Source organism: the organism of the source record quoted next, unplaced genomic scaffold, assembly GCF_019419815.1.
Source record: "Pyrus x bretschneideri cultivar Hongxiangsu unplaced genomic scaffold, Pyrus_bretschneideri_v1 Contig12, whole genome shotgun sequence".
Lineage (NCBI taxonomy): Eukaryota > Viridiplantae > Streptophyta > Magnoliopsida > Rosales > Rosaceae > Pyrus > Pyrus x bretschneideri.
The window spans coordinates 8,841,211-8,911,470 of NW_025999413.1; the positions used below are offsets into that span (position 1 = coordinate 8,841,211).

Here is a 70,260-nt window from a genome sequence, read left to right on the forward strand (position 1 = left end):
GTACTGTGAGTGTCATTGGCTGCTTAGTCCTCTTCGTAAGGAGAAATGTGAGCTGCCCCTGAGAGAGGAGATAAAACGAATCAAGGCTGAGGCGTTGGCTCGTCCTATTACTGTGGTGGAGCCTGCTGCAAATGAAGGTGGGAAAAAGAGACCTTCCTCGCCTACTCAAGAGACCCTTGCTGAGAAGAAGCCTAAGACTTTTTCCACTGCTTGCGAGGGTTTACCAGCTATGCTTGTGATTGACTTGACTTCCTCCAAAGGCAAGAAAGATGAGGCTACTAGATTTATGTCGGTGGCGCCTGTCGTTCTGAAGGCTACTAGTTCGATTGCTAATAGGATTGCCCATCGTAGAAGTTCATCTGTGCATCTGGTACCAAAATTCATGTCAAAACATTCATTTGGGGCTAAGTCTGGTTCACCTTTGGAGAGACTTGCTACTATGAAGAATGACAAGGTGCCCCTGCTTGCTAAAGTGGTGCCAAAACCCGTTTCCTCTACTGCTGAGATCGATTGGCTTGCTGAGAAGAAATAAGCTGCTCATGTAAGCAGTCGTGAGAAATCCACCAAGTCTGTTTCTGGGGAAGTTGCTGAGATTATGCACTTTTGAAACCAAATATGTTGAGGACATGGATGTATGTGCCAAGTTTGTTGATGGCATCAAAGGGGTTGTTGGCCCAAGTTCTTTTATGAACCACACGACCGAGTATAGGAGGACTGCTCTGCTGGCCATGATGCAGAAAATGATGATTCTGGCAGCTGAGTTTATGCTTCTTGATCGAGAGGATACTAAGGCTGCCAAGGAGGTAGCAAGAATTGTGGTAGTTAAAGCTTACTTCTCGGCTGAAAAAGTCAAGAAGTTGCAATCTGAGCTTGTTGCTTTGAAAAAGGTCTAATATCTTTGCCCCTACTTCTCTGTAGCTTGAGACCGCTCGCCAAGAGATCATGGATTTAAAGACTAGGCTTGGCGTGGTCCAAGTAAGGTATGAAAGTGCAGAAATGGAGATCGGGTGTTGCATACATCAGATTCAAGACCTTGAGCGTGCTGTCGTTGAGCTCCACTCCGCTGCTTATGCAAAGGATGAAGAATTGATCGCTGCTTACAACTAAATGATCCACTTCAAGAAGGTTGTTGATAAGCTTGAGCCTCAAGTGTTGGAACTCTTCGAGAGTGGAAGACTGGATTACTGCTTAAGGCAAATGCAGAAATATCGTCACAATGTAGTGATGGAGGAATACTAAGAAATTCATGAATATCTTTCAATATGAATTTAATCCAACACACACTTGCAGTACAATTTGCTAAGGCCTTGTATTCTGCCTCAGTTGAACTGCTAGAAATAGAAGTTTGTTTCTTTGACTGCCATGAAATAGGGTTGTTTCCCAAAAATACCACATAGTCAGTTATAGATCGTCTGATATTAATGTCTGTAGCTCAATCTGCATCAGAGTATGCATGTATTTGTGTATCAGAATGAGTATAATTAAGACCACAGCCTATAGTTCCTTGCAAATACTTCAAGATTCGTTTAACCAGAAATAGATGTGCATCAGTGGGGTTATTCATGAATTGACAGACCATGTATACAAAGTATGCAATATCCGGTCTAGTGAAGGTTAGATATTGCAACGTCCCTACTATACTACTATAAGAACTTAGATATGCAAGAGGAGTGCCTTAGGAAACTAACAACTGAGTATGAGGCTTTGATGGAGTTGGTGATGGCTTGCAATTCTTCATTCCTGACTTTTTGAGTATTTCCTTTGCATACTTGGATGGAGATATAAAAAGCTCACCATTTGATCTATATTGAATATGCAATCCAAAAAATATGTTAGTCTTCCCATGTCCTTCAATTCAAAATTTTCACTGAGCTTAGTAATAACATCCTAAATTTTCACTGAGTTTGATCCCGTGAGTATGATGTCATCCACATATAGAAGAAGAATGAATATATCAGTGCCATCATGCTTTATAAAGGGACTAGTATCAGATTGTGAAGCCTCAAAACCAAGTAAGGTAATACCCCAGTAAATTTCAAATTCTAGGCTCTTGGAGCCTATTTTAGGCTATACAAAGACTTGATTAACCTACAAACATAACTAGGGCATATATGATCCACAGATCCCTGAGGTTGCTTTATATATATATCTCTATGCAAAAAATGCATTCTTTATATCCAATTGTCTTAGTTCCCATTTGTGACAAGTAGCAAAAGCTAGTATCAATCTTACTATTATGTGTATAACAACAGGATTAAATGTCTCAAAATAGTCAATACCAAGTTCCTGAGTGTAGCATTCAGCTACAAGCTTTGCTTTATACCTAGCAATATTGCCATCAGGTTTTTTCTTCACTTTGTACACCTATTTACTCCCAATTATTATTCTGTTAACAGGTTGAGGCACTAATTCCCAAGTACTCTGTGATTTCAGTGCATCAAATTCATCTTGCATAACATGTTGCCAATTAGAATGCATTGATGCCACTTTGAAGTTCTTTGGTTTTTTAGTCAATGATATCAGCCAAGAATGAAAAACCGCAAAACAGTTCATCATTTTGTAGTTGTAATGACTATAGTTCAGGTAATGATGCTATATATGCACTGTAAGACTTCTTATTGATTGCTTCTGATTGTAGTCTATTTTGCATATTATGAGTTCTAGACATGTTAGGCATAACAACACTTGTATCATCATGAGTAAGAGATGTTGAGACATGGAGCATTACCTGTAGTTGTGCTGAATCTAGGACAGGTAACAAGGAATGATATTTATCTTGTATTTGAGTAGGGGTGACATTGTTTTAGATTCATATGAAGAACTTGTTTCATGCTGTGAAGTACTAGAAGACAAACCCTGTGTATTGCTTCTACTATGTTGAGATGAACAATGAGATGCTCATTGTGACATAGATGTATTTGAAGTTTGACTTTATACAAAATTCAACTGAGATGTAGAACCTGATATCACAGAATGTTCGTTTGCAGGATTTACCACTGTTGTAGGAGAATGTTGTTGAATATTGACTATAATTGGGACATTAGATACTAGTATTACACGCTGATCATAAATTGAACTTTGGGAAGATACTAACTTAGCTGGGAAAGCAGACTCATCATGTAGCACATGTCTTGATAAAACCAGTTTCTTGGATGTCAAGTTATAACAAATTGCTCCTTTATAGTCTGCAGCATATCCCAGAACAATATACTTTGTTGACCTAGACTGAAGTTTATTATCATTGTAATGTCTGAAATATGGGAATATTGTAAAACCACATATTCTCATAGGGGTGTGCTTTCCACACACCCCATTTTACTTATCACACACCCTTTTGATAATTTATGTCCGTTGATCTTCTTCAATTCATTCGATCTTACGGTCGAAAATTAAAAAAGTGTGTGAGAAGTAAAATAGGGTGTGTGGATATCACACCCCATTCTCATATCATTCAACATAGGGTTCTTGTCATACAGAGCAAAGAAATGAGAGTTCATATATAATGCCTTACATGGCATCCTGTTAATTAAAGACACAACATGTGCACAGGCAGGATACCAGTAATATTGAGACAAACCTGCAGCACTTAACAATGTAATTGCTGTTTCAACTATATGTCTATGCCTTCTCTTTGCCAAACCGTTTTGTTGTGGTGTATAAGGACAAGAAATCATATGTACCATCCTATTCAGTTCCAAGAATTCTTAAAAAAATTTGCTAGTAAACTCACCACCACTATCTGATTGCAAACTTTTAATCTTGACACCAAATTGAACTTCAATAAACTTGTAAAATTTCACAAAGATATTGAAAACTTTTGATTTATTGAATAAAGGGAAAATCCATACAAATCGAGTACAATTATCAACAAATACTACATAGTACCTATATCTTTCAATTGACTTTACAGGTGATGGTCCCCAAACATTTGTATGAATTCTATCAAATGAAACTATACATCTAGTAACCTCTACGAAAAATGGTTTTCTAGACATCTTTCCATGAATACAACTAGTACATAGACTCTGAAAATCATCCAGAGTATGAGATGCTTGAGACTTAGCTAGCATGATTGATAAAACTTCATTGGTTGGATGCCCCAATCTTTGATGCCACACAAAAGACTTCACTAGCTGTCCAAGAAAAGCAATTGCATAATGAAATGTAGTAACCGGAATCTGAAACAATGTACTAGGCCTACTCCTTCCTTTGTACAAGATCTCCCTGGTCACCTTGTCCTGCACAAAAAACCAAGTATCATCATATATAAACCAGCATTTGTTCTCCTTCCATAGTTGAGTAACAGAAAACAAATTTACTACAATTGAAGGTACATGAACAACATTCTTTAGTATGAGATAATGAGAGGGTGTTTCGATTAGTGTAGAGCCCACACTCATGATATCAGACCTTGACCATTTCTAATCTTGATCTTTTTTGAACCATCAAAAGGAGTAACTTGATTAAGACTTGAGATATCAGTAATGATATGGTGTGATGCTCCTGTGTCCATAATCTAAGTAGTAGGATTGAAATTGGATAAAGATACTTGAGCATTCATGGCATTCATAGAAGAAGATGGATATTGTATATCTAAACCATGTTGTTGTACAGGAAACATTTATGCAGGAATTTGATATGAATAGTGTGCTGTAAATGGAATAGTTAGTAATGAAGGTGGTTATTACTAAAGATTGTATGTTGGTACCATTGATGTAGGTGGTGCAGAAGCTTGATAAGCATAATTGCCTCTGTTATAACAATCAAGAGCAATGTCTTTTTTTTCCCTACATAATCTGACAGTCTGAAACAACACAAGAAGATTGATGACCATTTGAACCTATGTGATAACAATTAGGAGCAGTATGTCATCTCCTTTGACAAATTTGACATTTAGGTTGTGGTGGACCCCTAAATCTATATTTCTAGACTAACCACTATTAGATCTATAGCTATTTGAGTTCCTACCTTTGTAATTTGACTTGAATGAGCCATTTCCCCTTTGCTGACCTCCATTATAAAATCTTCGTTGACTTCCATTGAAATTTCGTGAAGGCATTTGTTTGCAGAAATTCTAAGAAGATGGATCCATATTTCCCACAAAACCTGAACCAAACTCACTTCCAGGATAAAAACCAGGAGGTTGTTGAAAATTAGTAGACTGCATAAAACCAGAAGGTTGTTGAAATCTAGGAAACTGTTGAAATCCAGAAAGTTGCATAAATCCAGGGGTTGTTGAAAACCAAGACTTTGCTGAGACTGTTGTAAACCATTGGCAAGTAATGGAACACCTATGATTCTCCTGCTAGTGCAGGAAGATTCAATTCCAGAGGAATTAGAACTATAGGCCTCATTCTGAAATTGAGATCCCATAGAAGTAGAACCTCCTTACATATACAAAGCAGCCATATTGTGAGATAAAGAATTTATCAATGTCTCATTCTCTCTTTCAGCACCAAGTAGTAAAGCTCTAAATTCCTTCATTGTAATAGAGTTTTCCCTAGCCCGAATTATAGTCCTAATTGTAGCATAGCATACTTCTTAGGCAAACTAGCAAGAGCTGCAATCATCACATCATATCTGCAATAGTGTTCTAAAAAATGCCCTAGGCGGCCGCCTAGGCGCTGGGCGGATACCATCCGAGGCGTTTTATTGCAAATCAGCCGAGCTCTAGGCGGTGCTAGGTGGCTGGGCGTTTTTTTTTTTTTTTTTTTTTTTTTTTTTCTATTTTGAGTTTCTAACTTCTAATTTATAATTTCAGATTCTATGAAGATGAGGGAAGAGAGAGAGACAACCAATGAATTTTTGCAGCTTGTCTCTGTGAAGACGAAGGAAGAAAAAATGCATTTGCAGCTCGTCTGTGAAGAGTGCAAGAAGAGAGAGAGAGAGGGTTAAGCTTCATGAGGAGGGTAAGGGGCTGGCCGATGCTGCCGACGGTGCCGAGAACGGCGATTTTCCGTTCGAGGACAGAGGCGGAGGAGTAGCTGCGGCGAGTGACTCAGTGTACGGATCTAGCGATGGAGATTGAAGGCCTCATTTTTTTTTTTTTTTTTTTTTTTTTTTACTTTAGGAGTGTTGAAAGCTTGCTGCTTCTAATTGCTAACACTGAAACAACAACAACAATGACTAATTTACAGAGTGAGAGATTGCGTACTGTATATATTTATGGTTGGCTCCTGGGAATCCAAGGTCAAAATCATGGTTTTAAACTTTTAATTATGAAAACCACCTATGGATGGGGTTGGCTCCTGGGAATCCAAGGTCAAAATCATGGTTTTAAACTTTTAATTATGAAAACCACCTATGGATGGGTGATGCGAAAGAGTAGAGGTGAGGTGGACGGTTTGATGGTTTTAATAATGAAAACCACCCATGGGCTTTTTACATTTTTAAAAGTTTGATGTGTGTGTATATATATATATTGTGTATATATATTATATACACACATATATAAATCTTATATAAATTATAAATTATTTAGATAATATTTTGTTTTTTTTTCCCAGGCAAGCATATGTACAAAAAACAGTCACATATGTATGTTCTTTTATAAGAAATAACATATTAGTAAATAATTATTTACATTTGATATAATAAATTTAATTAATTCATAAAATATATAAGAAATTTACCTAAATCTGCTTAGGCCGCCTAGACCCCGCCTAGCCGCCTAGACGCTAGGCGCTAGCTCGCTGCTTGACTAGCGCTTAGTGTTTTTTAGAACATGGGTCTGCAATAAACTTACGAGCAGTAGCTAACTGATCTCTAATGGAGTTTAACCTCATAAGTATTTGTATCTCCCATTTTCTGGATAGTGTGCAATTCAGTCTTCAGATGATTAACTCCAGTCTTGGATACTGTTGCATATCTTTCTTCAAGATTTGTCCAAACTTCACTCGTAGTCTTACATCTAATTACATGTTCTATAGCATCTTCAGACAATGTAGCAATCAACAAACTTAACAGTGCCAAATCAGTTGATTCCCATTCTTGAAAAGCAGTAGTACTTTCTTTAGTTACTCCAGTTTCAATATTCAACACAAATCTAGATGAACACACAGCACTACCATCAAAATGATCAAACAGTTGTAACCTTTCAAAGCAAACTTAAACTGAAAAGCCCACTTGGTATAGTTATGACCACCAAGTTTTATTGTCAACATTCCTAGTAATTCTTCAATTTTCACAGTAGTAGACACCATTGTAGTAATCTTACAAGACTTATCAACCAATCAAGAAACAAATCAAATACCCAGTATTCACTTATTCAAGGAATTAACACAGAAACTTCACTATTGAATTCTTAACAAATCAAGAACAAAATCAATCAACTATTCCGCTACTTTAACTTCTGAAATAACTGGCTTTGGCCTTTATGGATTTCAATCAACTACTTAACTTCTTCAATTGTTGGCAATTGGCCTTTGCAACACATTAACAAATTTACAATCAAGATCTTTAACTATGGCATTGACCTTCAATCGGTCTAAATTTTACAACTAACTAGAAGTATTTCAAGAAAGCAATCAACTTTAGACAATTCTGAAAAATCCAAATCGCAAAAATAACCCAAATACAATCAACAAACATACCCAGATCAAAAATATCAAGAATCTAATATAATATGTTGCAGAACTTCGAACATTGAGCTTAAGACTTCTTCTGATTCAACCTTCTTAGCATACAAAACCATTATCATCAACGTAGCGGAAGTTGAAGAAATACCAGCACAAATTGCAGCAACATGACTTCGAATTGATGCACCACACCCCCAGAAAAATCAAGCAAGAATTCACCAGAGCTGAGAGCACACCACAACGGATCCTAGGCTCGATACCATACTAAAAGGGCTGAGAAGATCTCCATTGATGAATCAGAAATCAAGAAAGCTTACTAAAATGTAGAGAGAGAAGCAATAATGCAAGAGGAATGTAGAGAGAGGAGAGAGAAAGCAATCAAAGAGAATTTGATAGGTTTCAATTGAGAATTGATGAAATGTTTGTTGAATTGTAATCTTGTCTTGGCCTAAAGATAATTGATCTGGCCCATACACAAAGAAAGATCCATGCACATGCTAGAGAATTCTAGCAAAGTTCAAGTTGGTGGAAGAGTCTAGAAGAATGGTGAGGATTCCACCAACATACAAGATTAGTGTAGATAATTCTAGCTTAGGAAGGTAGTGGAATTATCTAGATATCTCTAGCATGATGTTTCCATGCTTCTCCAAGGTTCCATCCATGCCTATAAAAGGAGAAGGCATCCACACCATTTGTAACAACCAAGAGAGCAAGTAGTAAGAAGTGAGAGTGTCAAGTAAGAAGTAAGAAGAAGCAACAAAGCTTCTAAGAGTGTTTGAGTGTTTTCTCTTGTACTAAATTTGTGAGTGAATAAAAACCTTGTGTAATACTTTGAGAATTCTTTCTTTCTCTTGCCTATCAATTCCGCTGCATTATATTCTTCTTTGTGAGATAAACATCTCCAGAGTAGTGAAGCATTTTTAAACCCCAACAATGTTTACAGAGACTATAAAGCAACACACTCTAACTAACTAGGCTGATGTGGCAATACCACTTTGCCTCTAACAAACCAACTTATTACATCTAACTACACCAATCATCAAATGACACCTGCATATTCAATTACTTTGGTTATTACCCATGGCCACAGTCACTTTAGAATGGTTATTAAACATACAGAAAATCACAAGGGAGACGCTGACGCATGACGGAAGCCAAACTGGAAACAACTACGTATTCAACTAGGAATGTCTTGAATCGGCGATGAAAAACACTGAAATAACTTATGAAAAAGTGTTGATTGATAGCTGAGAATTGAAAAACTAAGGGTACAAACCACCCTTAATTATAAAGCTGCATGATACATAAATGCATGTATGCTACATATACGTGTAGTTCCGTTCTAAATTTCTAATCCTCCCTGGTTCAAGAAATTAATTGTAGTCACCCACCGTTCAGTCAATCCAACGATAGGTATTTCATTTAACTTTTTTGTTGTACTTTTTTCTCCACCATTGTATTAAGATCGAACCTCGAGTGCTTTCAACCTAGAACCTCGATTGCTTGCATTCGGCTGGGAGGCCTTGTGTTAAGCGTTTAAGATCAGAGCAGTATTTGAAGACCATGAAACTTTTGTTGCACCCAACGAAGCCTGTTTCGGCCTGCGGTATCACGCCCTTGAGTTTTCCATGCACTCTGTTCTGTCAATGAATTAGTACTAGTGAAGGCACAGAAGGATGACGACCCAGCAGTACAAGCACAGTTAAAAATGATATGGGCACAACCAAAATGTGTTGTAGCCCCAAAAACACGAAACTGCAAAAACTAATTAAAAATGATTAATAAGCTGATCAACATGCAAATCTGTCTTCACATGTCATAACTAGCATCGGGCTTCTATTATTAATATGCAAATCTGTCTCCAGCCAGCCACCAATATAGTTTGTATTATATTGTACAATATAATATACTATTGCATCAACTTCGGCACTGCTAGTAAGTCAAAACCTCAGGCACCTCCCCCAGTTCTGCAAAGGGAGCTTAAGATCGTTAGGGTTTTAATTTTTTAAATACTGCCAGCTCTATTCAACGCGGCATGCTAGATATATATATAAAGGGCTTCAGAACTCAAATTATAGCATCAAAACCAAAACAGTCTCACCACTCCCCGTCATATTTCCCTTCAAGGCAGCTTATTCTTCTATTGCTACCTCTATCTTTATCTTTTGTTCTACTACTAGAAATGTCTTATTCATCTAAGGTTTCGATGATACTTTTTCTTTCTTTGTTCATAAATTCTTTGATGGCCATGGGTGCCCCAGCTGGAAATTTCTATCAAGACTTTGACATTACATTTGGCGATGGACGTGCTAAGATACTTGACGGAGGAAAGTTTCTCACACTCAACCTTGATCAGGTTTCTGGGTCTGGTTTCAGATCTAAGAATGAGTATTTATTTGGAAGAATTGACATGCAAATCAAGTTGGTGTCTGGAAACTCAGCTGGAACTGTCACTACCTACTATGTAAGTACTCTCAATCTATACTGTAAAGATTTAGAGAGACAGACTAATTGGCCACTGCTAACGAACACGGATATTGGCCCTAATTTAAACTCTTCCATTATTGATGTAGTCTCAATTTTGTTGTTCCATTTTTGTTATATATGCAATTGCATTGCTAATTTTTGAAACAAAAATGCATATATATGCAGTTATCTTCTGAAGGTTTGACTCATGACGAGATTGACTTTGAGTTTTTGGGTAATTCAACAGGTGAACCCTACACTCTCCATACAAATGTGTTCAGCCAAGGAAAAGGGAACAGAGAACAACAGTTCCATCTTTGGTTTGATCCAACAAAGACCTTCCACACCTATTCAATTGTCTGGAACAGCCAAAACATTATGTAAGTGCATACACCCACAACTAACTAATTTTTTTAGGTCAGATGTCACCAATTATATAAACCACTTTCTAATGCATGCAAGTGAAATGTTATGCAGATTCTTGGTGGACAGCATTCCAATCAGAGTGTTCAACAATTTGGAATCAGCCGGAGTCCCATTCCCTAAAACCCAGCCCATGAGGGTTTACTCAAGTCTTTGGAATGCCGACGACTGGGCAACAAGAGGTGGCCTTGTCAAGACTAACTGGACTCTAGCTCCTTTCACTGCCTCTTACAGAAATTTTAAGGCCGATGCTTGTACAGCTGGATCATCATCCTCATGTGCCTCAACCATACCTACTAATCCATTGACAGAGCAGAGTGCATGGAAAACTCAAGGGATTGATGCCGCAGGCCGAAAAAGACTTCGTTGGATGCAACAAAAGTTCATGATCTACAACTACTGCTCTGATCTTAAACGCTTCCCAGAAGGCCTTCCAGCTGAATGCAAGCGATCCAGATTCTAATTTGGAAGCGAGACTATAAATCCAGATGATCATATATCCTCTCTTCTCATGTGCAGCATTCATTTTCTTGTATCACCAATTCCCTTATTATATATATGTATTCTTTTATTCGTTTTTTTTATTCCCCCATGGTCTGTGTATTCTTGAACTGAATTGAGTTTTAGAATCATAGCCTTTATGATTACCAAATGATTAGTCCAATTTGTTCAACATTACCAGCACTCCATATGTTTGAAAGCAGCATCAATGTGGAAAACTTGTGCTTGTTTAGCTCTCTAATTCATAGCTAATTTTGATACGACTAGCACTCCGAGATTTTGATATCAATAGACTATGGTGAACACATAAATACCATAAAGAAAACAATCAACCAAACACAAAGCAAATAAAATTTTGATCTGTGTTACAATAAAGAAACGGGAGCAACTCAGAAGATAGCATGTTGAAGAAAATAGATCACTTGTGTAGTTCTCACACACCTGCCGGGCTACTATATAATTTGTATTGAAGTTTATATAGAGTAGGAAGATAAGGTTGATCTAATTCAGATGACTAGTCCTTCCTAGTTGAAGTTTATATTGTGTCAAATGACATACGCCGTGTGAAATGTAAAATAATTGCGGTTCTCCGCATTTTCTCTTATTCATTATTTAGAACTCTTCTTATCTTGACTACTATTAACTAGAACAACTTCAAAACTTAATATATTTTCTTTCGCCTATACATGTATGTAAAAACTAAATGAAAAAAAGCATTGTGAATTTGATAGAAAGAAAGGTTTGCTTACTTGTGAGGAAAGACTAGCTAATAAGCGAACAAACAAGAGCTCCTACCTAAGAACTCCAACGAGAAAATGGGAAATTTTAAGAAATCCCTCCCTTGTCACGAGTAGCTACTGCATAGTGAAAATCCTGCTCGAGTGACTCTCAAGGTGCACGAGCAAATTTAAATTTGTTATGCGGGTTTTGGGTGGTTTTTCAAGGTTTTCTTATTGTTTTGGGATTCCTATTCTAACCTAAAGAGTATCTATTACAAATAGGACTTTGGAATGGTTATTAAACATAAATAAAATCATAAGGGAAGCACTTGATGCAGGACGGAAGCGAAACTAGAAGAAACTACGTATTCAACTAGGAATGCCTTGAATCGGCAATGAAAAACACTCTGAATAAAAGAAACTTATGAGAAAGTGTTGACTGATAGCTGAGAATTGAGAAACTAAGGGTATAAACCACCCTTAATTATAAAGCTTATGATACATAAATGCATGTGTGGTACTGTTGGTATTCACAAGAGTTTGCTAACTCAATACCAAAATAGATGTGGGTGATAAGTTTACAAACTCTATCACACCTCTCACTTTCACTCTCAATAAAATTGGACAAGGAAAGAAATAGAGAAATAGAGAAAGGAGGGAAGCAACAAGCTTTGGTAAAACACTTGCACTTAGATATATGAAAAGAGAGTTTACAAACTCAATAGCTTACAAGCTGAAATTAAATGAATGGGAAATGGGATTCGGATGGGATGATCTAAAGCTTAGCAAGATGGCCTATTTATACAAAACAGAAATTAATAAACAATGCAACAACACATGCAATGAATGGGGTGTTTAACATCTTTACACCCTTTAAAACACATGCAGGAACTTTGGACAGTCTAGCACTCATATGCAGCTATCTTTCCAGCTTGCAATCAACACTCTTTCGGCTAATACATCACATGGCAGCACACTGCTGTCTTGTAATCAGCTTTCGGCTAACAGATGGAGGGAGCAATGATCTTTGTAGTTGCTGGAAACAACCTGGAAAGAAACTAACAGCTTGCTTTAACCATTAACAACCTGTTTTGATTTGATTTTCCAACATGTACAACACATAAACGTGCAGTTCCCTTCTCCTAGACCTCCATGTTTGAAGAAATTGTTGTCACCCAACGTTCGATCTTAATCCAATTGTAGGTGTTCATTTAACTTTGTTCATGGACCATAGGATCTAGGTGAACACAAGACAAGACGCACGCTTGTTGTCTAACCTCTATAAATTTTTCTCTTCATGTATGTTTACTCTGTGTTTGGTTGATTGTTTGTGTGTTCCTTATAGTCCATAGATAACAATATTCTGTTAAAAAAGTGTTCGTACAACAGAAAGAACTAGTCCTGTCATATTTAGCTATATATGAATAATGATTACTGATCTTGTTGAAGAAATTAGACAATTATCATTTGGTAAGTATAAATTATTTGATTCAAGAACTCAATTCAGTTCAAGAATGCACAGACTATGGTGACACGAAGTTCATATTTGCTCAATGAATGAAAGAATAATATTTAATAAATGAATTTGGAATACAAATAAATGAATTAATATGATGCACATGAGACGAGCGGATATATGATCATCTGGGTTTCTCTTCTCGCTTTCAAACTAGAACCTCGATCGCTTGCATTCAGCTGGGAGGCCTTGTGGGAAGCGTTTAAGATCAGAGCAGTAGTTGTAAACCATGAACTTTTGTTGCACCCAACGAAGCCTGTTTCGGCCTGCGGCATCAAGCCCTTGAGTTTTCCATGCACTCTGCTCTGTCAATGAATTAGTAGATGTAGTGGAGGCACAGGAGGATGGTGAGCTAGCAGTACAAGCATTGGCCTTGAAGTTTCTGTAAGAGGCGGTGAAAGGAGCTTGAGTCCAGTCAGTCTTGACAAGACCACCTCTTGTTGCCCAGTCATCTGCATTCCACAAACTTGAATAAATCCTCATGGGCTGGTTTTTAGGGAATGGGACTCCAGCTGATTCCAAGTTGTTGAACACTCTGATTGGAATGTTATCCACCAAGAATCTGCATAAATTTTGCACACGCATGTATTAGAAAGTGTTTGCAAATAACTGGTGGTACTCTCCACACGCCCCCTTGTGTGTGACATGGATTCTGACCTAAAGAAATTAGTTAAAGATGAAGGCATGCATGTAGTACTTACATAATGCGCTGCGAGTTCCAAACAATTGAGTATGTGTGGAAGGTTTTTGTGGGGTCAAACCAAAGCTGGAATTGTTGTTCTCTGTTCCCTTTTCCTTGGCTGAAGACATTGGTATGGAGAGTGTAGGGTTCACCAGTTGAGTTGCCCAAAAACTCGAAATCAATCTCGTCATGGGTTGGACCTTCAGAAGATAACTGAAAATATGCAATTTGTTTAACAAATTAGCAATGCAATTATGGAATATATATTTAGAATTAAAGGGTATAATTACGAGGGCAGTACTAGTACTTACATAGTAGGCAGTAACGGTTCCAGCTGAGTTGCCGGAGACGAGCTTGATCTGCATGTCAATCTTTCCAAATAAGTACTCATTCTTGGACTTGAAGCCAGACCCAGAGGCCTTATCAAGGTTGAGTGTGAGAAGCTGTCCTCCGTTGAGTATCTTGGCACGTCCGTCGCCAAATGTAATGTCAAAGTCTTGAAAGAAATTACCAGCTGAGGCAGTCATGGCCATTAGAGAAGTTGTGAACAGAGAAAGAAGAAACACCATATTCATTGGTACCTTACAAGAAGACATTCTAATAATTTGGTGAAAATCGCGCAGAGAGAGAGAGAGAGAGAGAGAGAGAGAGAGAGAGAGATGATATTGTGAAGAAGTTGTTTTGATGGTGTAATTCAAGTTTTAATGTCCTATATATATGTGTGTGCGTGTGTGTGTGTGTGTGTGTGTGTGGTGGGAGACCTTATGACGCGTTGAACAAAAAGAGCAGCTGGCAGCTGATTCGGTATGCGAACTTTGTTTGATTTTGCGTTTGGTGGTGCCCAACTTCAGAGCTGGACACAGGTTTGCAATTTCTGTCTGACTAAAGTAGGCAGGAAGCAGCATACGAAAACGGTCAGGTTTATATGATAGCTTTGTGAAGCATTTAAGTTGGTATCGTTGGAATCACACTTACAATTAAGTCAATGGAGAGAAACTCTGTTGTAACCAATATCTTGTCATAGTTACACCACTTGACGGCATTCAAATAATATATTAATTGTTTGTTAGATAGTTGTCAAATATGTTATATATTCATTGATGTAATTAGAATATATTCCAATTCATAAATATATATATATATATTTTTTAAGGGGACCAGTTAGTGGTTTTGCCACGGGCAGTCCACCCTTCTAGGGGCCGGGAAGACTCAACGGCATTTCAACCTCCATTGACCACCATCGTGTGATTCACTAATGCTAAGAGTCGAACACATGACGTGCCGTATGAAATACAGGTCTGAAATTCGTCCCCCACCTGAGCAACCCCGTTCAATTCATAAAAAATTAACAATGTTGTATATTATCACATTAAAATAAACAAAACAACACCAGCACCATAACATCCAAATTCTTTTTGGAACATATGGACTAAAAAGTATTTGCGCGTTCGGTGGTAATGTTTGCGACTACGCGTACGCTTTCTCTCTCTCTCTCTCTCTCTCTCTCTCTCTCTGTTTTTTAAGCTAGCAGCCTACAGGGTTGTGCACCTAACAATGAGTTCACATTTGTGAATAACATGCAGAATCAAAATACTCAAATTGTAGGTATGTGTGTGTGTGTGTGTGTATATATATATATATAGAGCGACTAAAACTAGTACCTGCATGGCAAACGTAAAAGTTTAGGTTGCGACAAACTAAGCCACATCACTTAGAATTACAGGAAAAGATTAGTATCCAGTCCTTAGTTACTAATGTTCATTGATTGAAACCTTATTAGTTTTCAGATTTTGATTCAAGTCCCTAGTATTAATGTAATAATGAATTTACATGTCAGTTACATAATTTTTTAAAATAAAAATTAATAATTGATTTAGAATTTTAATAGTCACACCTTTATTAAACTCTTAACTAATTTTCAATTCAAATCATTTCCAAAAATAAATAAAAATTAGAATAAGTTTGTACCCATTAGTTTTTTTTTTTAAATGTTTTCAATTTTTTAATCTTATATGTACCCATTCATGTAATTTTCTCAAATTTTTAATATTAAAATTTACTCATTCTTAAATATACCAATTTGTTATATGTAAAATATACCCTTTTTTAATATATAAAATCTATGCAATTTTTTTCTAATCCATTTTTAAACTTATATGGATACATTCTTTTTTCTTTGATTTGAGAATGTATCTATGTCAAGTTTAATCGAAGAAATTTACTAATGTTATTAAGCCTAAGATTTTTTTATTTTTTTATTTTTTTGCAGGTTTGAAGAATGTACCCATGTTTTGGTACAATAATTTTTTGGTTAATTTTGATGAATGTAACCATGTTTATATATATACACACAATAGTATAATTTATATTCTAAATTTTTTAATCCCACAAATTATGGGTTTTTATTTAAAATCTCATTCGTATAAACAATTATAAATTTCAATTTTTAATTTAAAAAATATAGTAACATACATAGTTAGGGACTACATCCAAAGTTTTTGTAGTTACAAATACTGCTAGCTGTTGCTACAAGTGAAATACGCAGTAATGCATGGGCTGGATTTGCTCCTTTCAAATTTCAAATCATCAAATGCTAAAGGTTTCTAGATAAATCATGATACATATGCATGGTCACGTGACTTTTATTTTGATGCAAAGTAAGGTTGTGATTCGGTTCACAAGAAATGACCAGGAAATTATCAAACATAAAAGTTTTTGTTTTTGGTTATCTTCACCATCTAATGCACGGCCTTATGCATTTTCCGCTTTTATTTTGTCAACAATTTATTTTTTATTTTTTTTATTTTTTGGAAAACGTCGGTAGGACAAGGTAAATTTATTGATAGAAAAAAAAAAGTTACACCTAGTCAGGGGGGACATACACCTACCCCTCATAGAACAAGAAAAACGAAATACAAAGAGGAGGGACATACACCTTACCCATTTTGAAAAAGAAAATACAAGAAAAAGAGGGGGAGGGGGGCGGGACATAGACCACACCCCTCTTGAAAAAGAAAATACAAGAAAAAGATTGGGTGGACATATACCCAAACCCCTCTATAAACCTTAAAAGATAAGAAACTGCAAAACAAGCTGCAAAACGAAAAAGGAAATCCAAAAAGATTAGGTAAAAAAGGGAAATCACACGTCAAGAAGAGAAGACAAACCTGTAAGCTGGCATGCCTAAGAAATCTGAGTGCAGAAGAGGAAGAACCTCTATAGAAGGAGCGGAATGCCAAACAAGTGAAGATGAGAGAAGCCCTAAATTGGCTAATTTGTCAGCAACGACATTCCCTTCTCGAAATGTATAGGAGCAACGGAAAACCATGTTTTGCAATCGGAGAATACAATTGTTCCAGCGTGTCTGGAGCGACCAAGGAGGAGAGAAATATCCAAAAGCGAAACAAGATATCATGCTAGAAGAGTCACATTCAAGCCATAAATTTTGCCAACCTCGCGAGTGAGCCAATTCCACACAAGGATGATATCATGGAGCTCCGCATAGAAAGAAGTACAATGCCCCAAACTTAGGGAGAAACCACCAAGAAAATAGCCCGCATAATCTCAAAAAACGCATTATTCAATCTAATGATTCGAAAATAGAGAATGTGCAAAATGATTTAGCAATAGAAATGAGTAGTCTATCTTCTTATACACACACACATGCAATATTTTACCTTTTTTGATATGAGACTATTATAACTTCAGATCCTCTCACAAATTAAGTTAAATGCATAAATCATTGCCGATAAAGAAATTGCTAGATGAAGCCTAATTTTTATTTTATCCCATAAAGAAATTGCTAGATGAAGCCTAATTTTTATTTTATTTATTTTCCAACTTCTATACGTGGGACTTTGACATGCACACTACATTAATGCGATTGATAAATTTATGTGTTGATTGGAAATTTTAGGTTATGGTGTAGTAAGATCCTCCAAAAAGTCACTTGATCATGACGAGGTTGATATCTCACTTCTAATGTATGATCTTGCTTGTAGATTTCAAGATATCCCGTTCGTAAGATTAATTTTGCGACAAATGTTCTTTGACATGTGGGTCACTCTGCTCCCACTAATTCTATTTAGTTGCAAACCCTGCTAAAGAGGCAAGATCAACATGGAGGCTTTTGTAATTTTAACTGCCCTAGAAGGTTTTCTTTGTATGTATAACTAGTTTATATTTTAAGGTATAGTATTGTTAAATAAAACACTGAAATAACTTATGAAAAAGTTTTGATTGATAGCGGCGAATTGAGAAACTAAGGGTACAAGCCACCCTTATAAAGCTACAAGATACATAAATGCATGTATGCTACATAAACATGTAGTTCCGTTCTAAATTTCTAATCCTCCCTGGTTCAAGAAATTAATTGTAGTCACCCACCGTTCAGTCAATCCAACGATAGGTATTTCATTTAACTTTTTTGTTGTACTTTTTTTTCCACCATTGTATTAAGATCGAACCTCGAGTGCTTTCAACCAAGAACCTCGATTGCTTGCATTCGGCTGGGAGGCCTTGTGTTAAGCGTGTAAGATCAGAGCAGTAGTTGAAGACCATGAAACTTTTGTTGCACCCAACGAAGCCTGTTTCGGCCTGCGGCATCAAGCCCTTGCGTTTTCCATGCACTCTATTCTGTCAATAAATTAGTACTAGAGAAGGCACAGGAGGATGATGAGCCAGCAGTAAAAGCACAGTTAAAAATGATATGGGCACAACCAAAATGTGTTGTAGCCCCAAAATCACGAAACTGCAAAAACTAATTAAAAATGATTAATAAGCTGATCAACATGCAAATCTGTCTCCAGCCAGCCACCAATATAGTTTGTATTATGTTGTACAAGATAATATACTATTGCATCAACTTCGGCACTGCTAGTAAGTCAAAACCTCAGGCACCTCCTCCAGTTCTGCAAAGGGAGCTTAAGATAATTAGGGTTTTAATTTTTTAATTACTGCCAGCTCTATTCAACGCGGCATGCTAGTTTATATATATAAAGGGCTTCAGAACTCAAATTATAGCATCAAAACCAAAACAGTCTCCCCACTCCCCATCATATTTCCCTTCAAAGCAGCTTATTCTTCTCTTGCTACCTCTCTCTTTATCTTTTGTTCTACTACTAGAAATGTCTTATTCATCTAAGGTTTCGATGATACTTTTTCTTTCTTTGTTCATAAATTCTTTGATGGCCATGGGTCCCCAGCTGGAAATTTCCATCAACACTTTGACATTACATTTGGCGAGGGACGTGCTAAGATACTTGACGGAGGAAAGTTTCTCACACTCAACCTTGATCAGGTTTCTGGGTCTGGTTTCAGATTTAAGAATGAGTATTTATTTGGAAGAATTGACATGCAAATCAAGTTGGCGTCTGGAAACTCAGCTGGAACTGTCACTACCTACTATGTAAGTACTCTCAATCCTTACTGTAAAGATTTTAGAGAGACAGACTAATTGGCCACTGCTAACGAACACGGATATTGGCCCTAATTTAAACTCTTCCATTATTTATGCAGTCTCAATTTTGTTGTTCCATTTTTGTTATATATGCAATTGCATTGCTAATTTTTGAAACAAAAATGCATATATATGCAGTTATCTTCTGAAGGTTTGACTCATGACGAGATTGACTTTGAGTTTTTGGGTAATTCAACTGGTGAACCCTACACTCTCCATACAAATGTGTTCAGCCAAGGAAAAGGGAACAGAGAACAACAGTTCCATCTTTGGTTTGATCCAACAATGACCTTCCACACCTATTCAATTGTCTGGAACAGCCAAAACATTATGTAAGTGCATACACCCACAACTAACTAATTTTTTTAGGTCAGATGTCACATGTGAATGGACGTGTTGAGAGTATCACCAATTATATAAACCACTTTCTAATGCATGCATGTGAAATGTTATGCAGATTCTTGGTCGACAGCATTACAATCAGAGTGTTCAACAATTTGGAATCAGCCGGAGTCCCATTCCCTAAAAACCAGCCCATGAGGGTTTACTCAAGTCTTTGGAATGCGGACGACGGGGCAACAAGAGGTGGCCTTGTCAAGACTAACTGGACTCTAGCTCCTTTCACTGCCACTTACAGAAATTTTAAGGCCGATGCTTGTACAGCTGGATCATCATCCTCATGTGCCTCAACCATACCTACTAATCCATTGACAGAGCAGAGTGCATGGAAAACTCAAGGGATTGATGCCGCAGGCCGAAAAAGATTTCGTTGGGTGCAACAAAAGTTCATGATCTACAACTACTGCTCTGATCTTAAACGCTTCCCAGAAGGCCTTCCAGCTGAATGCAAGCGATCCACATTCTAATTTGGAAGTGAGACTATAAATCCAGATGATCATATATCCTCTCTTCTCATGTGCAGCATTCATTTTCTTGTACCACCAATTCCTTTATTATATATATGTATTCTTGAACTGAATTGAGTTTTAGAATCATAGCCTTTATGATTACCAAATGATTAGTCCAATTTGTTCAACATCACCAGCACTCCATATGTTTGAAAGCAGCATCAATGTGGAAAACTTGTGCTTGTTTAGCTCTCTAATTCATAGCTAATTTTGATACGACTAGCACTCCGAGATTTTGATATCAATAGACTATGGTGAACACATAAATACCATAACGAAAACAATCAACCAAACACAAAGCAAATAAAATTTTGATCTGTGTTACAATAAAGAAACGGGAGCAACCCAGAAGACAGCATGTTGAAGAAAATAGATCCCTTGTGTAGTTCTCACACACCTGCAGGGCTACTATATAATTTGTATTGAACTTTATATAGAGTAGGAAGATAAGGTTGATCTAATTCAGATGACTGGTCCTTCCTAGTTGAAGTTTATATTGTGTCAAATGACATACGCCGTGTGAAATGTAAAATAATTGCGGTTCTCCGCATTTTCTCTTATTTATTATTTAGAACTCTTCTTATCGTGACTACTATTAACTAGAACAACTTCAAAACTTAATATATTTTCTTTCGCCTATACATGTATGTAAAAACTAAATGAAAAAAAGCATTGTGAATTTGATAGAAAGAAAGGTTTGCTTACTTGTGAGGAAAGACTAGCTAATAAGCGAACAAACAAGAGCTCCTACCTAAGAACTCCAACGAGAAAATGGGAAATTTTAAGAAATCCCTCCCTTGTCACGAGTAGCTACTGCAGAAAATCCCGCTCGAGTGACTCTCAAGGTGCACGAGCAAATTTAAATTTGTTATGCGGGTTTTCGGTGGTTTTTCAAGGTTTTCTTATTGTTTTGGGATTCCTATTCTAACCTAAAGAGTATCGATTACAAATAGGACTTTGGAATAGTTATTAAACATAAATAAAATCATAAGGGAGGCACTTGATGCAGGACGGAAGCGAAACTAGAAGAAACTACGTATTCAACTAGGAATGCCTTGAATCAGTAATGAAAAACACTCTGAATAAAAGAAACTTATGAGAAAGTGTTGACTGATAGCTGAGAATTGAGAAACTAAGGGTATAAACCACCCTTAATTATAAAGCTTATGATACATAAATGCATGTGTGGTACAGCACATAAACGTGCAGTTCCCTTCTCCTAGACCTCCATGTTTGAAGAAATTGTTGTCACCCAACGTTCGATCTTAATCCAATTGTAGGTGCTCATTTAACTTTGTTGATGTACTTTCTTCTCCACCGTTGTATTAGATCGAACGGTGGTGACCACAATTTTCATGGACCATAGGGTCTAGGTGAACACAAGACAAGATGCACGCTTGTTGTCTAACCTCTATAAATTTTTGTCTTCATGTATGTTTACTCTGTATTTGGTTGATTGTTTGTGTGTTCCTTATAGTCCATAGATAACAATATTCTGTTAAAAAAGTGTTCGTACAACAGAAAGAACTGGTCCTGTCATATTTAGCTATATATGAATAATTATGGACAATTTTATGTATATATCATGTATAAAATAGTTTACAAGATCAACCATAAATAGGAGAGGAATACAAGAAAGAAAGTGGGGGAATGGTGCGGACAGGGATGGCAGCTCAGCAAGCATGAGTGAAGACCTGACCTCCACTATCTCTAACTTAAACTAATACCTAGCTTTTCATGATGAGGGAATATTGCTCTTAAATAAGCCTAAAGTAAACAAACAAGCAGCTAACCCTAGCCGAAAGTAAGATGACAATGAGTTGTTATCCATCACCAACTAAACAATGACAACTAGACAAACCCTACCACCAATAATAATAGATACTTCAATACTCCCCCTCAAGCTGGATCGAGAGTTCTTCTGGATCCAAGCTTGAAGAGAAGACGATCAAGTTGTGCAGAAGGCAGAAGCTTGGTGAACACATCGGCAAGTTGATCACTGGAACGAACAAATACAGTTTGTAATAGCTTGGACTGAACTTGGTTGCGAACGAAATGACAGTCAACCTCGATGTGCTTTGTGCGTTCATGGAAGACGGGGTTGGCAGCAATATGCATTGCTGCTTGATTGTCACAGTGAAGAAGAATTGGTTTGGAGGAGATGATTTCAAGATCACGTAGCAACCTCTTTAGCCAAATTAGTTCGCATGCAGTCGATGCCATTGCACGGTACTCAGCTTCTGCGCTTGACCGAGCTACAACAGATTGTTTTTTGCTCTTCCACGTAACGAGGTTACCACCAACAAGAGTGCAGTAACCAGTTGTGGATTTGCGATCAAGGACATTGCCTGCCCAATCAGAGTCTGTGTATCCTTCAATGGTGAAGTGTCCGTTGTTTTGCATGAAAATCCCAGTAGATATTGAGCTTTTCAAGTATCGAATGATCCTTTTAACTAGTTGCAAATGATGAGATGAGGGAGAATGCATGAACTGGCTGACAAAGCTAACAGCATAAGCAATGTCAGGTCGGGTTATAGTCAAATAGATAAGTTTTCCTACCAACCTTTGATACTCCGATGCATTTTCAAGCTGGATGCCTGAGGTTTCATCCTTGAAATTTGTTGGTAGTGGTGTTTTGGCAGGCTTGCAATGCATCATATTTGCTTCTTCTAAAAGATCTAGAACGTACTTTTGTTGATTTAGAAACAAACCAGTTGGAGATTGATCCATTTCGATTCCAAGAAAGTATCGAAGTCTGCCAAGATCTTTGATTTTGAAGGTTGAATGTAATGTGGCTTTGAGGGCAGTTATTTCTTCTGGATTATCTCCCGTGACAATAAGATCATCAACATAAACAAGTACCACCAATCTTCCATGCGTACCAATCCTAGTGAACATTGAAGAATCTGCATTGCTTCGTTTAAAGCCGGATGACATAAGGACAGAACTAAGTTTTGAGTACCAAGCCCTTGGAGATTGCTTGAGACCGTAAATAGCCTTGTGAAGCTTGCAGGCTATTCCTTGTTCCTTCTCTCGTTCATGACCAGGTGGTAGTCGCATGTATACCTCTTCTTCTAACTCTCCATGTAGGAAGGCATTTTTTACATCCATTTCATGTAGAGACCAGTTTGAATTGATAGCCATCGAAAGAAGCACTCTAACTGTGTTCATCTTTGCCACAGGGGCAAAGGTTTCTTTGTAATCTACTCCGAAGGTTTGTGTGAAGCCCCTTGCAACTAACCTTACCTTGTGCCGCTCTATGTTTCCATCTGAGTGAAATTTGGTCTTATAAATCCATCTTGCCCCAACCACACGTTGACCTTTTGGCAGAGAAACAATGCTCCAAGTTTAATTTTCATCAAGTGTCTTCAGTTCTTCAAGCATGGCTTGCCTCCATACAGGAGATTGGTGTGCCTCTTCGAAGGATCGAGGCTCAGAATTTTGGGATAACTTGGTCACAAAGACAGCATGAGATGGAGAGCTCTTGCTATGAAAAACCATTTGTCCATTAGGATGTCTAGGCGTGTAGATTTCAAAATCATCAAGCCTGGCTGGAGGTTGTCTGTTTCGAGAAGGATTCCTTCGTGGAGGAGGAGGTTGTTCAAGTTGAGGCTCTCTCCTTTCGAGAATGAATTCTTCATTATCTGCTTCCATACTTTCAGGAGCTGGCTCTATCTCAACAGCTTCATTTTGCGGTGTTGACAGCCTTGTATCATCAAGGAAGAGAGGGGTAGGAAACACTTCATATGAGAGCTCCCCCTGAGGTTCATCATCATGCATTTGAAAGAAAGATTGAGTTTCATCAAAACGCACATCCCTGGATACACATACCTTTCTGGTCTTAGAGTCATAGCATTTGTATCCCTTTTGGGAAGTTGAGTAACCTACGAATGCACATTTGATAGCCCTTGGATCAAGTTTATCTCGGTGAATAGTTTGAATGTGCACATAGCATACACATCCAAACACACGGAGATGACTTATGTCAATTTCTCTCCCCTTGAGAATTTGGTAAGGAGATTTGAACTTCAAGATTCTACTAGGAAGGCGATTGATGATGTATGCAGCGGTTTGTATAGCTTGAGACCAGAACTTCTTTGGAACTTTTGCTTGTAACATTAGTGATCGTGTTTTTTCAAGCAAATCTCGGTTCTTTCTTTCTGAAATGCCATTTTGTTGTGGCGTTCCTACACAACTTGTTTGTTGCAAAATTCCATGCTCACTTAAGTAAGTTGTCATGATTTTGGAAGTGTACTCAGACCCATTATCAGACCTTAAGATGCCAATTTTAGAGTTAAAATGATTTTGAATTAATTTATGAAATTTTTTGAAACATTGGAAAGCTTCATGCTTGAATTTAAGTAAATACACAAAAGTAGTTCTAGAGAAATCATTAATGAACGATATGTAAAATCTGTAACCATCAAAGGACTCTAAGGTGGCAGGTCCCCAAATGTCAGAATGGACTATTTCAAAGGCTTTGGTAGCTCTAAAGAGATAGTGGGGAAAGGGTAACCTGGTGAACTTAGATTTTTGACAAACTTCACAATCTGGAATCACTTTACAGAAACTAGGAAAAAGAAAAGACATAACATGTGAAGAAGGGTGAGCTAATCTCATGTGCCACAGCTGCTCCTTGTTTACAGTGCTTGAGTTTACGTAGAAACTTTTTGGGAAACTTGAAGAGAATTTGACATAGTACAGTCCATTGAGGAAGAATCCTTTACCAATCGTTTCCTTCGAAACTTGGTCCTGGAAAATCACATAGTGAGTTGAAAAAATTGCAAGACAATTTAGCAAATGTGTTATTTTTCCTACTGACAATAGTTTGAAAGGAAAAGAAGGGACATGCATGACAAGGGATTCTTTTTTACTCGAGAAGATTTTGAGTTTCCCTCTGCCTACTATACGAACTTTGGTGCCATTAGCTACGAAGACAAAAGAAGGAGTGGAAAAGTTTTGAAAATCATTTAGTAAAGATGCATCGTTAGTCATGTGATCTGAAGCTCCTGAGTCAACTATCCAAAAATCACAACTACTACTAAGATCCAAAGCAGTGGAGATAGTTGCAATAATACCTGGCATGTCATTTTGTGACACTGAGTTTGATTGTTCGAGGAAGCCAGCAAACTTGCCGAGCATGGCTGAAGGAGTTTCATGATTTGTTGCTCCTTGTTTCTGTTGCAAGAAGTTAGCGAATTCATTTATGAGAGCAATGGGACTAGAGGAAGAGTTTATCACATTATTGGAGACATTGTCGCAAACAAGATTTCCTCTAGGAGTGTAGGCAGGCCTCATTTGGTTTCTTGGTGCTCTTCCATCGTCATTGAACTTAGGTTTAAGTTCTGGATAAAGAATCCAGCACTTCTCTTTTATGTGTCCAATACCTGTACGACCTATCTTCACACAGTGAGAACACTTTAAGTCTGGTCGTTTCCCCTTGTATGGTCTGGAGAAGGTGAAGGCTCTTGCTTCTGATGGCCTAAATTTTGATTCTCCAACAACCATGTATGCGTTCATGACCTTCTTTCTTACTTCTTCACGTTGAATAACGTTGCAGACCATCTGTAAAGTGGGAAGTTCAGGTGTCATTAAGAGATGGCTTCTAAGGTCTTCATAATCTGGTCCAATGCTGGCAAGCAACTGGAACACTTTGTCTTCTTCAGCACGCTTTAGAAGAATGGTTGTGTCCGTGGTATGAAGTCTGTAGAGATCCAATTCATTCCATTTGGCCTTCAAGTTGCCAAGATGTTGAACAAAAGAGAGATTTCCCTGTTGTAATTCCGTAAGATCTTTCTTCAGCTGAAAGACTCGCGCAGCATTGTTTAGATCTCCATACATGTCTCGTACGGAATTCCAAAGTTGGTGAGATGATACTGAGTAGCTGAAAATCTCAGCCATCTTTGGTTCCATAGAGTTTAACAGCCAAGACATGATAAGTTGATCTTGGGATACCCATGCTGCATAATCCGGTGCAGTTGTTTCGGGGATGATGTCATCCTTTTGAATGAATGAGAGCTTTCCACGTCCTCCAAGAGCGAGAGAAATAGCTCGTGACCAGGGCAGGTAGTTGAATTCGTTTAGAAGCACAGAGCTCAAACGTTGAATTGGATTGGTATCCATGGTTTCGTTTGTTGAAGTTTTTTCTGCTGGTATGGCCATAATGGCTCAACTGGTTTGGATTTGGTGGGTTTTTCGGAAGAACACAGAAGCAGGTCCAAGAGGAATCACTGCTCTGATACCATATGGACAATTTTATGTATATATCATGTATAAAATAGTTTACAAGATCAACCATAAATAGGAGAGGAATACAAGAAAGAAAGTGGGGGAATGGTGCGGACAGGGATGGCAGCTCAGCAAGCATGAGTGAAGACCTGACCTCCACTATCTCTAACTTAAACTAATACCTAGCTTTTCATGATGAGGGAATATTGCTCTTAAATAAGCCTAAAGTAAACAAACAAGCAGCTAACCCTAGCCGAAAGTAAGATGACAATGAGTTGTTATCCATCACCAACTAAACAATGACAACTAGACAAACCCTACCACCAATAATAATAGATACTTCAATAATAATGAATATAAGAAAGCTAAACAACTACAAGTTTTCCACATTGATGGTGTTGTCAAAGGATTACTGATCTTGTTGAAGAAATTAGACAATTATCATTTGGTAAGTATAAATTATTTGATTCAAGAACTCAATTCAGTTCAAGAACGCACAGACTATGGTGATACGAAGTTCATTTGCTCAATGAATGAAAGAATAATATTTAATAAATGAATTTGGAATACAAATAAATGAATTAATATGCTGCACATGAGACGAGCGGATATATGATCATCTGGGTTTCTCGTCTCACTTTCAAACTAGAACCTCGATCGCTTGCATTCAGCCGGGAGGCCTTGTGGGAAGCGTTTAAGATCAGAGCAGTAGTTGTAAACCATGAATTTCTGTTGCACCCAACGAAGCCTTTTTCGGCCTGCGGCATCAAGCCCCTGAGTTTTCCATGCACTCTGCTCTGTCAATGAATTAGTAGATGTAGTGGAGGCACAGGAGGATGGTGAGCTAGCAGTACAAGCATTGGCCTTGAAGTTTCTGTAAGTGGCGGTGAAAGGAGCTTGAGTCCAGTCAGTCTTGACAAGGCCACCTCTTGTTGCCCAGTCATCTGCATTCCACAAACTTGAATAAATCCTCATGGGCTGGTTTTTAGGGAATGGGACTCCAGCTGATTCCAAGTTGTTGAACACTCTGATTGGAATGTTATCCACCAAGAATCTGCATAAAATTTGCACACGCATGTATTAGAAAGTGTTTGCAAATAACTGGTGGTACTCTCCACACGCCCCCTTGTGTGTGACATGGATTCTGACCTAAAGAAATTAGTTAAAGATGAAGGCATGCATGTAGTACTTACATAATGCGCTGCGAGTTCCAAACAATGGAGTATGTGTGGAAGGTTTTTGTGGGGTCAAACCAAACAATGGAGTATGTGTGGAAGGTTTTTGCCCAAAAACTCGAAATCAATCTCGTCATGGGTTGGACCTTCAGAAGATAACTGAAAATATGCAATTTGTTTAACAAATTAGCAATGCAATTATGGAATATATATTTAGAATTAAAGGGTATAATTATGAGGGCAGTACTAGTACTTACATAGTAGGCAGTAACGGTTCCAGCTGAGTTGCCGGAGACGAGCTTGATCTGCATGTCAATCCTTCCAAATAAGTACTCATTCTTGGACTTGAAGCCAGACCCAGAGGCCTTATCAAGGTTGAGTGTGAGAAGCTGTCCTCCGTTGAGTATCTTGGCACGTCCGTCGCCAAATGTAATGTCAAAGTCTTGAAAGAAATTACCAGCTGAGGCAGTCATGGCCATTAGAGAAGTTGTGAACAGTGAAAGAAGAAACACCATATTCATTGGTACCTTACAAGAAGACATTCTAATAATTTGGTGAAAATCGCGCAGAGAGAGAGAGAGAGAGAGATGATATTGTGAAGAAGTTGTTTTGATGGTGTAATTCAAGTTTTAATGTCCTATATATATATGCGTGTGTGTGTGTGTGGTGGGAGACCTTATGCCGCGTTGAACAAAAAGAGCAGCTGGCAGCTGATTCGGTAGGCGAACTTTATTTGATTTTGCGTTCGGTGGTGCCCAACTTTAGAGCTGGACACAGGTTTGCAATTTCTGTCTAAGGTAGGCAGGAAGCAGCATACGAAAACGGTCAGGTTTATATGATAGCTTTGTGAAGCATTTAAGTTGGTAACGTTGGAGTCACACTTACAATTAAGTCAATGGATAGAAACTCTGATGTAACCAATATATTGTCTTAGTTGCACCACTTGACGGTATTCAAATAATATATTAATTGTTCGTTAGATAGTTGTCAAACATGTTATATATTCATTGATGTAATTAGAATATACTCCAATTCATAAATATTTTTTTTTTAAAAAGGGACCAATTGGTGGTTTTGACACTGCAGTCCACTCTTTTAGGAGCCGAGAAGACTCACAGAGGCATTTCAACCTCCACTGACCATCATCGTGTGATTCACCAATGCCAAAAATCGAACACATGACGTGCCGTGTGAAATACATGCCTGAAATTCTTCCCCCACCTAAGCCACCCCGTTCATTTCATAAAAAATTAACAATGTTGTATATTATCACATTAAAATAAACAAAACAACACCAGCACCATAACATCCAAATTCTTTTTGGAACATATGGACTAAAAAGTATAAGCGCGTTCGGTGGTAATGTTTGCGACTACGCGGACACACACACTCTCTCTCTCTCTCTGTTTTTTAAGCTACCAACCTACAGGGTTGTGCACCTAACAATGAGTTCACATTTGTGAATAACATGCAGAATCAAAATACTCAAATTGTAGGTATATATATATGGAGCGACTAAAACTAGTACCTGCATGGCAAACGTAAAAGTTTAGGTTGCGACAAACTAAGCCACATCACTTATAGTTACTGGGAAAAATTAGTATCTGGTCCTTAATTACTAATGTTCATTGATTGAAACCTTATTAGTTTTCAAATTTTGATTCAAGTCTCTAGCATTAATGTAATAATGAATTTACATGTCAGTTATATAATTTTGTAAAATAAAAATTAATAATTGATTTATAATTTTAATACTTACACCTTTATTAAACTCCTAACTAATTTTCAATTCAAATCATTTCCAAAAATAAATAAAAATTAGAATAAGTTTGTACCCATTAGCTTTTTTGAAAAATGTTTTCAATTTTTTAATCTTATATGTACCCATTCATGTAATTTTTTTTCAAATTTTTAATATTAAAATGTACTCATTCTTAAATATACCAATTTGTTATATGTAAAATGTACCCTTTTTTATATATAAAATCTATTCAAATTTTTTCTAATCCATTTTTAAACTTATATGGGTACATTCTTTTTTCTTTGATTTGAGAATGTATCTATGTCAAGTTTAATTGAAGAAATTTACTAATGTTATTAAGCCAAACATTTTTTTTTTTGTTTTTTTTGCGGGTTTGAAGAATGTACCCATGTTTTGGTACAATAATTTTTTGGTTAATTTTGATGAATGTAACCATGTTTATATACACACACAATAGTATAATTTATATTCTAAATTTCTTAATCCCACAAATTATAGGTTTTTATTTAAAATCTCATTCATATAAACAATTATAAATTTTAATTTTTAATTTAAAAGTAATATACATAGAAATAAATTATCACATTAATTTCAGGAATTTCGATTAAAATTTGAAAACTAACAAAATTTCAGTCAAACAATATTCATAATTAGGGACCGCATCCAAAATTTCTGTACTTACAAATACTGCTAGCTGTTGCTACAAGTGAAATATGCAGTAATGCATGGGCTGGATTTGCTCCTTTCAAATTTCAAATCATCAAATGCTAAAGGTCTCTAGATAAATCATGATACATATGCATGGTCACGTGACTTTTATTTTGATGCAAAGTAAAGTTGTGATTCGGGTCACAAGAAATAACCAGGAAATTATCAAACATAAAAGTTTTTGTTTTTGGTTAATAATCAAACGTAAAAGCTGTCCAAGCTTTTAAAGTTCACATTATTTAGTCAGATTTTATAATCTTTCAAATATATAGGTTAAAAGAGTCGTGAGAGGACTAAAATGGTTCATTTGATATTGAAGATAAATAACGTATCTTTATCTTCACCATCTAACGCACTCTATGTATGTGGATTTCAAAAATTTAAACACTGAAACACATACACAAACATCACAATTAATGTATGGTTTAAAGAAAGAGAAGTGATTTATGTACTTTGTGGCCTTATGCATTTTCCGCTTTTATTTTGTCAATAATTTATTTTTTATTTTTTTTATTTTTTGGAAAACCTCGGCGGGACGAGGTAAATTTATTGATAGAAAAAAAAGAAGTTACACCTAGTCACGGAGGACATAAACCTTACCCCTCATAGAACAAGAAAAACGAAATACAAAGAGGAGGGACATACACCTTACCCATTTTGAAAAAGAAAATACAGGAAAAAGAGGGGGGGACATAGACCACACCCCTCTTGAAAAAGAAAATACAAGAAAAAGATTGGGTGGACGTATACCCAAACCCCTCTATAAACCTTAAAAGGTAAGAACCTGTAAGATAAGATGCAAAACGAAAAAGGAAATCCAAAAAGATTAGGTAAAAAAGGGAAATCACACATCAAGAAGAGGAGACAAACCTGTAAGGTGGCATGCCTAAGAAATCTGAGTATAGAAGAGGAAGAACCTCTATAGAAGGAGTGGAATGCCAAACAAGTGAAGATGAGAGAAGCCCTAAATTGGCTAATTTGTCAGCAACAACATTCCCTTCTCGAAATGTATAGGAGCAACGGAAAACCATGTTTTGCAATCGGAGAATACAATTGTTCCAGCGTGTCTGGAGCGACCAAGGAGGAGAGAAGGATCCAGAAGCGAAACAGGATATCACGCTAGAAGAGTCACATTCAAGCCATAAATTTTGCCAACCCCGTGAGTGAGACAATTCCACAGCAAGGATGATAGCATGGAGCTCCGCATAGAAAGAAGTATGATGCCCCAAGCTTAGGGAGAAACCACCAAAAAAATAGCCCGCATAATCTCAGAAAACCCTGTATTCAATCTAATGATTCGAAAATAGAGAATGTGCAAAATGATTTAGCAATAGAAATGAGTAGTCTATCTTCTTATATACACACATGCAATATTTTACCTTTTTCGATATGAGACTATTTTAACTTCAGATCCTCTCACAAATTAAGTTAAATGCATAAATCATTGCCGATAAAGAAATTGCTAGATGAAGTCTAATTTTTATTTTATTTATTTTCCAACTTCTATACGTGGGACTTTGACATGCACACTACATTAATGCGATCGATAAATTTATGTGTTGATTGGAAATTTTAGGTTATGGTGTAGTAACATCCTTCAAAAAGTCACTTGATCATGACGAGGTTGATATCTCACTTCTAGTGTATGATCTTGCTTGTAGATTTCAAGATATCCCGTTCGTAAGATTAATTTTGCGACAAATGTTCTTTGAGATGTGGGTCACTCTGCTCCCACTAATTCTATTTAGTTGCAAACCCTGCTAAAGAGGCAAGATCAACATGGAGGCTTTTGTAATTTTAACTGCCCTAGACGGTTTTCTTTGTATGTATAACTAGTTTATATGTTAAGGTATAGTATTGTTAAATATATATGCATTATGACAGAAGTGGATTAACGGAAAAATTACTCATCGCATGCGTGCACGTTTTAGCTTCAACGTGACCAACTAATTAATAACATGCCTCACAAGCTATAAACTCACAAAGATTCCTAATTTCCTTTCCTATGCTACTTCCTAGTTCCTACGCTAATTTATTTCTTTTTTGTTCCCATGCATATTGCCTGAATTTGCAAACCTGTGTCCAGCTTTAACACAAGTTGGGGGCTTTTGCAACAAGTCAATTTTCGGAGAACAAAATCATATCATATTACCCCATACCTAATAATTTGCCAACATACAAACTTTGAATTATTAAACAATGCCAGCTTTATTCACGCGGCATACTTTATTCTACTCGCTCTCGAAGATCTCCAACATATATATAGAGGGCGTCACAACTCAAATTTATATCATCAAAACACACACAGTTTCATATTCGTCTCTAAAGCAATCAAAATGTCTTATTCTTCTAAGCTCTCAATGGTGGTGCTTCTTTCTTTGTTCATAACTTGTGTCATGGCCATGGCTGCCTCGGCTGGCAATTTCTATCAAGATTTTGACGTTACATTCGGCGATGGACGTGCCAAGACACTCAACGGAGGACAACTCCTCACTCTTAACCTTGATCAGACTTCCGGCTCCGGTTTCAAATCCAAGAACGAGTACTTATTTGGAAGGATTGACATGCAGATCAAGCTCGTCTCAGGCAACTCAGCGGGAACTGTCACTGCCTACTATGTAAGTCGTACTACACTACATATATACCCTCTTATTAATTTGTATGCTTGTAATTGTATAGATATATTCTGTATAGTTGCTTTGCTAATTTGTGAAACAAAAATGTATATTTTTCAGTTATCTTCTGAAGGTCCTACTCATGACGAAATCGACTTTGAGTTTTTGGGAAACCTATCTGGGGATCCCTACACTCTCCATACTAATGTGTTCAGCCAAGGAAAAGGAAACAGAGAACAACAATTCCATCTTTGGTTTGATCCCACAAAGGCCTTCCACACCTACTCCATTGTTTGGAACGCACAACGTATTATGTAAGTACTACATGCATACACTCAATGAGGGAGTGTGCTGAGAATATCACTTGTTATTTTTAGACACTTTCTAATACATGTGCAAATATTATGCAGATTTTTGGTGGATAAAATTCCAATTAGAGTGTTCAACAACTTGGAATCAGTTGGTATCCCATTCCCTAAAAACCAGCCCATGAGGATTTACTCAAGCCTGTGGAATGCAGATGACTGGGCAACAAGAGGTGGCCTTGTCAAGACTGATTGGACTCAAGCTCCTTTCACCGCCTCTTACAGAAACTTCAAGGCCGATGCTTGTACTGCTGGCTCATCATCCTCCTGTGCCTCTACTGCATCTACCAATTCAGTAGGGGACAGTGCATGGCAGACTCAAGGGCTCGATGCAGCCGGCCGTAACCGGCTTCGATGGGTGCAACAGAAGTTCATGGTCTACAACTACTGCAGTGACCTTAAACGCTTCCCACAAGGCCTCCCAGCTGAATGCAGAAGATCAAGGTTCTAAAGATCCAAATATCTTCCCACAGATCATCAAATATTCCCCTCTCTGATGTGCAGCGTTCATTTGTGTAATTAGCTTTAATTTATGATACATTCTTTCTTCCTTCTGCAAATAAAGATTGTCTAATGTGACATTATTTTCTGTTTTTTTTTTTTTTTTTTTTTTTTTCATTGTGAACTGAATTAAGATTCTGGAATAAAGTACTTCATATTAATCGATAAATTGATAATATTTGAGTTTTCTCCAAACAATATCGAGGAAGTGTTCATTAGCGGGTTTACACAACCAATAGTAGGTTTTATTTTATTTTATTTTATTTTATGCTGAAAAATGTACAAATCAACCAAACCAAAATTGTCGATCTCGTTTGCAGTTGTTTTCTTAATTGGCACTAAAATTGCCTTTCCATCTCAAGAAAATTGATGGTTATTGACTTTACTAAAATATGTATCAAATATATATATATATATATATATATAATTTTTTTTTTTCGCGTACTCAATCCTGGAAGAGGATCATCTTTGGATTCCCACATCCTAAAGATCTCTACATCCTAGCCGTTTATCGTACATCGCATGATCAGCTTTCGTCAGGTACTATTTGCGTTTAATTTTAAATAAAAAAAAGTCAAATGATTTCTGACCGCACAATACACAATAAATGACTAAGATGTGAGGACCCCTAAGATCTCCAAAATCCTCACAATTTGGATCCGGATAGGATCCAATTCACTCAATTCGTAAATGGTCGTTTAGGTATGTGTTATATTCGTTAAAAAACATCTTATTTTCATTATATCTCGTCTCTTAATGGTTTTAGGCACTTTGATGTTTCTTTGAAAAGTTTCGTTACTGATATATATAATCAACAATGTGTGGTCCTTTCTAAAAGTTTCATTTCAACTGGCATATTGGGAGTAACTTGGAACAAAATAAAATAAAAAGTTAATCATCAAAGCTTAAAATCATCAAAGCAAGTGGCCTTTTACAACAATACTAGAAAGGAGTTACGCCCTACATAACGATGTGGGTTTAAATTTCATCGGTAACTAATCTAACATTTAACCTAACAAAATCAATCGTTTAACAAAAAAAAAAAAAAAAAAAAAAAGGGGTTAAAATCATCAAAATTCATGGGCCAAACGTGTAATTAACAAAAAAAAAAAATTTTAAATAAAAGAAAAGAAGTGGGTAGCATTGTATGGGCTCTCACATTGTTTGGCAGCACAGCCTTTTGGGCTTTTGTGGCTAACCAAGTCTCCCTAAGATCCATTAAGAATGGCACACAACGTGTTATCCCTAAAAACCAACAAATAGAATGCAGTCGACCTCAACAACTCCATTGCCAAAATGCTCTTACCCTCTCTCCCTTAACCACTTCCACTATCGACACCCTCGCAAACCCCTCAACTTCCTTCTCCTCCCCCGAAAACCCCAAACCCACTTCACCAACCACTGCGCCCTTTCCATCTCTCACACCCACGGTTGCAGCAGAGAGCACCAGAACCAGAGCCAGAATCACATCAATGGCGATTCCGACCCCTATCAGAACGATATGTTGTTTCTGCAATTGAACCCCTCAGGAGACACCGAAGACGCCGGTAACCAAAGCCCAGAAGCCCCAAACGACGAACGAGGGCGAGATCAAAGAGAGAGCGAAGCCGATAATTCCGAGGGACTTTCGACAAACATGTGGTGGGCAGACGTGAAAGCCGCATTGGGACAAAGGTTCAACTTTGGAGCATTAGTTCGTTCAGCCATGGTGCTCACGAAAGACAAGCACTTGGTGCTGCCTCATGTTTCTGTGCCTGATATAAGGTACATTGATTGGCCTGAGTTGCATAGAAGGGGTTTCAAGGGTGTTGTGTTCGATAAGGATAATACTATCACTGCACCTTATTCCTTGACGCTTTGGGGTCCTCTTGGGTCTTCATTGGAGCAGTGCAAATCAGTTTTTGGACCCGATATCGCGGTGTTCAGTAACTCGGCAGGTAGTTTTTGGCAGAACCCATTTGGAAAATATGATTTTTTGTTGTTGGTTATGTTTATTTGTCGAAGTAAAGATTTTGGTTTCATGGTTAGGGCTTTATGAGTATGACCATGATGGTTCAAAAGCTAGGGAGCTTGAAGGGGCTATTGGAATTAAAGTCATAAGACACAGTAAGTTTTTGTTATTTCTTTATTTCTGCTGCAAAGTTTTTGAATTTTTCATTTTTTGCATACCGAACTACATTTGAAAAGAGCAGGTTGGTTAAATACAAGTTTTCCATAGGAATTATAGAGCTTATGTAGTATTGATGTGGGTATTTTTATCTCATGTTATAGGAGTGAAGAAACCAGCCGGAACAGCTGAAGAGATCGAGAAGCATTTTGGTTGTAAATCGTCACACCTTATTATGGTAGATAAGATTCATAGACATCTTGGATTGTTTTATTTGATCTTTGTCTAGATTACAATGAATAAATGACTCATGGGATATTTTCGTCTGTTGCAGGTGGGTGATCGGCCCTTAACTGATATTGTCTATGGTAATCAAAATGGATTTCTAACTATTTTAACCGAACCGTTGAGTCTCAACGAGGAACCATTCATTGTTAGGCAGGTTAGTTTTTGTTTCTTCTCAAAATACTTTTCATACTCTGAAAGTGAATGCTGTGTCATTTTCTCTTTTCCAAACAAAAAATGGTATAATATCTGATAAGGCAGTTGGTGCAAATGGTTGGCTCTTCCTGAATTGAGGAAACGAAAGATCAGTCTGCTAAGCTTAATTTGGGAAATGCCTAGTTTGTGGTGTCAGTAGTTATCCTTCATTTGTCCATACTTTTATCCTTGTGATTTAGGATAGTACAGAATCCTCTTATGAGCTATCTTGTAGGGTAAGGGTGGTGGAAAAACCCCGGTTGTCGCAAACTAAATATAAAGAAGATAAGGAGGGGAAATCAAACTAAACAATCACCCCAAAGAAAGAATAAAAAGGAGCATCCAAGAGTGTAGACTTCAAAAGGAAAAAAAAAATGATTCTTCGGACTCCACTAGAATTTCTTGAGGTCTCACCTTTCAAAAGTTTGACTTTTAGGTTCTGTCTAAGTTTACTCAAACAAGCACAAATGAGCAGCTCCCAAATTTCCGAACAAGTCATGAGTCATTCTGCCCAATTTGTGTCAGTTTGAGAGTGATTTGAAAACAGACCATGCAAACAGAAAGCCACTTCAAATAATGGAAAAGCATCCTTCTTTGGGAATCAAGGACTCTGAATCTTGTTCTTTAGAAATAACAATGGCGCAAAGGCCTTAAAAAACTGCCTAGACGGATTCATCTAACACTGGTGTTGCCTGAGATACATTCCGACCAAGTTTTCTGCCATCTCCGTTTCAGACTTGTAATCACACACAAACTTCAAAGACATCTTATAAAACTACCAATCTTGACATGGGAACCCCTTTGGAATATGGTACAGCAACGGTCACCATCTTAGTAAAGTGGCTAGGCTGTTGCGTTGTTTTAGATTTGTACCTTGGGCAAGGATGATGCAAAATACATGAAATATATATTTTTTCTTCAGAATTTAGACTTATTTTTGTATTAGATACTTTGGACTGTATCTACGCTATAGTTTATGTTTTTATGTTTTCGGAATTAAAGGTCTAAAGTTTCTGTTAGTTGTCTCTGAACATTTACTTGTAACAATTGCAGGTGAGGAAACTAGAAACAGCCCTTGTGAATCATAGGTTTAGGAGAGGGTTAAAGCCCACCAGTCATAGGCTGTTGCCTGACGGCAAGCAGTGTGTGAAACATCCGCCACCACTGTAAGAAGTATTATCGATATAATTCAAAAACAAAGTTCTTCCATCGGTCCTAGTGATCCTGTTAGTTTGATTCAAAGCAATGAAAATATTTATTTTCTTTCTCCAGTAAATTGAGTAATATTTTAACCTTTGCTTCGTGAAAAAAAGAACCAACAATTAACAATTCAACCCACTAATGCTATCGTTTGTTAAAAAAAAAAAATGTGCTGGGGGTTGTGAAATAAATTGAAGAGCATATATAGTGAGCATGGCGGTTTCTGGAGCCATCACTGGAGCGTGCAAGAGGAGGATGATTGAACGACCGATTTGAAAGAATGCAATTCCTCGTTGGTGCTGTGGTCATAACTGGATATCGAACCTCATTGTTGCTCAGTCCTCCGTGTCTTCAACTCGAATATCAGGAACGTCCAAGAACAAAACCATCCGCAGACCAATGTCTCTGTTTATCTTTGTGTTGTATGTATGCAATAACAAAACCATCCTCAGACCTTAAAAACCAGGGTGTCTTCTCTTGGGTCAGCCATCAAGGTCAACTTGTAAACAGGTCTCTTCCCTTGATTTAAGGGAGTTGACTTGATTTAAGAATTAGATTAGGCACCTAAGTTTGTCTGGTCACATGGTTCCTGTCGGCTGCTAGTAGCCATCTCCAACTCTCCTTCTCCTCCCCTGTTTCATATATACTTGGCCTCTTGTTCATTGAATATATATGAAATACATTACAATTTAAAACCGGAAAATCTACAAAAACAGATGATCATGTCTATGGTAGATAAAATTCTCCATCGTAATATCAACATGTTCCGAATCTTGTTCATCCCTGTCGTCATGACCCTTGTTTCGATTTCTTCTGTGGAAATAGCAACTTCTGTGTCTTTAACAGCAACAGAAGGACGAGAAGCGGTGGCTCTTCTAAAATGGAAGGATAGCCTTGACAACCAAAGCCGATCTCTTATGTCTTTGTGGTTCGGGAAAAAGTGCTAGCAGCTGGAGAGGAATAGCCTGCAAGGAATTCAGAAGCATTACTGATATTAATCTTACGAGGAGCGGCTTAAGAGGTACACTCCATGCTTTCAGCTTTTTGTCATTCCCTTCTCTCCTAAGTTTTGATCTCAGCCACAACTCTTTCTATGGACGTATTCCCTCCGGTGTAGCTAGCCCTTCTAGTCTCATCTACCTTGATTTGAGTAGAAATCAACTCGCTGGAATATTACCATCTGAATTAGGCCTGATGACAAGTCTTCACGTGCTTTATCTGCATGATAATGGCATAAATGGATCAATTCCTCAAGAAATAGGATCACTCAGCTCACTCCAAAAGCTAGGGTTGGGCAGAAACAGCCTCACAGGTCCAATCCCAGCCTCCCTATGGAAGTTGGGCAACTTGTCCGCACCATACTTGTACCAAAATAAACACACCGGAACAATTCCACAAGCAGGAAATCTTAAATCTCTTAACCGGCTGCACTTGCAAATGAAGGTTTGATTCCTCCATCCATACAAAACCTCGTCAATTTGACGATTTTAGCGCTTCTTCTGAATAATTTTTATGGATCCATTCCTTCAACTTTCGGAAACCTGACCAAGCTTACCTTATTAGATGTGCAGCAAAACCAATTGACTGGCACATACCACCAGAAATTGGAAAGCTCAAATTGCTTACCAAACTAGGATTGTTCATGAACCATCTTAGTGGCACCATTCCTCGAGAACTAAAGAATCTTACAAATCTGAAAAACTTAGGGGTGTCCAGCAACATGCTGTCTGGCTATCTTCCCCAAGACATTTGCTCTAGTGGACTACTTGTAAATATTACAGCAAATGACAATTATTTCATTGGCTCTGTCCCGAAAAGTTTAAGAAATTGCTCCAGTTTGTACAGAGTGAGGCTTGATGGAAACCGGTTATCAGGAAACCTATCCGAAGACCTTGGTGTTTATCCAAACTTAAATTACATTGATTTGAGCCATAACAATTTCTATGAAAAACTTTCTCAGAACTGGGGGCAGTGCCAAAGTCTGCAAAGCTTGAAAATCTCCCACAACAGAATTTCCGGAGGTATTCCTCCTCAGCTTGGGGAAGCAGTGCAGCTGCGAGTACTTGACCTCTCCTCAAATTATCTAGTTGGGACTATTCCAAAGGAACTGGGGAGCTTAGTATCACTGTTTGACCTTAACCTGGGTGGTAATGAACTTTCAGGTAGTATTCCGTGGGAAATTGGAATGCTATCCAATCTTGAAGAAATTAACGTGGCAGCAAACAATCTCACTGGATCGTTTCCTGAGCAACCATATCAGTGCTCAAAGTTACTGAACATAAATTTGAGCGTAAATGGATTCATAGAGAGTCTTCCTTTTCAGATTGGGAGCTTACAATCTTTTCAGGTTCTTGATCTCAGTCATAATTCACTTAGTGGAGAGATACCGCCGCAGTTTGGAGAACTGGAAAGCTTAAAAGCAATGAATCTGTCTCACAATGAGCTCTCTGGTTCCTTCCCATCTAGTTTTGGTAATATGTTACACTTGACTGCTATTGACGTATCCTACAATCAACTGGAGGCTCCTCTTCCGAACATCAAAGCCTTCAACGAGGCTCCAGTCGAAGCTTTAGAGAATAACAAAGGCTTGTGTGGTAATGCCACTGGCCTGAAGCCGTGCCAATCTACCATAAGAAACACGAAAAATAACAATAATAACATCATTATGATTGCAGCCCTCATTTCAGGAATTCTGTTTCTTGGGTTCATTGTAGTTCGGATTCTCTACATTCCACGCCCACACCAGATTGTAGAAGAACAGCAAATGCCAAGAGAAACACAAACAGAAAATCTCTTAACAATTTCGAGTTATGATGGAAGATTGGTGTATGAGGACATCGTTGCAGCTACAGAGGAATTTGACTCTAAACATTGTGTAGGAGCAGGGGGCCGTGCAAGTGTTTATAAAGCTAAGCTGCAAACAGGCCAGATTGTTGCGGTGAAGAAACTTCATACTCTGCAGGAGGGTGGGATAGCAAATCTGAAGGCTTTTGAGAGTGAGATTCATGCTCTCTCAGAAATTCGCCATCACAACATTGTCAAGCTCTATGGCTTTTGCGCACATCCACGGCACTCATTCTTGGTTTACCAGTTTCTGGAAGGGGGAAGCTTAGAAAGGGTACTCAACAATGACAACGAAGCAACTATGTTTGAATGGATTTCAAGGATTAACCTTGTCAAAAGCATGGCGAATGCTTTATCCTACATGCACCATGACTGCTTGCCTTCAATTGTTCACCAATACATATCAAGCAAGAACATCTAGCTGGATTTGGAACATGCTGCTTATGTCTCTGATTTCGGCACAGCTAGAATTTTGAAGCCTGACTCTTCCAATTGGACTTCATTTGCAGGCACATTTGGATACACTACTCCAGGTAGTTTTCCGGTTGTTATAATTTGTCACGGTAACCATATAATATCTAGGTGAATGCAATAACAGTTGCGTCCATAGTTTTGTTTTTTTCTTTCGGACTAGAGTTTTGAGTTGCTTATTGGGTTTGCAGAGTTTGCATACACAATGGAGGTGAATGAGAAATGTGATGTTTATAGCTTTGGAGTGTTAACTTTAGAAGTGATCATGGGAAAGCATCCGGGAGATCTCATGATCGCAGTTCTGTCCTCGACATCATCAACCGTGCTTAATACACCGCTGACGGATGTTTTGGACCAAAGACTTTCAACTCCAAGAGATCAAATTGCAGACAAAGTGGCGTTTGTTGTGAAGATTGCATTTTCATGCCTGCAAGCCAACCCACAATCTCGGCCAACCATGCAACAAGTTTCCCAGGAGCTAACAAATATTCCAAGGGCTTCTTTACCAATCTCATTTGATAAGATCACGTTGGGACATCTTGTGAACAATGTTTAATTTCCTCAGTATCTGCATCAAATATTTCCCACAAACTTAAGATTGTGTATTGAACCGTACCTTATTTCGCTTTCTTTGACCGTATAGTAATTTCTTTCAAGAACCTGGAGGGCAGTATACTGTTGTTTGTATACGGCTTATATATAGTCTGATTAGTGTCTCTCAATTACATTATTGCTTAAAAGTTTGTAACCGGTTCTAAAATTTGTTCATATTTTCCCAATTCCCATGGGGTGAAGCGTATTCTTGATACATTGGAATAAAAACGTTTACCAGTCCCAATCGTGTTTTTGGTTTTACAATCTTTTAACCAATGAGAGAAAATACAACATTTTCCCCCTATGGATAGAGTAATCTTAATACAATCTGGCTTCACAAATAGGAAACGAGAACACCACAATTGAAGTTGAAAATTTTGGGCTATTCCAATTTAACCTTTGACTAAAGGTGACTGATATTTTGTATATACTAATTTTGATAAATACGACTGTTTATGCGGGGGGCTTTTCGGCCCTTAAAATAGTACAGGCTGAGAAAAAGACTAAGAAAAGCCCAAGGAAGAACAAGGACCGGTGAATTTTAAAAGAGGCATTTCTGAGTGCTATGGCCGATTGTTCACAAGTCTAGTCTGACTAAATAGTATAAAGCACTTTTCGACTGATACAAGCACGTGGGAAAACTGACAACTTTAGGGCACAAAACTCCAAGAACAAACCTACTCATACACTAACCTAGGTCACATGTTAGTCACCAGCGAAGATAGAAACCTATGAAGGGATGTAAGGCTCCCAAACCATTGTTCGGAAGGAAAATCATTGACTAGTCAAGGCCGAGCTTAGTGCTCAGTATGCGTTGGCCCAAAAAAACATGTAATCCTAGCTGAGCTACCATCACCTCATCCCCACTTGTAGATTGATGTGCGAAAGGATAGTCAGCGTACCAGTCTACGTAAGTAGCTCATTTAATACCAGAATAGTAAAGTAGGTGAGCCCATGACTTTATTGGGCTCATTGAAGGCCTTTTTTATTTTATTTTATTTTTTTTGGGGTGGGTTGGGGGGGTGGGTTGGGGGGGGGGGGGGGGGGGTGGGGGGGGCGGGGTGGGTGTGGGTGGGAATGTAAGTGCCCCTTGTAACGCATCGGACGATTGATTGAAGATAAAAAATTTACCATAGCCAAGTGATTCTTGCAATCATCAAGTCAATATATATTCCAAGCACCACTGTTGATGTAGCCTAATTTGAGGATTTAACCACTTAAAATCTTGAGTCAATTATTTTCATAGCTTTAAACACGAAACCATCAAGAGACAATTGTTCTAATTTGTTAACCAACAAATTTTGAGCGTTAACAAATAACGACACAAAGATTGACATATAAGCAGAAGTTTGTGGAAGAAGAAATAAAATTATGAAAGATCCGATCACATTATTTTCAAACTCATGCGTTGAACTTGGAATAATGTAGAAAAAGTGATATCGCTGGACCACCGAAGAGATAGGTATCGTGTTTGTGGTTATATTTCTCATACATTTTTAGTCAAATAGATTGTGTTCGAGTTGGGTAAAAGTTCACACAACACAAGATATATTTTCCACCATGCTTTCGTTACCCATGTTCTGGCCTCCACTATTGACTCTGGCCGGGCAGTAAACCTTTTCTCACTTTGAGGTGACTCATTCAACAACCTGTATTGAATCATTCGATATTATACACATAACATTAATCATTATAATATAAACTATACGGTTAGATTTAAAAATATCTAATGGTAGTTTAATTAAATTAACTAATAAATATAAAATATAAGCTTAAAACTAATAAATTATTGAGGAGCTATGTTGCCCCTTCGATTGGAGAAGGCATATGATTATGGTTTGACACTGTTTATTTAAAAATAAATTTCAATAGGGTTATAATTCTGAACACGGTTAAGTTTAACCCTTTTAGTTGAAGATGACTTAAGCTGCTCGTGCTGTGGGCTTTGGCCCATTGCATGTTACACTTAACCTTGCTTTGATGCCATTTGTTAAGAGCTCATGGATAAAGGAAACTTCATTTGTGCAGTGGGGCTTCATTTGGGCAATTGGCCGTATCTCTAGCCTCACTCTTATGAACATACCCACATTTCCTTTGCATTTTGGTTCATTTGCCTCTATGTGTGACAACATTATAATTTTTTATTGAACTATCCTCCAAGTGTAATCATGTGATGCTCGTACAAATTTCTCTTCAAATTATATTTAAAAACCAGAAACTTAGCTCTTAAACAATCTCAAGTTATGCCTTACCTCTTAAATAATCTCAAGTTATGCCCTCACATATTGTTGCCGGGTTTGCACGTTATGATGAACTGAGGTCAAATGAGAGAGTCGTCCTTGTGCTCCTACATGTTGAATGTGCTAAAAATTTAAACTTCCAAGCAATTTCTCTGGCATTGACAACATAACATGACTTTGAAAAACCTAATTGGCATAAATCATTTCACAGTTCGCACTCAGGAAGTAACTTAGATGGTGCAAGTAATGCTAATAAACTTTATATTATAATTGGTTAGACAATTCGAATTTGGCACCTAAGTTGACATAAAGTCAAAGGTGAAATGACAAAATCCATTCCCTGACGGCTAAAATTTGAACCTAATCTTTGTCTGTATGCTGATAGGATGACGCTGCTGTGCTTCCCTCAATCCACTATTGCTGCAGCTCTCTGTTTTTTTTAAAGGCAACACATATTTTTTAAGTCACCAGTTGGTCTTCCGACGAGAATTTGATGTTTATGTTCACACTTTTGTCAGCATTCACAGGAGGACAACGCAAGACTATGCTTGAAACGAACAAACTGGTTTCTTGCGATTAATAAAATAATCACTCATGGATGTGGACCTTGATCTTATCATTGTCTTCAATTGGGGATATATTTAAATTTAAAAAAAATGTAAAATACACAATTTTTCTGTTCTTTCACACATATTGTTTATTTTTATTCGTCCATTATTTTAATTTAATTTATTTAATTAGATGGTTAGAAATAGAGAAGAGTGTGTGAAAATCATCTCTTAAAAAACCATATCAACAATACTTGAGTACATGACCTCATATGTAGATTAAACTACTTGGGTTACAACTTACGTGTGCAATTTTCCTTTTGATGCTTTAAAGCTGAAATGCTAAAACGTGTTTTAATTTTCTACTTTTAATACAAGTAATATTAGGGAAGATTACAGAACTCGTGATCTCAGATTAATAACATGAATGTTCTTAACTAAAATCCTTTCTTAATTGCAATGAATATGTGTCGTATTAATTTATAATAAATTTATGACCAACAGTAATTCAATCATATAACTACCGACTTGTTGGCATTTTCCTGATGATGCCTGCACTGTGCACAAGTCATATACACAATATATTTAGTATATTTTTATATAATAGAGCACCAAACTATTTCTCAAGACAAAAACCAGCTTAATTTGGCAGATGGGCTTCTTGATCCGTTCTGTGGTTTCCAGATATGAAGAAATCCTCACAACTTAAAATTATGGCATCCAAAGAAGAAAAAGCACTTTCTCCCAAAGCTGCTTATTCACAGAATTCACTTCAAGTCATCCCAATTATACTCATTCTCATGGTGGTTTCTTCAGCTTTAACAGTAACAGCAGGACAAGAAGCAGAAGCACTTCTGAATTGGAAAGCCAGCCTTGACAACAACAAAAGCCTCTCTCTCTTGCCTTCATGGATTGGAAACAGCACATGCAATTGGGAAGGAATTTCTTGTAACAATTTTGGAAGCATAACCCAAATAAACCTCACTTCTTCTGGCTTAAGAGGTACACTTCTTGATTTTGGTTTCTCATCTTTTCCAAGTCTCATGAGCCTTAATCTGAGCCACAACACGATTTTCGGAACAATCCCATTGGAGATAGGGTTTTTGAAAAGCCTTCGAACCCTTGATCTTACCGGAAACAACATTAATGGATCCATTCCCCATGAAGTTGGAATGTTAGGCAACTTAACCTTTCTTTCCCTTCATGACAACAAACTATCTGGAAATTTCCCAATAGAAATATGCATGCTGAGTTCCCTCAGTGTGCTTGATGTAGGAATAAACAATCTCACGGGTTCAATTCCAGAAGAAATCGGAAACCTGTCCAGCTTAACTTTTCTGGCCCTGGGTGGCAACAATTTCTCCGGCTCAATTCCTTCCACTATAGGCAACCTGACCAGGCTCAAGGTGTTATATCTGATGGCGAATCAATTAAGCGGAAGCATCCCACCTGAAGTAGGAAAGCTCAAATTTATTACTGATCTAGGATTGGTGGATAACCAACTCAATGGCTCCCTTCCTTCAGAAATGAATAATTTTACATTTCTGAAGGAGTTGTGGTTGAGCAACAACAACTTTTCTGGCAGCATTCCACAAGGCATATGCATCGGCGGAGTACTTGAAACGTTTACAGCACACAGCAATCAGTTCACAGGCCTCATGCCTGGAAGCTTGAGGAACTGCACCAGCTTAGTTCGATTGAGGCTTGAGAGGAACCAGCTGACAGCAAACATAGCGCAAGAATTTGGCATTTATCCAAAACTAACTTATGTCGATTTGAGTTACAACAGATTTTATGGGGAGCTTTCTGAGAACTGGGGCCAGTGCCAAAACTTACAAAGCTTGAGGCTCAGCAACAACAGAATTTCTGGGGGAGTTCCACGGTTTGAGGGATCAATGCAGCTGCATGTGCTTGTCCTCTCTTCAAATAATCTCACAGGGACAGTCCCGATTGAACTAGGGAGGTTGACATTAATGTTCAACCTTGACCTTGGTGATAACAAACTTTCAGGCAGCGTGCCTGCGGAGATTGGAATGCTAACCAATCTACAACATCTTAGCTTAGCTGCCAACGATTTCAGTGGACCAATTCCTAAACAATTAGACAGGTGCAGAGAATTGTTGAACTTGAATTTGAGCAGAAACAGATTTGGTGGCAGCATTCCTCCTGAAATGAGCAGCATAGACTCTCTTCAAGTTCTTGATCTGAGTCAAAATTCACTGATGAGTGACATCCCACCGCAGCTTGGGAATTTGATGAAGTTGGAAGCCTTGAATCTCTCCCACAATGAGCTCTCTGGTTCGATCCCATCCACATTCGATAACATGTTGAGCTTGACAGTTGTTGACATATCATACAATCATTTGGAAGGTCCTCTTCCCAACAACAAAGCATTCCGCGAGGCTTCGGCTCTAGCATTTGCGAATAACGCAGGCTTGTGTGGCAATGCCACCGGTTTGAATGTTTGTCCGTCCGAAACAAGAGGGGAGAAAAAGAGCAGCAAATCGGTTATCTTCATTGTACTACTTGTTTTAGGCATCCTGTTTTTTGCATTTGTTGTAGCTGGGATTCTTTGCGTGGTCTACCATCCACGGGAAGCACAATTAAATGAAGACCAATTTGCAGTTTGGAGCTATGATGGAAGACTTCAGTTTGAAGACATCATTGAAGCCACAGAGGAATTCAACTCCAAATACTGTGTGGGGGTGGGAGGCAATGCAAGTGTTTACAAAGCTGAGCTCCCAACAGGCCGGATTGTTGCGGTGAAGAAACTTCACATGCTGCAGGACAGGGGAGTGGCAAATCTCAAGGCTTTCGAGAGTGAGGTTCGTGCTCTTACAGAAATCCGTCACAGAAACATTTTAAAGCTTTATGGTTTCTGTTCGCATCCGCAGCATCCTCTTTTGTTGTACGATTTTGTAGAAGGAGGAAGCTTGGAAAACATACTGACTGACGAAAACCATGCAGTTAAGTTTGGATGGATTGAGAGGGTGAATGTTGTCAAGGATGTTGCTAATGCATTGTCTTATATGCATCATGATTGTTCACCTCCTATAGTACATCGAGACATTTCGAGTAAGAACATCTTGCTGGATTTGGAATATCGAGCTTATGTCTCTGATTTTGGTACAGCTAAGCTCTTGAATCTTGAGACTTCAAATTGGACTTCGTTTGCAGGCACATTTGGATATAGTGCTCCAGGTACTTATTTTCTGCACGAATTCTTCCAGTTAACGTGAGTACTAGTCCCTGCTTTTGTTCATTATGATTTGGTCTTTGTTCTGCAGAGTTAGCATACACGATGGAAGTGAACGAGAAATGCGATGTTTATAGCTTTGGAGTGGTAGCACTAGAAGTGATCATGGGAAAGCATCCCGGAGACCTCCTCTCCTATTTTTTGTCATTGTCATTAACATCAACACCCGAACCTATACAACTGAACGACGTCTTAGACAAGAGCCTCCCGCCTCCTGGAAATCATGTTGTCAACAAGGTGATCACCGTTGCAAACCTTGCATTTGCGTGCTTGCGAACGAATCCACAATCTCGACCGACCATGCAACAAATTTCCCGCGAGTTGTTATTTTGAAGGACCATTTTTGCCAAAGATGTTTTGAGGAAACACCTAATTACATAAGCTATGACGAAACTCTATGCTAATAAAGCAGGTCATATTAACATGATGAGTGCCACTCCGATCTCTGTCCGTAACCTGCAGATTGAGAGATCCAAACCGTTCAAGCTATTAGAGATAATACTGTAAAGGATAAAACTTAGAGCTGATATATTTGTTTTACCTGTCTTGGATATTTTTGGTTAGTTAGGTGAGCTGTCCTTTCTGTCAGTTAGATGAGGTGTTAAGTACAAGGCTTTATATGGTTTGTATATATACCAACAATGTAATCCTATTCATTAAGAAATGAAATCACAATTATTCAATATGGTATCCATCGCCTCTGTCTAAAGACTCTTTCACCTCTGATCCTCTTCGCTTCTTCACCGACGAACAGTTCTTCATCCTCTTCCTCTTCCTCTTCCAAACCCTAGATTTCAACCATGGTAGCTAATTCCTCTGCATCTAACTTTGAAATTCATCCCTCTCCGGTCACAAATCAGTACCCTAACTCTTCTCAATCGCTGATTTCTTCAATCACGATTTTGGATATTGGATCTTTGGTTCCAATCAAGCTCACCACCACGAATTATCTTACCTGAAGTGCTCTCTTCACTCCAATTTTTCGCTGGTACAATCTCACTGGCATTGTTGATGGCTTGGTGGCTGCTCCGTCCAAATTTCTTCACGATTCGGCTGGAAATCGCACATCTACGTTGAATCCTGACTTCGTAATCTTATTCATTAAGAAATAAAATCACAATTATTCAATACAAGCGAGCACATAAATGAGATCAAAGGCGTAAAAATGTTGGCAACCGCTATAGGTAAAATTTAGAAGATATAATGGGAGCGGTCAGTAGCAGTCGAAGTGGCATTAGCGCAAGCAGGTAGGCAGCATCGCACGCCAACAACATTGCAAGCAGGCAGGCAGCATCGCACACAGGCAAGTAGCATGCTTTGGTGCCCTCAGTGAACCTAGGGTGATGATAGGCTCGTGCCTTTGACACTCCTCCTACACTCTTAGCGGCACCAACTAAGAAGTGGCATGTTAAAGCGTGACCATCGACTTTGCCTTGCTCCGAGTTGGGACGCCGATAGATTTGCCACTTGCAGCAGAGGTCCTAACACTCCTTCCCTTGGTTGCGAGGACATCTTGACCGTTCTTGGAAGCCATTGATTTCAAGGGTTGTTTTGGATTTCTTGAATGGAGAAATAGATGAGGGGCAAAGATTTTCCCATTGGGTGTGCCAAATTTGTAAAGACGAAAATCCTACGACAAATAACACAAGAACACATGTACAAAATAATATTTGTATTAGTGAATTTAGGGTTTATGACATGCCCGGCCTTGATATCCCCTGAACACCAAGGTAGGCACTTGATGGACGACACCCAAAGGTGACGAAGCCATATTAGGAGGCATAAGAACTAATAAATATAAATAATACTTATAAATTTAAATGTAATTAATATGCAGTTGAGGAACGTGTTCAAAACATACAACTAATTCTATGCACTAGAAAAGAAATGATACAAAATTGAATGAACAAAGGAGTGGGTCCTACACTGAGAGGACTCGAAGATGCCAATGCAGAAGTGCCTTGATGTTAAGATTGTATGCCTCGATTCTAAGTCTTGAGGTGGCGTAAAAGAAACATGAGTAGATCAAGTTATTTATAAATAATACTGAAACAGTTATTCAACATACTAACCCCTAAAGTTTTATGAAAACTAATAGCTTAATAGGTGATAGGTTTTTCTGAAAACCTTAGCATGCCATAAAGCTTTTCATGAAACATATATAGAAAAATGTGCTAAATAGTGGTATCATGTAACAGTATCTCACGGCCAAAGCCACCAACCTATGCCCGGGCGAAGCCAATATATGAGTATCATCGTCTTTAGGCACCAACCTACGCCTGACCGAAGCCCATATATTTATCATCGCCCGTCAGCAGAACCGTGACCACTAGAGACGCACAAAAACATTGAATATACTCTTTCCAAACATAGGTACATATATCTCAAAAACATCTTCATAGCATATAGTCATCCATCATATATACTATAAAGAAGTGTAAAAACATGTTCATAACAGTATATAGTCATCCATCATATATACTACAAAGAACATAAGTTCGATAAAATATGGTATTCCAAAATATTCTCAGTATAACATGATAACCATAAAGTGTAAATCTAATTTACTCATAAAACGTTTCATAAAACGTAACCATTAAATCATGCTTTTCATATATGCATTTCTACTATTAAAACGTGCATTTTAGAAAGGGTACACTCACACATACTTCGCCATCGAAAAGCCACGCAAACTAACGAAGACAGAAACGCCACAATAAATGCACCTAAGCACATAAAGGGTCCAATTAATAAAACTCTAATTAAACAATTGAATTTGGGAAAACGGACTTAAAAAACGGATTCAGGACGTCGAATTACCTTAAGAATAGTCCTTGGTAAACTTCGTAAAAGTCAACACAAAGAATATTCCACGAATATTCCCTGAGAATATTCCCTAAAGGAATATTCCCTGATGGAATATTCCATTTGGGTCAATGGGTTGGGTTGGTCCTTAGGGTGGGCCGGTTCCATTGCCCAATTGCCTTGCGGGCCGCAGGAATCACCGAAGAAGAACACCGGGTTTTTGAGTTTCGCCGGGGAAACTTCTTCGGCTTCGATTCGGGGTCAAACCTTAACCAAAATCTACCATTTGAAAGCCAAATTAAAGGTAAGAGAATAAGGATTCAAATCGTACCAAGATGGGATGAAGTTGACGTCAGATCGGCCAGAAAATAACCTACAAGCCACGGAACCTCGTTGAAAAACTGGAAATATAAAAGTTATCTCTGCATTTAAACCACCCCAAAATGTCTTAAAGCATCCCAATCTACTCTAAAACATAATCTATAGAGGTTTAGGGTGCTTACCTTAGTCGGAAGATTCGAAAACTCGCCAGAGTCACAAACACTGTGACTGCACAGTGCCGAGATATATCGAAAGGAAAGGAGAGAGAGGAAGGAGAAGGTCTAGATGTTAGGAATGCAGGTGAGGTCCTCAGGGTTGTAGTGTGTATGTAAGTATAGATGTGTGTGTGTGATCTTGTTGAAGAGAAGAGCATCGAGAGGGAAAGAGGTAAAGGAAAACTAGGAGAGGTGAGGGAGAGGGAGAAAGAGCAATTAGGTCGGGGGACCAAAAAGTAAGGTGGGCCCTTTGGGCACACCAAATAAGACCCAAAACAATATTTTAACAAAATATCCCAAACTTAGTGAAATTACAAAAATACCCCTTCTTTCCGTAAATTTCGGGATGGGTTGTTACAATTTAGGGTTAGAATCTCTATTTACAAAACTTGAATCCTCTGATTCAATCTCCAAAGATGTAAATTGTGTGTGTTGTTGATTTAAAGGTCGTAATGACTTGATATTCGATGAACAGATGACACAAGGTTTCGACTCTTGGCAATGGAAGAACCATCACGTGTAGGGGTGCCTAGTGGTTCTTCACAAGTGTGACGAATAATGCATAGAGCTTCTTGAATCTTCCAAGAGTTTGAGAATTTGAGGGGTTTGGGAGCCTTAGAGCTTCAGTGTCTGAGTGTAAGAATTATTTTCTAAACCTTTCTTTGTCTTGAAGCCTTGTATTTATAGACTCTCAAAGCTTTGTCTATGGAAGAACCAAGACTTGGTTCGTACCTTGGGTCGTAATTTGTGATTTGGCTCCATTAATTAATGCTTGATTTAATCAAACAAAAAAAATATAAAAAATCAATATTTTCATTTGATTTAAAATTTAATTAATTAATTAATTTAAATTAAAATCAAATAATTCATTTCTACCAAGTGTTGACACATGTCCTCTTGATGACTCTCATGTGTGAGATACATGATACATGTCACGTAAGTCAAATAATTCATTTCTGCCAAGAGTTGACACGTGTCCTCTTGATGACTCACCGATTTTGATAAGTCACATGTCATGTGTACGATTAATGAGATACATGATACATGTAATGTAAATCCTCGTATGTCGAAATTTAATGCGTTGATGAACATTTATTTTCACCAAAATTTACATGTTTACAGTTTTCTCTGACCGTATAGTAATTTCTCTCAAGAACTTGGAGGGCACTATACCGTTGTTTATGTACGCTTACATATATTGTAGTGTCTCCCAACTATATTATTGCTAAAAATTTGTAACCGGTTTCAAAACTTGTTCATGTCTTCTCAATTCCCATGGGGAGAGGCAGTATTGTTGGTATATTGGAATAAAAATGTTTACCAGTCCCAATCTTTTTTTTTTCTTTTTTTTTTAATTTGGTTTTATCATTTTTAACCAATGAGAGAAAATGCAACATTCCCCCCGCCCCACCCCTCCATCATGGATTGAGTAATATCTTAACACAATCTGTCTTCACAAATGTGAAAAGATAACAACACAACTAAAGTCGAAATTTTTGGGCCATCCCAATTTTTAACTTTTAACTAAAGATGAATATGATTTTTGTAAAGGGTCCATATACGAATCTGGATCCTCATTGTGAGGATTCTAGGAATTCGTTAATTGTGTCGGTTGATCGTACATCGTGCAATTAAAAATCATATTAAATTTATTTATTTAAAATTAAACACAAATAGTACCTAACAAAAATTGACCGTACGATGTACGATAAATGAACACGATTCACGGATCCTCAAGATCCTCACAAAGATGATCCGAAGAGGATCTTGTTGGTCTATAGACTAACTTTGATAAATACGACACAAGGATTCACTTATAAGCAGAAGTTTGTGGAAGAAGAAATAAAATTATAAATGATCCGAGTGCATTATTTCAAGCTCCTGCATTGAACTTGGAATAATCCCAAAAATAGTGATATGGCTGGACCACTAAAGTTAAGTTGGCACTTACAATATTTACCCTAATTACAATATTTAATGCTAATAAACCAAGTCATATTTGTTGAAGAATAGAATCTCATACCGGTAAAAAAAATATATACAATTAATATAAGGCAGTTTCCACCACTAATATTATAAGTGATTAAATTGGGATAACATTGGTAATATTGATGGTGGACCATGTTTAGACCTATAAAGTTTCACATGGTATCAGATAAGATTATTCTTTCGACACATCGTATGTCCGATTTACTGGGCTTAAATTTGCATCTTTAAGTTGGTCTTTCAAAAAATTACTCTAGCTCCAACTTAAAGGGATTAAATGACTAGGCCCTCAAAAAATTGCGTTGGCCCTAGTACCTAAATGATGATCGGACTTTCGAAAAGTTGCGCTAGCTTCGATTTAATGACTTGACCAGTTCGTAGTGAATTGGCCATTGTGACTTGGATTGCCCCATGCCTTTCTTGGTTGGACAAGCCCAACCGTCGACTTCCGTCTTCCTGAATTGGGAAAGCAAGAACAAGTCTATTTTCCTTTTCTTCTTATTACAGGTGACCCAAAAATGAGTTCACAAGACACGACGCGTAGGCTCATCGCATCAAAGTTGCCAATCTAAAGTAGTGTGCGTCACTTTATGTATCAAATTCAAATTTTCTTTTTTGTGCAACTAATGTAACATAGACAATGACTGAAAAGAAACTGGCTTGGGTTTCATAGGAGAAGACAAAGTTGTATGGAATGCTGATTTGAGGTCAACAATTTAATGCATGTATTCTCCGTAAACAGACGGGTATAGTATTTGTGCACCTATTTCTCATGCCTTTTAGTCAAATAGATTATGTTCGAGTTGGACAACAGTCATACAACACAAGATACCGAAGGCGGAATGACACAATCACGCAAAAACATGGCCTATAGGAAGGGTCGATATACAAGAGCACTTGTACAATTCCACGATATGTTAATATTCCACCATGCTTTCGAAGTTGATGTTCTCACTGGCCTACTCTATCGACACCGGCCGGGCAAGGATATCCCAAAAGCTTCCTAGGCCCAAGGACTAATCCCTCCGGAATATATCAGATGATCCTACCGTGCATTGCAGCACAGTGCCTGGCCACTTTGACAGTTTCGGGGTTCGAACCTAGGTTGGAGAGCACCTACCTACCTACATTATTAAATGTGTAACAATCTGTTTCAAATTTTATATAACGCAAAAAATATTTTTGTATTTTTACTTTGAATGGGTTTTATTTGTTTTAAACTTGCTTTATGCCTTAAATGGTGTGCCCAAAATGGGGCCCACCCGTGACTTTTGTCCCCCATCCCACTCTCCTCTCTTTTTCCTCTCCTTTCCGTGAGCTCTCTCACTCTCCCTCTCACAACTCTCTCTTCCTCTCGGCTCTCTCTGAAAACAGCCCTTCCAAGGGCCTTCCACAACAAACAACAACAACAATAACCCTCCACCACCATCCTCTCTCCTGTAGGTGAATCCATGAACCCAGAAAACACCCCAAACGTTTCCCTTACCCTCGACCGACACTATTCATCGTCTTCCTCGTCGAGTTTCTCACAATTCCGACGAAGGTAAGCCTTGAAATTGGTCCCTATCATTGTAGATCATGTCTAGGTTCATGGTTAGTAAGTTTTTGGGTGATTTTGGTGGTGTAGGAACTCGGAAAAGCTCAAGGGAAGTCACTGTCCAAATCTGGATATTTCCAGGCCGTGGTCGTTTGGCCATCTTTCAGGCCATTTTCCGGCACACTTAAAGGACCTTTTTGCCAAAGATGATTGCAAAACCCTAATTGTTGGATTTATTGAAATATAAATCAACCTTAAATGGTCTACAATGTAATAGGAATGTAATATTAAAAAATATTGATGAGATTGTAATTTGATTCCCTCTTAATCAATCTTATATTTCGGGTTTTGGAATACAATTAAGATTAAGATTCATTGAGTATTTGACAACAATATGAGGCTATTAAGTGGCGTCACAGCCACTAATTATATGATTAAAACCTATTAAGTTTGAAGTTGGATTATATAATATTTTCATTAACTGCTTTTTTATTTTATTTTAATCTTAAATGACCAAGGTGTCATTGCATATGCTTGGCATACTAATTAAAATATTATCTGTCCCCAATATGTTTGAACAGAACGTCACATTCTTTTCAAGAAGGTATTATGCACCCAAAACGGAGATAGAACACTAAATTTGTAAATTACCGTTGCATCCTTTTGTCTTATGAAATTTAAAGCGCTTTTATTCTTTAATTTTCCTCATAAAAATTCACTCCAATCTTATCCTAAATCAAAACACTTTCTCTAGCCTTACTCACAAACACAAATTCTTCCCACATTTTGGTAATTTGACTCCGCCCGTAACAACATGACTTCTTATTCGATGATCCTACAAGTTCAACCACATTGATGCTCTTGTTTAAGATTCACTTCATAGAACTTGTCTCTAAATACCGACATGTAAGAAAAAGGTGCTCAACAATCTCCGGTTATGCCATAACATATTGCTGCCGAGTTTGCATGTTTTTTGGTCTATTGATGTAAAAAATGAGAGCCCTTCCTCATGCTCGCGTGCATGTTGAATGCGCAAAAAATTAAACTTCCAAGCAATTTCTATGGTGATGATGATAAAATGGACTTTGAAATCTTTTCACACACTCATCAAGAAGTAGCCTGGATGGTGCAAGTAATGCTAAATTTTAAGATTAGAATTAGTAGATAGTTCGAATTTGGCACGTGATTTGACATAGAGTCAAACGACAAAATCCATTTGTAGACGGCTAAAATTTGAACCTAATCTTTGCCTCTATAGGATGAGGCTGCTGTAGCTGTCTACTTTTTTCAAAGCCAACACAGATATTTTAAGCCACCAGAGGATTCGAATTTGGTCTACATTAGGTCTTCCAATGAGAATTTGATGTCTGTCTTCACGCTTTTCTCAACATTCACAGGACCGCCAATACTATACTTGAAAAGTTGAAGATAAATTTGTTTCTTGCGTGTACATAATAAAATAATCAATCATGGACATGGACATGGACGTCCAAGGAATCGTTGTCTACAGTCTACGGTGGGGCTATATATGATAAGCAATAGTGAAAAGCCGGAATCAAACATCCAAACTCGGATGCAAGAAAAAGTATTTATAACCGCTTAAATTACGAGTCATTTACTGTTTTTTTTTTTTTTTTTTTTTTTTTTTTCTTGGATGCTACTTAGAAGTTAGAAAAAGTGAAATACGGGTTTTTCTTCTGTTTCTGATGCAATTGTCATTGAGAAAGGAGTAATTAAATTTGGGATTTCAAGTACGAGATAAATGTTTTTAATCAATTAAGCTATGTGCGTATGTATTTGGTTTGGTATGTTATAATAAGTTCATGACTAGCAGACATGTAATTCGTATCATTACCTATATATAAAAAAATATATTTAATAAACTAATGGTGCCTGCACTGTGTACAAGCTCATATATTAGAGCACCTGACTCTTCCTCAATGCTAAACCAGCTAATTAATTAGGCAGATGGTCTTCTTGAGCCATCTCCTTGTTTCCAGAAATGAAGACTTCCTCACAACCGAAAATCATGGCATCCCAAGAAGAAAAAGCACCTTCCACCAAAGCTGCTTCTTCACAGCATTCATTTCAACTCATTCCAATTATACTCCTCCTTATGTTGGCTTCTTCAGATTCAGCAGCAAAAGCAGAAGTTGTTGGCCAAGAAGCAGAAGCTCTTCTGAAATGGAAAGCTAGCCTTGACAACAATACAAGCAGACTCTCTCCTTTGTCTTCCTGGACTGGAAACAGTAATTGCAATTGGGATGGCATTTCTTGCAACAGTTTCGGAAGCATAACACAAATAAACCTCACTTTTTCTGGCTTAAGAGGTACACTTCATGCTTTTAATTTCTCAGCTTTCCCAAGTCTCATGAGCCTAAATTTAAGCCACAACGCGATTTTCGGAACCATCCCGTCGGAGATAGAGTTTCTGAAAAGCCTTCAAATCCTTGATCTTTCTGGAAACAACATCAATGGGTCCATTCCACATGAAGTTGGAATGTTAGGCAACTTAACCATTCTGTCCCTTAAAGACAACAATCTCTCTGGAAATCTCCCTACAGAAATATGCATGCTGAATTCACTGAGTGTGATCAATGTAGCAGATAACAGTCTCATGGGTTCGATTCCAGAAGCAATTGGAAACCTGATTAGCCTCAAGGAGTTGTATCTGATGGGAAATCAATTAATTGGAAATATCCCACCTGAAGTAGGAAAGCTCAAATTTCTTACTCATTTGGGATTGGTTGGTAACAAACTCAATGGCTCTCTTCCTTCAGAACTGAATAATTTTACATTTTTAAAGTGGTTGGCGTTGAGTAACAACAACTTTTCTGGCAGCATTCCCCATGATATATGCATCAGCGGAGCACTCGAATTGTTTACAGCACACAACAATCAGTTGACAGGCCCCATGCCTAGAAGCTTGAGGAACTGCACCAGCTTAGTTAGACTGAGGCTTGAGAGGAACCAGCTGACAGCAAACATAGCTCAAGAGTTTGGCATTTATCCTAAACTAACTTATGCCGATTTGAGTTACAACAGATTCTATGGAGAGCTTTCAGAAAACTGGGAGCAGTGCCAAAGTTTACAAAGCTTGAGGCTCAGGAACAACAGAATTTCCGGGGGGATACCTCGGCTTGAGGGATCAGTTCCGCTCAATGTGCTCGACCTATCTTCAAATAATCTCACAGGGACAATCCCAAAGGAACTATGGAAGTTGACAACCTTGTTCGACCTTAACCTAGGTGATAACCAACTTTCAGGCAGCTTGCCCTCGGAGATTGGAATGCTAACCAATCTACAACATCTTAACTTAGCAGCCAATGATTTCAGTGGACTAATTCCGGAGAAATTAGGCGGGTGCACAGAGTTGTTGAACTTGAACTTGAGCAGAAACAGATTTAGTGGGAGCATTCCTTTTCAGATGGGGAGCATAAACACTCTTCAAGTTCTTGATCTCAGCCAAAATTCACTGATGAGTGAAATCCCACCACAGCTTGGGAATTTGATGAAGTTGGAAGCCTTGAATCTCTCTCACAACGAGCTCTCTGGTTCGATCCCATCTACATTCAGTAACATGTTGAGCTTGACAACAGTTGACATATCATACAACCATTTGGAGGGTCCCCTTCCCAACAACAAAGCGTTCCATGAGGCGTCGTTTCTAGCTTTTGCGAATAACACAGGCTTGTGTGGCAATGCTACCGGTTTGAATGTTTGCCCGTCCAAAACAAAGGAGGAGAAAAAGAGCAGAAAATCAGTTATCTTCATCGTACTCCTTGTTTTAAGCATCCTGTTTTTTGCAATTGGGGTAACTGGGGTTCTTTGTGTGGTCTGCTGTCGGCGGGAAGGGCAATCAAATGAAGACCAGTTTACGGTTTGGAGCTGTGATGGACGACTTGAGTACGAAGATATCATTGAAGCCACAGAGGAATTCGACTCCAAATATTGTGTGGGGGTGGGAGGCAATGCAACTGTTTATAAAGCTGAGCTCCCAACAGGTCGGATTGTTGCGGTGAAGAAACTTCACATGCTGCAGGATAGTGGAGTGGCAAACCTCAAGGCTTTCGAGAGTGAGGTTCGTACTCTTTCAGAGGTTCGTCACAGAAACATTTTGAAGCTTTATGGTTTCTGTTCGCATCCACAGCACCCTCTTTTGTTGTACGATTACGTAGAAGGAGGAAGCTTGGAAAACATACTGACCGACGAAAACCATGCGGTTAAGTTTGGATGGATCGAGAGGGTGAATGTTGTCAAGGATGTTGCTAATGCATTGTCTTATATGCATCATGATTGTTCACCTCCGATAGTACATCGAGACATTTCGAGTAAGAACATCTTGCTGGATTTGGAATATCGAGCTTATGTCTCCGATTTTGGTACAGCTAAGCTCTTGAATCTTGAGACTTCAAATTGGACTTCGTTTGCAGGCACATTCGGATACAGTGCTCCAGGTACTTATCTTCTGAATTCTTCCATTTAACATAAGTACTTATTTCCTGCTTTTACTCATCATGACTTGTTCTTTGTTCTGCAGAGTTAGCATACACAATGGAAACGAACGAGAAATGCGATCTTTATAGCTTTGGAGTGGTTGCACTAGAAGTGATCATGGGAAAGCATCCCGGAGACCTCCTCTCCTATTTTTTGTCATTGCCATTAACATCAACACCCGAACCTATGAAACTGAACGACATCTTAGATAAGAGGCTCCCGCCTCCAGAAAACCATGTCGTTGAAAAAGTGATCACCGTTGCAAACCTTGCATTTGCGTGCTTTCGGACGAATCCCCAATCTCGGCCAACCATGCAACAAATTTCCCGCGAGTTGTTATGAAGAGAGTAATACAGTTCCCGCAAATCAAGCAGATAAAACTGTCATTAGAACGTGATCTCTTGCTTTTCACAATTCACTCGTTTCATTTATTTACTGTTTTATTGTATTTACTTGCCTTCTATGACTTTACGTAGTTAGTTGTGTGTGTGTATAATCTTTGAGAATACAACAATCATCGAGTCAATTAATCCAAATACACTTAGCCTCTCCTATTCTCTGCGCTACTTTTCCTTCCTCTGCCATTCTCAAATTCTATCTCGTATCAGCCTTAACCCTCACTAACGCTCATCAAACTCGATCCCCTATGGCCTCGATCACAGCTGCCTCTAACACCTCCACTATTGGCGATCTTTCTTCTGATTCTTCTTCTTCCACCATGACAGCCATCACCTTGTCCCTTCCCACCATCTTCAATATCTCTCACATGATCAATACTCCCTTGGATAGCCAAAACTACCTCTGTGGTGCTCTCAGTTTCAAGATATTCTTGACATTCAAGACCCTTGTCCTCACCATTCGTGATCAAATCCGCACCTTGAAACACGATTCAGAGAAACCTATCACTTGAGTACCTCCTACACGCCAAAAGCCTCTTTGACTCCCTTGCCACCATTTGTGCTGCCCTAAATGAGGCTGAACTCATTGATTATATTCTTGCTGGTCTCGGGCAAGAATATAAGGCATTTAAAACTTTTGTCCATCTTCGTAGTTCTATTTCGTTTGATGACTTTTATGACTTACTGATTCAGGAGGAGCACCTTATCAAGACAATATCTTCTCTTTCTCTGTCCTCTGGCATTACTCTTGTTGCTGATCGTACTTCCCCTGGCCATGCCAGCCACAACAACACCTCTACCCTTTCTCCTCGCACCAACGGATATCCAGGCAACAGTAGAGGTCGTGGTCGTTCTGGTCGTGGCGGTTGCTGCTCCCACAATACTTGGAACCGTCACACTAATTGGCATCCCCGCGGTCCATTGACTGAAAACCGTCCATCTCTTCTCCCTACTCTGACACCGCCGCCCACTCCACCTCAATATCAGTTTGATTTCCTCTGCCAACTATGTGGTAAACCTCATCACGGAATCTAAGAATGTTCGAAACGAGGAAATTTACATATTTCGCCACTACCATGTAAGAACAAGTTTATGATCTGAGGAACCCGAATTCATCCAATTGAATCACAACTTATATAAGCCTTTCATTAAACACACTCAAGAACAAAATCCTTAAAAACATACCTGCATTATTCGATCCTAATGATGAAGCCATTGCAGCTTCTGTGCTCAAAACCTTCTCCTCTTTTGAGATAATAACAGCTCTTCTAATCAAAGGTCTTAGAATAAAATAAGCCAGTAACCGCAAGAGCAGTGGTTTAAGCAATATATATAGTACTCCTCCGTCTATTCCTTATCAGAATCAGACTAGGATCTAAACTATACAAACCATAAAGAATTATGAATTCCAACACTAAGCTCTTTTCCCAAACCAATTGAACTTCTCTCAATACTGTTATCCTAAAACATTGAAGACAACCAAATAGCTTTAATCAAGCCTTTTCCATATCAATCTCAAACACTATGACCGGTTCTATTATGTATTTCATACTCATAATCTTACATACCATACACCTTGGACATGCCGAGACTACTTAGGTGGTTGATTTTGGAGCCACCCATCATATGACTGTTAGAGTATGAGTATGATTCATATAGTTTGATAATAATCCTTGTTGTCTCGGATTACAATAAAGAAGTCTTAATATGTTTATAAGAGTTAATTCAAATGTGGTTTGGATTGAAACTCTATGTTGATAAGCTCGGGTATAGAATTCATGCTTGCACAAGGATTTGGTCTTGTAATCCTTGTAGGATTGTTATAGGGTAATCTAGTAGTATAAAACCACAAGCCCCTTCTCTCACAAAGAACGCTCTTTTGTTCCAATTACCTATAACTTGGAAAGCATTAAGTTTTGCAGAGAAGAGAAGGCTTCTGCAGATTTTCATGGCTTCTTCGTCTATGAACATGTCTGCAGGTATGTACTGGTGTAATTGCTTCTGTTCTTACATTCACATTACATACACGATCAAAGGGTTGTGATTTAGTTGATTAATCCTTATGTTCTTGGCTAATGAGTTAATCTTTAAGTTTATATTTCTTCTTACATGTGGTGTAAAAGCCAATGGATTTTTCATTTAAATTCAATCTTAAAATCGTTCTTTAAATTTGCAAACCAAACTGACCTAAAGGAACAAGTCTGTTTAAATTCGAATTGAAGTCTACGATGTCGTTTGATTAGTATTCTTTAAAATTATGACCATTGGCTTCGGAGAACAAAACTCGGTTTTAAAATTACTATTAAAATTTTTTGACCGTTATCGAAGCAAAGAGGAAAAAACAACTCTTAATTTTCAATCTGTGAAGGAAAGATCCATAATCTGATATGGCAATTTCATCTTTCCCAAACATCATAAAATCAAAATTCTTGTATATCTATTGCATCCACTGTGTTGATTATGATGTATGCATATTAGGTAATTTCTATTTCCTCTTAATCCATCTTGTGTTAATATAGTAATACATAAAGATGTATTCTGTAATTTCTGCCATGATTAATGAAAAACGTTGAATGAAGATTATACAATGCGTTTGATTCCATATCTGCAATTTATTGACATGTTGTTCTTTTGTTTTCTTGTCACAATTGGAATTATGATTGGCGTGATGATTGAGTTTCTGTATACACAGATGGGTTGTTTAATCTATATATGTTTTTCATGTTTATGAGAAATTTATATATATGACTAAATTGATTCATAAGCATTGTGTGTTAAGTGAAAATAGATTGAAATCAAGAACTTTTGGTTCTTTTGTTGAGATTTCATTTTGAATTTGTCTGCAGTTTCACTTAAGACGCTCAACCTTGCTGGTGTCTATTCTCACTGGAGGCAGGGATTACAAGAAATGGAGGCGTGAAATTGGTTTATTGCTGACATTCAATGAGTTCGACATTGCACTGGATTCGCCCAAACCACCAGATTTGACGGATAAGAGTACCAAAGCTGAGAAAGCTGATTCTAAAAGGTGGATGAGGGCTAATAAAATTGCCTTATCAATTCTTGAGAGTGCAATGACTGACATAATGAGAGGGGCATAAAGATGCATGCTCTTGCGGTGGATTATCTCAAAGCCATTGAAAACAAGTTCAAGGAGTCTGAAAAGGCAGAAATTAGCTTGTACATGTCAATGTTGACAACTTACAAGATTGATGGGAATACTTCCATCAGGGACCATATAATGAAGATGACAGATGCAGCAAAAAAGCTTAACTCAATGGATGTGACTATTGGTGAAAAACAACTTGTCTTCATGATTCTGCAAGCACTGCCAGCAAAGTATAGTCAATTGAAAGTGTCCTATAATACTCAAGACAAGACATGGACCGCTGATGAGTTAATTGCTCAATGTGTGCAAGAAGAATCTCGACAGAAACAAGAAAAATGCAAGGAGCTCGAATCTGTCAATCTTGTGCATAAAGAAACCACTTATGCTTCTGGTAAGACATTTAAATTCTCTGATAAGTCTGGTAAGCCTGCTAAAAATACTAAACCCTCTATGTCTAACAATCTTAAAGCTAAACCTAAAGATGTTTCTAAGATCAAGTGTCATCACTGCAAGACTAAGGGTCATTATAGAAAGGATTGTGAGATATTCAAGGATTGGTTGAAAAGTAAAGGTAGAACTGATGTCTATGTATGTGTGGAGTCTAATTTGGTTGAAATTCCTGTTAATTCTTGGTGGTTTGACTCTGGTTCTTCAGTTCACATCACAAACGCATGGTTTTGAAAAACAAAAATAAAATGGTATAAATTCTTATAATGTTTTTGTGGGGGAAGGGTCAAAAGTAGAAGTTAAGGCTATTGGAATTGTGAATTTAAAAATGAAGTCAGGTTTTGTTCTTAAATTAAATGATGTTTTATATGTCCCAGCAATGAGAAGGAGTTTGATATCTGCATCAAAATTAGTGAAACAAGGTTTTGGTTTTTCTTGTGATGATCAAAATATTAACTATTTTCAAAAACATAAGAAAAATATATTGTTATGGATAGCTGTTTTGTATGAAGAACCATGGAAATTAGATTGCATAGTGGTGGAAACACCTAGTTTTGTTTTAAACACGAGTATCAAAAGAATGCATGACTCTGAGTTTTCATATGAGCTTTGGCACAAAAGGCTGGGACACATTTCAAAAGATAGGATTTTGCAATTAACTAAAACTGATTTGATTCCTGCACTTGATTTCAAAAATGCCAAAGAGTGTATTGATTGTATGGAAGGAAAATTAACCAACACAAGGAATTTTGAGGCCAAGAGAAGTCAGAATCTCTTAGAAATTATCCATACTGATATTTGTGGTCCCCTTCCAATCAAAACTATCTATAGAAATAGCTATTTTGTGAATTTCATTGATGACTTCTTTAGATATAGTTATACCTTTCTTATTAGTGAAAAATCAGCAGCACTTGAATGTTTCATAATCTTTAAGACTAAAGTTGAGAAACAACTAAATAGGGAGATTAAGATTGTTAGATCCAATAGAGAAGGAGAGTATTTTGGCAGGTGCACTGAGGCTGGACAAGAGAAGGGTCCCTTTGCACTTTATCTCCAACAACAAGGCATTATAGTATAATATACCACATATGGAACACCACAGCAAAACGGTGATGCTGAAAGAATGAACATAACTCTTATTGGAATGGTTCGAAGCATGATATCAAGATCCAAGTCGCCTAGTTTTCTCAGGGGTGAAGCACTTAAGACTGCAAATTATATTTTGAATAGAATTCCCACCAAAGCTGTTAAGAGTACACCTTTTGAAGTCTGGACTAGAAGAAAGCCAAGCTTTGGACACTTTCATGTGTGGGGGTGCAAATCTGAGGCAAGATTCTATAATCCCAGTGAGAAAAAGTTGGATTCTAGAACAACAACCTGTTATTTCATCGGATACTCAGAGAAATCCAAGGGTTTTAAGTTCTATTGTCCACAAGCACACTCAAGGATCCAAGAGACTCACAATGCAGTATTTATAGAAGATCAAAATGTTGCTGATTTGATAACAACTGAAGAATTCATTTTTGAAGAGTTGAATGATTCTCAAATTGCTAATTGTCCAAATAACTATATTCAAGTACCAGTTTTTCAGAGATCTTCAATAGTTGAGGATAAAGATACAACAATGACTAATGATGTTCCACAACCAGTTATTGATGGTCAAATTGAAACTACAACTGAAGCAGTTTTATATCAAAATGGTCAACCTATGCAACAGCCATTAAGGTAATCATCCAGAATTCGAAAACCTGCAATATCAAGTGACTATGTTATTTGCAGGAATCTGAATATGATTTTGGTGATATAGATGACCCATTGACATATCCTCAGGCAATGGCTAGTCCTCAATCAGTCTTGTGGGAGAAAGCTATGAAAGAGGAGTTGGAATCTATGTGAAAGAACAATGTATGGACATTGGTGAATTTTGATTCAAGTATCAAGCCAATAGGTTGCAAATGGGTCTACAAGACCAAAAAAGATGCTAAAGGAAGAATATAGAGGTACAAGGCTCGATTGGTTGCCAAGGGTTTTACACAGAGAGAGGGTATTGATTTTAGTGATACTTCTTCCCCAGTTTCTATGAAAGACTACATGAGAGTGATCATGGCATTAGTGGCTCATTTTGATTTAGAGTTACATCAGATGGATGTCAAGACTACTTTTCTTAATGGAGAATTGGAGGAAGTCATGTACATGAGGCAACCAACCAGTTTTGTAGAACAAGGGAAAGACAATATGGTTTGCAAGCTCAATAAGTCAATTTATGGACTTAAGCAAGCAAGTAGGCAATGGTATCTCAAGTCTGATAGAGTGGTTACTGCACATGGCTTCATTGAGAACAAATTGGATGACTGCATATATTTTAAGTTCAATGGAACCAGATTTATTTTTCTGGTTTTATATGTAGATGACATTTTGATAGCTTGTTTAAATAAGCAATTGCTGCAAGAAACCAAAACCATGCTCAGTTCTAATTTTGAGATGACAGATTTGGGGGAAGCTCACTATGTGTTAAGGATAGAGATTGTCCGAGAAAGAAAGAAAAGGCTTCTAGGACTTTCACAAAAGGGGTATATTGAGAGAGTGTTAGCCATATTTAATATGGAGAACTGCAATGGTGCTGATGTTCCTGTGAATAAAAATGATAAATTTTCTCGAGAATAATGTCCACAAAGTAATCTGGAAAAGGAGAAGATGAAGTTGAAGCCTTATGCCTCTCTTGTAGGAAGCCTAATGTATGCAAGTATTTGCACTCGGCCTGATGTTGCATTCATTGTTGGTTTATTAGGAAGATATTAATCGAATCCAGGTGAGATGCATTGGGTGGCTGCAAAGAAGATACTTCGATATTTGCAGAGGACAAAAAGTTTTCTGCTAGTGTATGGGAAGAACAACACATTAGAAGTTGTTGGTTTCACTGATTCAAACTTGGCTAGAGATTTGGATGAACGGAAATCAACAGGTGGTTATGTTTTCATGTTCACTGGAGGTGATATTTCTTGGAAAAGTGCAAAACAAACTATAGTGTCTACTTCTACCATGGAAGCAGAATTTATAGCTTGTTTTGAGGGTATGAAACAGGCTGTGTGGCTTAAAAACTTTATCAGTGAACTAAGAATTGTTAATTCAATTAAAAAACCATAGAAGATATTATGTGACAACAATTCAGCAGTGTTTTTCTCCAAAAACAATAAAAGGACTTCAGCTTCTCGGTTGATGGAAGTGAAGTTCCTTAAGGTTAGGGAAAAGGTGAAAGAATGTGTCATCATTGTGGAACACTTGGCCACTGATTTGATGATAGGTGATCCTTTAACTAAGGTCTTACCTAATGGAGTTTTCAAAGATCATATTACTCGAATGGGAGTACTGGATGCTCTTGATAAGTGGGAGTAGTCATAACTGATATCAAGAGCTTGTGGAAGCCTGTTGTGGAGTGCTTTAGAAGTAGGATTATGTTGCACAAGGTTTTCTGGAAGCTAAGTTTTATAGCTAGTTTCTTGTTTCGTGTTTTGTAGCTAGATTTTATTTATGTTATCTAGTTAGTTAATGTTTTCATATAGTTCAACCTTTCCAGATAAATCTGTGATCAGTTGTTCAATGGAAACAGTTTGATAATTCAATAAAGCTTGAGTCAATATTTTCGACATTTTGATAAGCTGTTGGTGAATTATAATATTTTGTTTTCTGTTTTGGGCTTTATGAGTGGGAGTGAACTTCTGGTTTGCTCAAAAGCTGTGAGATGTTGTTGATAGGATGAATTGGACTTTGTGATTTATAAGATAAATTTGTACGATGTATTGCAGAGGAGTTTATGAATTCATTGACTGATATGTGTGAGTAGTATTCTGTTGGAAACATATATGTAAGACTTATGCGATCACCTTTATGTTGAATCTGAGATGATTATTTGCTATTGTGAAATCATACTCAAGTGAGAGAATGTTAAGAGTATGAGTATGATTCATATAGTTTGATAATAATTCTTGTTGTCTCGGATTACAATAAAGAAGTCTTAATATGTTTATAAGAGTTAATTCGACTGTGGTTTGGATTGAAACTCTGTGTTGATAACTCGGGTATAGAACTCATGCTTGCACAAGGATTTGGTCTTGTAATCCTTGTGGGATTGTTATAGGGCAATCTACTAGTATAAAACCACAAGCCCCTGCTCTCACAAATAACGTTCTTTTGTTCCAATTACCTATAACTTGGAAAGCATTAAGTTTTGTGCAGATTTTCATGGCTTCTTCGTCTATGAACATGTCCGCAGGTATGTACTGGTGTAATTGCTTCTGTTCTTACATTCACATTACATACACGATCAAAGGTTTGTGATTTAGTTGATTAATCCTTATGTTCTTGGCTGATGAGTTAATCTATAAGTTTATATTTCTTCTTACAATGACATCTGATCCATCTACTCCTAGCCTACTTCAGCCCTACACAGTATCTCTCGTATTGGCCAATCATCATTATCATGTTCACATGGTTCTCTCTCTCATTGATGTATTATACGTTCCTGTTATAAAAAAGAATCTGTTGTCCATTTGTCGATTTTGTCGTGATAATTTCTCCTACTTTGAGATGGATGATATTTCTTTTCGTGTGAAGGAGAAGAGGACAGGACATGTGCTTCTTCTTGGCATAATTATGGAGGCTGCATTCGGGCTGATCTTAAGTTACACCAAAAATCGCTTTCTATGGCGAACGAACAACCCGCAATGTATGGCATGCTCTCCTTGGTCATTCTTCTAAGTGCTATTTTTAATGTATTGGCAAGTAAGTACCACTTTAACCTATTAGTGGTCCAGTGAATTCAAATACAGCATGCCATATATGCCCTTTAGGCAAAGCTTGTAGACTCCTTTACTTCTTACACTCATACATCTTCCAGTATTTTGACTTTTGCATCTTCATGTTCGGGGACCTGCCCCTATTTCATCAAATTTTGGGTACAAGTTTTACTTATCAATTTTGAATGATTTCTCTCGGTTTATGTGGTTATTTCCTCTTGCCTAAAAATCGAATGTCATGTCTACCTTTGTGACATTTAAAATGATGATTGAGAATAGGTTTAGTAACACTATTATCATACAAATCGATGGTGGCCGTGAGCTCACTAGTCATGCTTTTTGTACCTTTCTTCAACAACATGGTATAACTCAACAAGTTTCTTGTCCTTGTAGGCCACAGTAAAATGGAACTGTGGAATGAAAGCATTGTCATATTGTTGAAATGGGTTAGCCCTGCTTCAACGCCTATTTCCACTGCCCCATCCGCTATGGCATTGGCACCGCAGGCACCATCTACTTTCTTGCCGACTTTCAACCACAACATCACTTCATCGGACTCTCCTTACTCATCTCCTCAGCCACAAAAATTCAGAAATGTAAATACCTTGACTTATGGCTCCGATAGATATCTGCTTCCACATGGATTATCACCTGCACTTTATGACCCTTTGTCCTTTGAGCCATCAAGCTACACCCAAACCTCCAAATATCCACATTGGCAGCAAGCCATGTTGGAAGAGTATGAGGCCCTTCACCAGAACCATACTTAATCCCTTCCTGTCACTTCCCATATGAATATTGTAGGGTGCAAATGGGTCATTCGGGTAAAACAAAAGGCGGATGGCTCTATTGAACGATATAGAGCATGACTGGTTGTCAAATGTTATAATTAACAAGAAGGTCTTGATTATGCATAAATATTTAGTGCATCTGTCAAAACAGGCACCATTCAAACCATCCTTGCCTTAGCTATTTCCAAGAACTGGACTTTGCAGCAACTTGATGTTCGGAATGCATTCTTAAATGGAATCTTGCAAAATGAGGTCTATCTGAAACAACCGCTTGGTTTTGTCGATCCCCAATGCTGCACGCATGTTTGTCATCTTCAAAAGCTCTATATGGACTGAAACAAGCCCCTCGTGCTTGGTTTTAACGTTTACACTTTTTATTGCGTGGCCTAGGCTTCTTCCACAGCCAATCAGATGCGTCCTTGTTCATTCAACATTCCTCCACACCCTTTATACGTTCTTGTCTATCTGGATGACTTGATTGTCACATGCTCTAACTCTAATGCTATTCACCAGTTTATTGACTGATTTTGTGCTACATATGCAAGTCGCGAGCTGGGGACCTTGCTTTCTTTCTTGGTATGGAAGTCACACAAAAAGAAAATCAGATGTCTTTGTCTCAATCTCTCTATGCTACAGATTTATTAAAGAAGTTTAAGATGGATCTCTGAAAGCCTAGCCCCACCCCGTTTCTATCTTCTATTCGCTTGTCTGCTCATGATGGCGATTCCATGCACCCTGCATTGTATCGCAGCATGGTTGGTGGTCTACATTACCTTACTTTATCTCACCCAGACATTGCATTTTGTATTGTGTTTTCTATTATCCCATGTAGTTTGATTTACTGATTGATTTTACAACCTCAATCTTCGAGTGTTTCTGATCAGCAAGTATTTCATGAATGAGTGTCACAATTTGCGTGTTATTTTTCTTTAGCTTTTGTCATACAAGAGTTGAAATTGTTCCCATCCTTCTTGGTCATGGTTGCCGAGGACCCTTTTTTGGTTTTTCGTTACCAGATGATGGCTTTGGTGGTTGAATTTTTGTACGGATATTAATCTATTTTACTGTATCTGCCCACGTACATGTTTGTTTATTCGTATCAGGCTTACTGATCCGGTTTTTCATTTTCTTTTTTGTCAGGCAGTAAATATTTGTAGAGAAAATGGAATCTGGAGCAAGCGAAACAAGCACAGTGGTAACTCAACTTAGTATCGGTGGATTTGGTAGACATGTGATTGTGCCTGATCTTGTAAAGTACTTGGAAGAGTACATTGGGCTTGTATATTTGTGCAGGTTGAAAACTTCTTGGACCCCTCAACACTCCTTTCCAGATTTTTGTCTCACTGATGCTTCAAATATAAAGATCAAGTGATTATACCGTGGTGGAGCATCATGCATTTGTGCATGTTGCTTGCCTAGTTCCGTGGCTTGTGCTATGGATGCAGCAGGGCATTCTCAACTTTTTTACAACAATGAACCATTGAAAGTTAGTTTAGGCCCTGAGAATCCATCTTTCTTGAATAGGAGGAGGGTGGATATTTCCATTCAAGTTATCTGATGTACATGTTGAGATTGGAAATTTAGTTAGCGCAGATGAGTTTTTTGTTACTTGGAGAGGACCTCCTTATGGTGACTTTATTGTGGATCATTTTGATGGAACATGCAAATTATGGTTTACTAGAGACACTGAGTTTTTGCATTTGAAGGGAAAAGGAAGAATGCAGTCATTATCGGAGCGAAGCACTTTAATAGGAAGCAAAAACTGATTTTGAATCATCTGATGAAAATTCTTAACAATTCCAATAATATCGTTCTTGTGTTTTGTTGTATAGGGCCAAGTCATCTTAGTATAATCATTCACCCATAACACAAACCATCAAATTTCGTGCATAGTTGAAATGACGGAAGGACCCCACACATCAGAATGCACTCATTTAAAAGGAATAGTTCTTTAAGTGGAACTCAATGAATAAAAGGTTTGAAGACTCTTTGCTAGAGTACATACATGACACTCTAG

The 70,260-nt window shown here is 37.8% G+C and overlaps 7 protein-coding genes and 2 pseudogenes across 11 annotated transcripts; 7 read left to right on the forward strand and 2 right to left on the reverse strand.

The window, feature by feature from the left end:
- The first annotated feature begins 9,675 nt into the window (after positions 1 to 9,675).
- On the forward strand, positions 9,676 to 11,122 carry LOC103947457 (xyloglucan endotransglucosylase protein 1-like). Its single transcript, XM_048577597.1, has 3 exons — positions 9,676 to 10,041; positions 10,230 to 10,423; positions 10,521 to 11,122. Exons 1-3 carry the CDS (start codon positions 9,760 to 9,762, stop codon positions 10,927 to 10,929), a joined length of 885 nt encoding a protein of 294 aa, XP_048433554.1. The 5' UTR covers positions 9,676 to 9,759; the 3' UTR covers positions 10,930 to 11,122.
- A 2,122-nt stretch (positions 11,123 to 13,244) lies between these two features.
- On the reverse strand, positions 13,245 to 14,559 carry LOC103947456 (xyloglucan endotransglucosylase protein 1-like). The gene is made up of 3 exons (XM_048578415.1): positions 14,196 to 14,559; positions 13,904 to 14,097; positions 13,245 to 13,764 (listed from the first exon to the last, which is right to left on the reverse strand). Exons 1-3 carry the CDS (start codon positions 14,478 to 14,480, stop codon positions 13,356 to 13,358), a joined length of 888 nt encoding a protein of 295 aa, XP_048434372.1. The 5' UTR covers positions 14,481 to 14,559; the 3' UTR covers positions 13,245 to 13,355.
- Positions 14,560 to 18,923: 4,364 nt separating this feature from the next.
- LOC103947455 lies at positions 18,924 to 20,342 on the forward strand (annotated as a pseudogene).
- A 6,670-nt stretch (positions 20,343 to 27,012) lies between these two features.
- Positions 27,013 to 28,280, reverse strand: LOC103947454 (xyloglucan endotransglucosylase protein 1). Its single transcript, XM_048578416.1, is given in 4 exon segments — positions 27,013 to 27,532; positions 27,672 to 27,737; positions 27,739 to 27,812; positions 27,911 to 28,280. Coding segments are annotated over 4 exon segments (834 nt in total). The 5' UTR covers positions 28,196 to 28,280; the 3' UTR covers positions 27,013 to 27,123.
- Positions 28,281 to 32,404: 4,124 nt separating this feature from the next.
- Positions 32,405 to 33,692, forward strand: LOC103947458 (xyloglucan endotransglucosylase protein 1). Its single transcript, XM_009358363.3, has 3 exons — positions 32,405 to 32,741; positions 32,859 to 33,052; positions 33,149 to 33,692. The coding sequence occupies exons 1-3, from the start codon at positions 32,460 to 32,462 to the stop codon at positions 33,552 to 33,554; spliced, it is 882 nt and encodes a 293-aa protein (XP_009356638.2). The 5' UTR covers positions 32,405 to 32,459; the 3' UTR covers positions 33,555 to 33,692.
- Positions 33,693 to 34,836: 1,144 nt separating this feature from the next.
- LOC103947460 (phosphatidylglycerophosphate phosphatase 1, chloroplastic/mitochondrial) lies at positions 34,837 to 37,462 on the forward strand. Its single transcript, XM_009358364.2, has 5 exons — positions 34,837 to 35,541; positions 35,633 to 35,710; positions 35,876 to 35,949; positions 36,046 to 36,153; positions 37,245 to 37,462. The coding sequence occupies exons 1-5, from the start codon at positions 34,869 to 34,871 to the stop codon at positions 37,359 to 37,361; spliced, it is 1,050 nt and encodes a 349-aa protein (XP_009356639.2). The 5' UTR covers positions 34,837 to 34,868; the 3' UTR covers positions 37,362 to 37,462.
- A 143-nt stretch (positions 37,463 to 37,605) lies between these two features.
- On the forward strand, positions 37,606 to 41,402 carry LOC103947461 (annotated as a pseudogene).
- Positions 41,403 to 44,636: 3,234 nt separating this feature from the next.
- LOC103947464 (MDIS1-interacting receptor like kinase 2) lies at positions 44,637 to 48,027 on the forward strand. 3 transcript variants are annotated; one of them, XM_048578418.1, is made up of 3 exons: positions 44,643 to 45,090; positions 45,364 to 47,289; positions 47,376 to 48,027. In XM_048578418.1, the coding sequence occupies exons 1-3, from the start codon at positions 44,775 to 44,777 to the stop codon at positions 47,675 to 47,677; spliced, it is 2,544 nt and encodes an 847-aa protein (XP_048434375.1). In that variant the 5' UTR covers positions 44,643 to 44,774; the 3' UTR covers positions 47,678 to 48,027. The 3 variants fall into 3 exon arrangements, with proteins under 3 accessions (XP_048434376.1, XP_048434375.1, XP_018503019.2); XM_048578419.1 differs by lacking the exon at positions 47,376 to 48,027 and having other exon boundaries at positions 44,637 to 46,913; positions 47,056 to 47,226; XM_018647503.2 differs by having other exon boundaries at positions 44,643 to 47,289.
- An 8,053-nt stretch (positions 48,028 to 56,080) lies between these two features.
- LOC103947463 (MDIS1-interacting receptor like kinase 2) lies at positions 56,081 to 59,259 on the forward strand. Of its 3 annotated transcripts, none has more exons than XM_048578420.1 (3): positions 56,813 to 56,954; positions 57,050 to 58,665; positions 58,749 to 59,259. In XM_048578420.1, exons 2-3 carry the CDS (start codon positions 57,123 to 57,125, stop codon positions 59,045 to 59,047), a joined length of 1,842 nt encoding a protein of 613 aa, XP_048434377.1. In that variant the 5' UTR covers positions 56,813 to 56,954; positions 57,050 to 57,122; the 3' UTR covers positions 59,048 to 59,259. The 3 variants fall into 3 exon arrangements, with proteins under 3 accessions (XP_009356644.2, XP_048434377.1, XP_048434378.1); XM_048578421.1 differs by having other exon boundaries at positions 56,817 to 56,958; XM_009358369.3 differs by having other exon boundaries at positions 56,081 to 58,665.
- Positions 59,260 to 70,260: the final 11,001 nt, after the last annotated feature.

What these genes read in the sequence shown, in the direction of transcription:
- LOC103947457 (XM_048577597.1), top strand. Translation starts at nt 9,760, where the DNA reads ATGTCTTATTCATCTAAGGTTTCGATGATACTTTTTCTTTCTTTGTTC. An exon ending in GAACTGTCACTACCTACTAT is followed by an intron (nt 10,042 to 10,229) that starts GTAAGTACTCTC and finishes ATATATATGCAG; the next exon opens with TTATCTTCTGAAGGTTTGAC. An exon ending in TGGAACAGCCAAAACATTAT is followed by an intron (nt 10,424 to 10,520) that starts GTAAGTGCATAC and finishes AATGTTATGCAG; the next exon opens with ATTCTTGGTGGACAGCATTC.
- LOC103947456 (XM_048578415.1), bottom strand. Translation starts at nt 14,480, where the DNA reads ATGTCTTCTTGTAAGGTACCAATGAATATGGTGTTTCTTCTTTCTCTG. An exon ending in GAACCGTTACTGCCTACTAT is followed by an intron (nt 14,098 to 14,195) that starts GTAAGTACTAGT and finishes GCATATTTTCAG; the next exon opens with TTATCTTCTGAAGGTCCAAC. An exon ending in TGGAACTCGCAGCGCATTAT is followed by an intron (nt 13,765 to 13,903) that starts GTAAGTACTACA and finishes AAATTTATGCAG; the next exon opens with ATTCTTGGTGGATAACATTC.
- LOC103947458 (XM_009358363.3), top strand. Translation starts at nt 32,460, where the DNA reads ATGTCTTATTCTTCTAAGCTCTCAATGGTGGTGCTTCTTTCTTTGTTC. An exon ending in GAACTGTCACTGCCTACTAT is followed by an intron (nt 32,742 to 32,858) that starts GTAAGTCGTACT and finishes TATATTTTTCAG; the next exon opens with TTATCTTCTGAAGGTCCTAC. An exon ending in TGGAACGCACAACGTATTAT is followed by an intron (nt 33,053 to 33,148) that starts GTAAGTACTACA and finishes AATATTATGCAG; the next exon opens with ATTTTTGGTGGATAAAATTC.
- LOC103947460 (XM_009358364.2), top strand. Translation starts at nt 34,869, where the DNA reads ATGCAGTCGACCTCAACAACTCCATTGCCAAAATGCTCTTACCCTCTC. An exon ending in GGTGTTCAGTAACTCGGCAG is followed by an intron (nt 35,542 to 35,632) that starts GTAGTTTTTGGC and finishes TTTCATGGTTAG; the next exon opens with GGCTTTATGAGTATGACCAT. An exon ending in AACCATTCATTGTTAGGCAG is followed by an intron (nt 36,154 to 37,244) that starts GTTAGTTTTTGT and finishes TAACAATTGCAG; the next exon opens with GTGAGGAAACTAGAAACAGC.
- LOC103947464 (XM_018647503.2), top strand. Translation starts at nt 44,775, where the DNA reads ATGAAGAAATCCTCACAACTTAAAATTATGGCATCCAAAGAAGAAAAA. An exon ending in ATTTGGATATAGTGCTCCAG is followed by an intron (nt 47,290 to 47,375) that starts GTACTTATTTTC and finishes TTTGTTCTGCAG; the next exon opens with AGTTAGCATACACGATGGAA.
- LOC103947463 (XM_009358369.3), top strand. Translation starts at nt 56,211, where the DNA reads ATGAAGACTTCCTCACAACCGAAAATCATGGCATCCCAAGAAGAAAAA. An exon ending in ATTCGGATACAGTGCTCCAG is followed by an intron (nt 58,666 to 58,748) that starts GTACTTATCTTC and finishes TTTGTTCTGCAG; the next exon opens with AGTTAGCATACACAATGGAA.